This window comes from Pimephales promelas, chromosome 25 (genome assembly GCF_988280905.1).
Source record: "Pimephales promelas chromosome 25, fPimPro1.hap1.1, whole genome shotgun sequence".
NCBI classification, from domain to species: Eukaryota; Metazoa; Chordata; class Actinopteri; order Cypriniformes; family Leuciscidae; genus Pimephales; species Pimephales promelas.
The window spans coordinates 4,355,755-4,427,843 of record NC_142793.1 but is presented as its reverse complement, the minus strand read 5'-3'; the positions used below and the strand labels follow the sequence as shown (position 1 = coordinate 4,427,843).

Genomic DNA, 72,089 nt, shown 5'->3' with positions numbered 1-72,089 from the left:
CACTCACTAAGTTTTGATTTGGACGTCTCTCGGACCGGCCCTGACAGCAAATATCATTTTTGGATTTGCATTTGCTCTAAAAAAAAAAAGAGGGAAAATAAAGAGAGATTGAGTTAGTCAGAAAAGAGAAAGATGTCAAATTTGCTCTCTTTTTTATATAATGTAGGTGTTATATTTGTGCATGGTTATAAATGTGTTTTCTTTTAATTTTTTTATGAAAAACTTTGCTTGTGATGTTGAGAACTGTGGAAACATGTTATTGTCTGTGATACTCTGACTAAGGTCTGTACTCACACAGCAATTCTGTGTCCTTTTTTGCATTCACAAATATATATTTTTGCATCATTATTTTTAATGGATAGTTCTGATCGATCTGAACGGGCTAAACAGCCTACATTAAGCTAATGAAGCATATTTTCTGGTATGAATATTCACTGTAAAAAAATATTGATGGTTTAACTTAAAAAAGTAAGTAACCTGGTTGCCTTAAAATTTGAAGTTGATTGAACTGGAAAAAGTGAGTTAATACAATGGAGATTAATTTAATCATCAGAAACTCAAAATTATATGTTATCTGAACTTAAATAAATTATTTAAGTTGATTTGGCAAAAGAAAAAATGTTGTGATTACTACACTGTAAAAAATATTGTTGGTTTAACTTAAAAAAGTAAGTAACCTGGTTGCCTTAAAATTTTAAGTTGATTGAACTGGAAAAAGTGAGTTAATACAATGAAGGAGATTAATTTAATCATCAGAAACTAAAAATAATACGTTATCTCAACTAAATAAATTATTATAAAGTTGATTTGACAAAAGAAAATATGTTGTGATAACAAATCTTGAAAATATTTTTTTTTACAGTGTTCTTTATTAATTTTAAGAGACCAATATGAATACACTGTAAAAAAATATTTTCAAGATTTGTTATCAAAACATATTTTCTTTTGTCAAATCAACTTTATAATAATTTATTTAATTGAGATAACTTATTATTTTGAGTTTCTGATTGTATTAACTCACTTTTTCCGGTTCAATCAACTTAAAATTTTAAGGCAACCAGGTTACTTACTTTTTTAAGTTAAACCAACAATATTTTTTTTTACGGTGTAGTAATCACAACATTTTTTCTTTTGTCAAATCAACTTAAATAATTTATTTAGTTCAGATAACATATAATTTTGAGTTTCTAATAATTAAATCATTCTCCTTCATTGTATTAACTCACTTTTTCCAGTTCAATGAACTTAAAATTTTAAGGCAACCAGGTTACTTACTTTTTTAAGTTAAACCAACAATATTTTTTTTTTTTACAGTGTAGCTTCATTGATCACTGGTGACTTTTGTCATATTAATAGTGCTGCTCTTTTATAAAAGCAATAAACCACACAGGCACTCAACTTTTACCCTATTGGCCATAATTTGCAGCCATTAGTCGAAGTAAATGCTATTTTGTCAATATCGTCTATTATTATTCTTCACGCCTTTTCCGGTTTCATTATGTGTGTTCCAGTCCTCATTTGAGCTGGTTACACTACAAATGTGTACTAAACAAACCCACACGAATCCTCGAATACCGTAACCGCTCTCTCATTACGCCAGTACGTCCTCCACCGCTGTCCCCCCATGACCCGGCGCCTCGACGCGGAGCAGGACGGGTACATCCAGGGAAGAGCCGTGTAAATATAACCAGCGCTGCTGTCACACGCCTTCCTTCATAGTCGGTCTTTAAGACGCATTGATCATTATCCCCTGTCAAATACGGCGTGGCGCTTAACGTCGGCAGCGGAAAGATAATAAGGCTAACAGAGATGAATAATTGATGTGTTTGCCGCGACACAAGTCGCTTTCTTATCATTATTGTTGAGTCTTCAGAAGTGAGTGTGGTTGTACTCAAGGAGAAAACACACACCGGAGTGGTTCATTATATGCAGAAGAGCGCACTGCAAAAAAAAAAGAAGCTGTCACTTTACTCTAATGAAATTTTTCCGTTTGTTTGTTTTCCTCTGACGACACGCCTCAAATGTCATGTCCAGCCAAGCAGAAGTCCCTCATTAAGAGCGCTAATTAACTCAACAGCTGACAGGACCGCCATGCTAACGCAACTTAAGCTAGCGGCACCGCGCTAGGAGATGCTAATAAATCAGCGGCTGACAGACACAAAGGGAAGCGGATGAAAAAGAGAAACAAGTGATGTGAAATGCGGTTACCGGTGAATATGGTAGGGGGCAGGGGGAAATGATACGGAGATCTCATCTTAATGCACTCTTATTGGCTGAGATGAGCGGGCGTTCGGCGCGCTGTGTGTCCGCGGTGTGAGCGAGAGAGAGAGGGAATTACCTGGTACTGTGACCTTTTTCTAGTTCCCAATCTAATGATGAATACTAGACTGGTGCATCATGGCAGATTATCCCAGTGGGGGCCCGTAAGCCTTTGGCTTGATTTATGACATATTTATCCTCCTCTATCTAAGGGACGTGTCACTCCGATGGAGAGGAAGGGGGCTGGCGCGCACAACTGACAGCAGGAGAATTATGTGGCCATAATTGTCAATCATCGCTGAATATGAGCCACGACCCCTTCCGCTTTCATAAAGTTGTGGTTGAAACGATGTGGGCTTCTAATGCCACTCAGAGAGGAATAATATTCACATCATTCTTTCCAGGGCGGGAAAAGCCCGGAGGCGACGGAAGGCCCGAACACTGGCATTAGGACTTTGTATATACCTGCAAACGCCTCATTCCTCATACTCTTAAACAGGGTGATGAGATTAGATCGGTCATCATTTGCGCTGCTGGTCTGAAAGCTAATAAAAGCATTAGTCAGTCTGGTCGCTTCTACCGGCCCACAGGAGGTACAGTAAAAACCGAATCAGCCGTGGACGGGTCAGGGAGAGTACACTGTATATATGCAACCTTCACGCATGACCTTGGGAATCACTTTGTAAGCAATTACAGTTTGTTTATCCACTCCACATTAATCGTTATGACTGAACTTAAATTAAATTAAAGGGTCAATGACGTACAGTATGAGGATGTCCAAGATGATGAGAACGTCAAATCTGTTAAGTATGATTTGTATTGGCTTAACATACTCTTTAAAATAAGTTTTAGTCCGTTTTCGTGATTTAGGTAATGAATGGTGTAACCATTACATATAATTTATGGGTTAAAAAAATCAAACAATCAAGGATGGATGCATGGATGGATGAGTGGATGGGATGGGATGGATGGATGGATGGGTGGATGGGATGGATGGATTCGACGGATGGATGGATTGGATGGATGAATGAATTGGATGGATGGATGGATGGATGGATGAAATGAATGGATGGATGGATGGATGAATTGAATGGATGGATGGATGAATTGGATGGATGGATGGATGAATGAATTGGATGGATGAATTGGATGGATGGATGGATGAAATGGATGGATGAATTGGATGGATGGATGGATGGATGGATGGATGAATTGGATGGATGGATGGATGGATGGATGCATGGATGGATTGGATGGATGGATGAATTGAATGGATGGATGGATGGATGAATGGGATGGATGGATGGATGAATGGGATGGATGGATGGATGAATTGGATGGATGGATGGATGAATTGGATGGATGGATGAATTGGATGGATGGATGAATTGGATGGATGGATGGATTGATGGATGGATGGATTGGATTGGATGGATGGATGGATTGGATGGATTCGATGAGATGGGATTGGATGGGATGGATGGATGGATGAATTGAATGGATGGATGGATGAATTGGATGGATGGATGAATGGGGTGGATGGATGGATGGATGGATGAATTGAATGGATGGATGGATGAATTGGATTGATGGATGGATGGGGTGGATGGATGGATGAATTGGATGGATGGATGGATGAATTGGATTGATGGATGGATGGATGAATTGAATGGATGGATGGGTGGATGAATTGGATGGATGGATGAATGGGGTGGATGGATGGATGGATGGATGGATGAATTGGATGGATGAATTGGATGGATGGATGGATGGATGAATTGGATGGATGGATGGATGGATGAATTGGATGGATGAATTGGATGGATGGATGGATGAATTGGATTGATGGATGGATTGGATGGATGGATGGATGGATTGGATGGATGGGATGAGATGGGATTGGATGGGATGGATGGATGAATTGAATGGATGGATGGATGAATTGGATGGATGGATGGATTGGATGGATGGATGGATGGATGGGATGAGATGGGATTGGATTGGATTGGATGGATGGATGGATGGATGAATTGGATGAATGGATGGATGGAGGAATTGGATGGATGGATGGATGAATGGATGGGATGGATGGATGAATTGGATGGGATGGGATTGGATTGGATTGGATTGGATGGGATGGATGGATGGATTGGATGGATGGATGGATGAATTGGATGAATGGATGGATGGAGGAATTGGATGGATGAATTGGATGGATGGATAAATGAATGGATGGAAAGATTCTAAATTGACTAGCGCTTTCCATGCCAGTAATACTCATGCTTACGACTTAACTTTTTTTAAAAAAAAAATGTGATGTTTTGTCATTTACACTGAGACGATAATGATATTGTTTTCAAAATATGTGCACTTTCGGTTTTTAGTTGAAAACACTACATTTAATTAATATTTTTTAGAGGAAATATTCCTTTTTTTAAATAGTTTTTTTTAAAGATATTTTAGATGTTAAATGTAAATGTGTTAGGAGAATCAAATCAAAAGTAAGCAGAGTTTATGAGTTGTAAATATATATATATATATATATATATATATATATATATATATATAAAATTTGAATTTGTATTTCTAATGAAACTTCAATATCATGTATTTAAATATATTTGTAATTACACATTTGTAATGAGTACATTTAAAATCTATTAACTTTACATGTAATATTGAATATCACACTGCAGTTACAATCATACAAATGCTTTATTATGTATTAATTATTATGTACTTCTTCAAAGCACGGAAAAAGTTTAAAACATGATTTAAATGTAGGCTACTTTAAAATAAATATCGGACATTGTTACAAAGTACCCTTTTTAAAGTGGACTTAACTGTCTTAAGAGAGTCATTAAAGGGTTCTCTTTTTAATATCTGCAAGATTGGGTACATTTTTAGATACAATAACAACTACAAGTGCACACTCCATACATTTACTGTAAATGCACTTTATTTTCATCAAAGTAAATCTCGATATTTTTTTAACCTATTTTACCCAAACAATAGTAATTCAAACTGCTTTAGACAGTAACGCACACCCCTCCAAAACAAGCTTCATTATTTTAAGTATCGAATGGTTCAGCATGAGTTACATGCCAACGATTAATACTGAGGGTCAAGGGTTTTATCAGCAGTAATAATGATCATTGCCTTATTAAACTGGAGTATCAGAGGTGTGTGTGTGTGTGTTGGAGAGGTTTATAGTGACACATGGTGCTAAAACACAAATAACCAGACAGATGCCTAGCGCCTCCAAGAGCCTCTCAACCACACATCTCCATTTTTACACATCACAGCCCTTCAGTGTCAGCTGGAAGAGAGAGAGAGAGAGACAGAGACAGAGACAGAGAGAGAGAGAGAGAGAGAGAGAGAGAGAGAGAGAGAGAGAGAGAGAGAGAGAGAGAGAGAGAGAGAGAAAGCGGTGTGTGCTTTTCCGTAATTGAAGAGAGATTACATGGTCTTTCAACCATGTAGTTGGTCATCACAACCCATTAACCATTTATATTAGATGCTGCTCCATGGTGTCAACAGTCATTTAGAGTACAGCTGAGGTTCAGAAAGAAAAAAAAAAGTGTTTTTTATAATTGCAACATAGACGATTTGATCATTTATTTTTTACTGTTATGGTTTTATCCAAGTTGTCCCCTAGGCAAGGGGCAAGACATGTAAGTGAAATCACAAACCCTAATTATGTCAAGCTGTCTGCCACAATACAATTGTTAACATTGGCCAGAATTTTTTTTTTTTTTCGATTTCATTGAAATAATTTGTACTTAAATTCTAATAATAATAATAATACTTTACCCCACATCTACTGCATCTTATTGTATTTTTACCAATCAGACAGCAGCTGTACATGATAATGCTTTTTCTGAGAACATCATTGTGCACAGTTTGTTAGATGTAGCGGGTGACACTTTTTACTCCTTTTTCCAATTTCACAATTCCCAAGCCAAAAGCACATAGACATGTGAGGTGAAACACTATGCTAATGCTGATGAACACATTTGTGTTTCTGCCATACAAAAACATTCACCTTCGTAAAAAAAAACAAAAAAACAAATTTGAGGTGCATACTGTAGTAGACATACTTGACTTGACTCTATAACACTCAATTGAGGATCTAATCGAATCCTTTACCCAAGTCATTAACGATATTACCTGCCATCATCTCCAAGTACAGTAATTTAGCATGCACTTTCACATAATTTAAACGCATCAAGTGTGTGGTGCCATACGGCTCTTGAAACACATGCAACAAGAATCAATGTAAATCAGTCGCCCCAAGTCATTATTAACACTATCAGAAAGCACTAATTAAGTTACTCGACTCTAATGCTAAAAACCAAGAGGCCAAAGTACTGTAATCATGTTTCAGGCAAAGCAGTGTTCACCTCTCCGCAGCTTATTTTCCCAGTCTGACTTAATCGATTGGAGACGTTAGCTAAGGTCAAGATGGGCTGCTCCTTCGTTTCCCAAACTCAGTGATCCCGAGTCAGTGTGCTAATGAGCTCGTATTACACGGTGATCAATGCCATTGGATTCTCATTGGGGAAGAATCAAACCTCATTCAATAACAGTGAGTGTCTGACCTCAGTTGGATGGATGTAATAGCCATCATTTCAATAAAAGAGTAAAGGCTGGTGTTTTGCAAACTCTTGACATGTGTAATATCAAAAGGTCAGAAGGGTTGTCCTGTGAAAGTGGAGTATAGAGAACAGAGCGCACCTGTAGGGTTACACAAGTGCAAAATCCCAGTGTGTTTCCGTGTTTTAGCGTTAAAGTTTAAACCTACTTTGTGATGAAATATGCTTCTGTACTGTGTCATTCGTAACATTTCTGGGCTGGTTGGTTTGGTTCATGGGTTATTTGAAAAATATGAAAACCTATGGGTCTAAAAACCTGTGACGGCACATCCAACACATGGGCTCATCCGGCTGGAAGGACAGGCAGAGGTGAGTGTCTTCTACATGTATAGGAAAAGCCACATGTCTTTGTGATTGGGCCCAGTTAAGTTGAGAAAAGTAGGGGGCCAAGCACCGAACCCTGTGGCACGCCAGTGATCAGTTGCTCTCTTACACACCTCTCCTCTCCAAATCAAAGCAAATCAGTAGTTATGGGCTAATATTTAATGTTGTGGAAATAAGATAAATATTTGGTAACACTTCACTTGAAGGGGTGCCCAGACAGCAAACTGACATTGAATCAACGTGGAAACGACGTCTCTCATGACATTGAAACAACGTTGATTTTGCTCATCGAATTAACGTTGAACCAACGTCAGACGCGGCATTCTTCAAAGCTAAATGAAAATCGAAAATTGGTTTGCTTTCATAACGTTGAAACAACGCGTTGATATCAAGTTGATATTCCGTTAGTTTTGAAAGAATGACGCGTCTGACGTAGGTTCAACGTTAATTCGATGAGCAAAACTATGTCAGGTCAACGTTGTTTCGATGTCATATTTCCACGTTGATTCAATGTCAGTTTGTTATCTGGGTGTGCATAAGACTGACATGACTAGGGTTGGGTATCTTTTGAATTTGAACGATTCTGATTCCGATTCCTTGTTTCGATTCCGGTTCCTAACGATTCTCAATTCCGATTCTTTTAAGAGGCAGGGTCAAAAAAGTTTAGCTAACCTTGCTAACCAACGGTCTTTCGGAAGGAAACAATCCTTTCTGAAGGAAATACTCCTTCGGTCACAAATACTCCTTTTGTCACAAATACTGAGATTTCGTTATTTTTAGAAAAGTGAAGCCACACTTTGGACCGCCGACGTAATGCCTAGTTCACACTACATGACTTGCTCTCAGTGAAATCATGAGTGTTCAAGTTGCTTAGCTGTTCACACCACACAACACAACGTGATTGATCCACAACAGGAGGTAACTCACTACACGAGTTAACAACGCACTACATAGAGATACAACCACGATCGGATGATAAGAGCATATCATTTGTGACTCAATGAGAGCTGTTTCAGTACTATAGTACGGTCTAAATCCTGAAAATAATCAAACAAATAACGAGTTGACAACAACACGATTCTATCTGGTCTAGAAACCATGTTTTGTAACGAAAAACCACGCAATAAAACGAACCAGAAATGACGCGAAACTGCAGAGAAGAACACAACACGCGAATATGGACGTCAGACAGAAACTAGTGCTGCACACTGTTTGCTCGACGATCTGCTCTGAGAAAAAAAAATGCAAAAAAGAAAAAGTAAGATTTACCTGGTGTCCTCAACCCATGCGTTGCTATGATTGGCTGTACTCATGACATCACTGAGATTGAGTCGCGCGACTGCTCGAGATATCTAGCATGCTAGATATTTTTCTGAGCTCGGTGACCTGTCTAAGTGCTTTCTTAAGTTTGATGATTAATCATGACATATTTATGACAGGTTATGATGTATTGGTTTATGTCAAGGTGTCATTACAAAGACATCTCAAACAATGTCATATTTGCATTAAACGTCATACACTCTCAGAAAAAAAAGGTACAAAAGCTGTCACTTTTCAGGGCTTTACCTTTTTAAAAGGGAAACTTTTGTATCCAAAGGCTGCATATTGGTACCTTAGTGGTAAATATTAGCACCTGAAATGTACATATTAGCACCTAAAATGTACATATTAGCACCGAAAATGTACATATTAGCACCGAAAATGTACACATCACCACCTAAAATGTACATATTACCACCTAAAATGTACATATTACCACCTAAAATTAACATATTAGCTCATGAAATGGACATATTAGCACCTAAAATGGACATATTAACACCTAAAATGTACATATTAGGACCTAAAATGGACACATTAGCTCGTGAAATGGACATATTAACACCTAAAATGTACTTATTAGCACCTAAAATGTACATATTACCACCTAAAATATTAGTACCTAAAATGTACACATTACCTGTCACGGATCCATCTGCGTCAGCACCAGACACCTTCACTCCGCCCACTCGTTCCAGCTCCCCAGCCTTCTAATCACCGTCACCTGCCCGCATCAATCACCGTCCCAATCATCCTCCCTTTATAAACTCACTCCTCACAGTCACTCACCGTCTGGTCTCGTCGACACACCGGCTACAGACTCCCGCTACTCTACTCCCTGGCTTTGAGAAATACTTACCCGCTGACTTTCGTCCTGACTGCTCCTCATCTGCTCCTGGTCCCCGGTCTTCCTCTGCTCATCTGTCCGCTGCCTCAGCTCTCCATCTTCCAGTCCTGCTCAAGATAAGATATACATCATCAGACTGTTTCCCGTTCCATTACTGAACTTTTCCCATTATCTACTCACCTGCTGTCTACCATATCACCTGTTTCAATAAACCTGGTTTACCCTCATCCATCTGTGTCCTTCTAGTCTGTGACAGAAGACCAGACCAACAACATGCTGCAAGCTACCCCGAGCACCAGCGCTACACCGACCCCACCTTCTCCTACCATTCCCCGGACTAGCGCTCCAGCACTCGCCACATCCACCGTCACCACTTCTTCCCCATCTGCCTCTGTCAGTCCCATGGCCCAACCAGCGCCCTTCTCTGGCGAGGAGGAGGAGTGCAGCGGCTTCCTCTTGCAGTGCGAGCTCTACATGGAGATGAATCCATCAGCCTTCCCCACCGAACGATCTAAAGTCGCCTTCTTCATCTCGCTCCTGCGAGGCCGAGCGCTCAATTGGGCTCATGCCCTTTGGAAGGATCGAGGTCCAGTTACTCGGACGTTTTCCGCTTTCTCCGGTCACTTCATCGAAGTGTTCTCGCAGTCTGCACATTCCATCTCGGTCCAAGATCAGCTGTACCGGCTGCGGCAAGGGAGATCGTCCGTCGCTTCATATGCACTGCAGTTCCGCACCCTCGCCGCCACTCTCGGCTGGAACGAGAGCGCGCTCATCACCGCATACCGTCATGGCCTGAATCCTGACATCCGCCTCCAGCTCGCGATTTATGACGACACCGTCGGAATAGAGAGCATCATTCAGCGATCCATTCGCATCGACCAGCGACGCACTGCATGCCAGCTCGACAGCCCTGCACTTCCACCTCCTCGTCCAGCGCCCCGTCATCACAGTCCTCCAGCACCAGAGCCGATGGACATTGGAGCCTCGCGACTGCCCGTGTCCGAGAGAAATCGGCGCATCACCAGCGGTCTGTGCCTGTACTGCGGAGCCTCCGGCCACCTACTCGCCTCCTGCCCCATACGTCCACCCCGATCCGCTGTGAGTACAGTCCACCTACCACTACCCATTTCCTCCTTGAAATATACTACGGCCACTATCACTTATATGAACCGTTCCATTCCAGTTCAGGCGCTGATCGACTCCGGATCAGCGGCCAATTTCATCGCTCTGTCCACCTTAGACCGGCTGCAAACCAGGCAACGATCCATCCCTCACAAATTGCAGGTACAGACCATCCTCGGTCAACCTCTGGGGCGTGGCCGGGTAGGACATCGTAGCCCCGACCTGGGACTGGAGATCGGCTGGCTCCATAAGGAGGAGATATCTTTCCTGGTGCTGGAGGGCTCCACGGCCGAGATCATCCTGGGACGCCCCTGGTTGGAGATCCACTCCCCGCATGTCCAATGGTCCACCGGGGAGATTCTACGGTGGGGTAAGGACTGCTTCCATCATTGCCTGCCATCTGTGACGAGAACCTCCGTTCCTGCCACCACTCCGTTCGTTCCCCTCTCCACCACCTCCGTGGAGAGCCCACCTGTGGAACATCCTCCCGAGATCCCCTCTCCCTACCGGGCGTTCCAGGATGTCTTCGATAAACACCAAGCGACCACCCTACCTCCACATCGGCCATGGGACTGCGCGATCGATCTGCTGCCCGGGGCGGTCCTACCGCGAGGTAAGATCTACCCTCTGTCCATCCCGGAACAGAAGGCCATGGGGGAGTATATCCAGGAGGCCCTCGACCACGGATTCATCCGACCATCTGTGTCCCCTGCCGCTTCGAGCTTCTTCTTCGTGGGGAAAAAGGATGGAGGCTTGCGCCCCTGCATCGACTACCGTACCCTCAATCAAGCTACTGTCAAATTCCGCTATCCTCTTCCTCTGGTCCCAGCCGCCCTGGAACAACTCCGAGGGGCATCCATTTACACCAAGCTAGATCTTCGTAGTGCCTACAACCTCATCCGCGTCCGGGAAGGAGATGAGTGGAAGACCGCCTTCATCACCCCCGCGGGGCACTACGAATATCTCGTGATGCCCTTCGGATTGTCCAACTCACCCGCCATCTTCCAAGGTTTCATGAATGAGATATTCCGCGATCTCCTCAACCAGTTTGTCATCATTTACATCGACGATATCCTCATCTACTCCCCCGACCTGACCTCTCATATCCATCACGTTCAAACAGTACTCACCCGGCTCCGAGATTATCACCTCTATCTCAAACTGGAGAAATGTGAATTCCACCAAAGCACCATCCAATTCCTCGGTTACATCATCACTCCCCACGGAATCACCATGGACCAGAGGAAGGTGGAAGCGGTACTCCACTGGCCACAACCCACCACCCGTAAGGAGCTTCAACGCTTCCTGGGGTTTGCCAATTTCTACCGCCGGTTCATCCAGAACTTCAGTCCCATCAGCTCTTCCCTCACCAACCTTCTCAAGAGTGGGGCCAAGTCTCTATCCTGGAACGACCAAGCCACCCGCGCCTTTCAAGACCTTAAGTTCGCCTTCAGCTCCGCTCCTACCCTGGCCCTTCCGGACCCAGCCCTACCGTTCCTCGTCGAAGTGGATGCCTCCATCTCGGGGGTAGGAGCGGTCCTCTCTCAGCGGCAGGGGAACCCACCTCAACTCCACCCATGCGCCTTCTACTCCAAGAAACTGTCCCCGGCGGAGCAGAATTATGACATCGGCAACCGGGAGTTACTGGCCATCAAACTCGCGCTGGAGGAATGGCGGCACTGGCTGGAGGGAGCCCAACACCCTTTTACAGTGATCACGGACCACCGTAACCTCGAGTACCTCCGCGAGGCCAAGAGACTCAATCCCCGTCAAGCCCGCTGGGCCCTGTTCTTCACACGCTTCAATTTCTCAGTCACCTATCGCCCCGGAGATAAGAATGTGAAAGCAGACGCTCTCTCGCGTCAGTTACAACCCGAGGTCCCTCCTTTTGAGTCCGAAACCATTCTCCCTCCAGCCGTGGTGGTCAGCCCCATTCAGTGGAGCATGGATGATCACATCGCCGAAGCCACACAGCTTGAACCTGCTCCGCCGGGAGGTCCTGAGGGACGGGTCTATGTCCCAACTCGTTTACGCCTGTCCCTCATGGACTCAGTTCACTCCTCTCCGGGCTCTGGACACCCAGGCAGCCAGTCCACTCTCTCGCTCGTCCAACAGCGCTACTGGTGGCCGGGTATGGCCCAGGATGTCTCCCGGTTCGTCAAAGGATGCTCAGTCTGTGCCATGGCCAAAGTTCCCCGTCATCTCCCAGAAGGTAAACTGGTCCCTCTTCCCATACCCACTCGACCCTGGTCCCACCTCGGAGTGGACTTTGTCACCGACCTGCCCGTGTCTGACAATCACACCTGCATCCTAGTAGTAGTAGACCGCTTCTCTAAAGCGTGCAAGCTAATCCCCCTTCCTGGCCTACCTACAGCCTTTGAAACAGCGGAGGCGCTGTTCCAGCACATTTTCCGGAACTTCGGTATCCCAGAGGACGTTGTCTCCGATCGAGGACCCCAATTCATCTCCCGTGTCTGGAGGGCCTTCTTCAACCTTCTGGGAGTGACCGTCAGCCTCACTTCGGGTTATCATCCCCAGTCAAACGGCCAGACTGAGCGGAAGATCCAGGAGATAGGGAGGTACCTGCGGTCATACTGCCACGATCATCAGGACTGTTGGAGTCGTTACCTGCCCTGGGCCGAGTATGCACAGAACTCTCTCCGACAAACCACCACCGGACTCACCCCATTCCAGTGCATACTCGGCTACCAACCTCCACTCTTCCCCTGGTCAGGAGAACCATCAGACGTCCCAGCAGTCCACCATTGGTTCCAGACGAGCGAGAGAGTCTGGGACTCAGCCCATACTCACCTCCAGCGGGCTGTTCGGAGACACCAGAACCAGGCCAACCTTCGCCGCGCCGACACCCCTCACTACCTTCCCGGACAACTGGTCTGGCTCTCCACCCGGGACATCCGTCTCCGACAGCCCTGTCGGAAGCTGAGTCCCAGATACATCGGACCTTTCGCGATACAGAGGCAGATCAACCCCGTCACCTACCGGCTGGTCCTCCCCGCTCACTACCGCATCGCCCCCACCTTCCACGTCTCCCTGCTGAAGCCCTACACTAACCCTCTCTCTCCTTCTTCCCCAGGGTCTGGTGCTGCGGAGGTGCCCCCTCCTCCTGCAGATCCCGAAGACGATAACATCTATCGAGTCCATGAGATCCTCGACTCCCGACGACGGGGCGGCCGCTTGGAATATCTCGTGGACTGGGAGGGATTCGGTGCTGAGGAGAGATGTTGGGTCAACCGGGAGGACATTCTGGACCCCTCATTACTCCAGGACTTTCACACCACCCACCCAGATCGTCCAGCGCCCCGGGGCCGTGGTCGTCCCCGTCGTCGGTCCCGTCCGCCAGCTGGAGCTGGCCGTGGGGGGGGGGTACTGTCACGGATCCATCTGCGTCAGCACCAGACACCTTCACTCCGCCCACTCGTTCCAGCTCCCCAGCCTTCTAATCACCGTCACCTGCCCGCATCAATCACCGTCCCAATCATCCTCCCTTTATAAACTCACTCCTCACAGTCACTCACCGTCTGGTCTCGTCGACACATCGGCTACAGACTCCCGCTACTCTACTCCCAGGCTTTGAGAAATACTTACCCGCTGACTTTCGTCCTGACTGCTCCTCATCTGCTCCTGGTCCCCGGTCTTCCTCTGCTCATCTGTCCGCTGCCTCAGCTCTCCATCTTCCAGTCCTGCTCAAGATAAGATATACATCATCAGACTGTTTCCCGTTCCATTACTGAACTTTTCCCATTATCTACTCACCTGCTGTCTACCATATCACCTGTTTCAATAAACCTGGTTTACCCTCATCCATCTGTGTCCTTCTAGTCTGTGACATTACCACCTAAAATGTACATATTACCACCTAAAATTAGCATATTAGCTCATGAAATAGACATAAAAATGGACATATTAACACCTAAAATGTACATATTAGGACCTAAAATGGACATATTAGCTCCTGAAATGGACATATTAGCACCTAAAATGTACATATTAGTACCTAAAATGTACACATTACCACCTAAAATGTACACATTACCACCTAAAATGTACATATTACCACCTAAAATTAACATGTTAGCTCATGAAATGGACATATTAGCACCTAAAATGGACATATTAACACCTAAAATGTACATATTAGCAGTGTTGTGCAAGTTACTTCCAAACTGTAATACATTAGGTATTACTTGTTACTGTTATTTAAAAGTAATTAATTACCTTACAATATTACTGTCTCAGAATTGTAATGCGTTACATTACTCATGTATTACTTTTGAGTTACTTTCACCAAAATAACTAAGTAGAACTTAACTTTTGTGCTGTAACGATATGCAATATGAAACCGAAATCGCGATTCGCCACACGACTCAGATCCACGAACCTACAGAATCGCGACACACCTCTTCCAACTCCAGCGTTATTCTCCTTACCGTCCATATCCAATGCTGCCTTATCTTTAAATTAGGCTATTAGTATTATTTGAAGTTAACATTATAAAATACGTAGACCTACACCACAAAACTAGTTAAGGAGCATTATGGACATGATGACATTTGCAGTCAAAACTTGAAATAAAAATTCTCAGAAAATACATGTATTGAAACGTATATAGGCTACTTTCTCAAAGGACTCCAGACATTAGACAAATATCAGTCTATGTTTTATTTTTAATATTAGGGAAAAGACACACATTCATGCGTGACAAAAAAATAGGAGGCAAAATCGATTTTTTGTAATTCTGTGAATTACACTGCGCAAATCGGATGAGGAAGGGTTGGCTCTCCAGTCTCCATAGAACTTAAAATATTCATTTTATTTTAGTTTTCGTGTTCGCATTTATGAGGAAAAATCAATGTTACAGACGCGACCGCTCTGAACTGGCACTAAAAGACTGCTTTAAAACTTTCACATAGTCTGTTGCCTTTAAGAAGTAAAAGCAGACAATACACTGTAATACAACTGTAATACAAGCCTCACTGAACATGTAACGAGTAAAATATTACTGAAAATTGATTAGTAATGCCTTACACTACTGCGTTACAGCAAAAAGTAATATGTTACTGTAATGTATTACTTTTGTAATGCGTTACTCCCAACACTGCATATTAGGACCTAAAATGGACACATTAGCTCCTGAAATGGACATATTAACACCTAAAATGTACATATTAGCACCTAAAATGTACTTATTAGCACCTAAAATGTACATATTACCACCTAAAATTAACATATTAGCTCATGAAATGGACATATTAGCACCTACAATGGACATATTAACAACTAAAATGTACATATTAGCACCTAAAATGTACATATTACCACCTAAAATTAACATATTAGCTCATGAAATGGACATATTAGCACCTAAAATGTACATATTAGGACCTAAAATGGACATATTAGCTCCTGAAATGTACATATTAGTACCTAAAATGTACACATTACCACCTAAAATTTACATATTACCACCTAAAATGTACATATTACAGTAGCTCATGAAATGGACATATTAGCACCTAAAATGGACATATTAACACCTAAAATGTACATATTAGGACCTAAAATGGACATATTAGCTCCTGAAATGGACATATTAGCACCTAAAATGTACATATTAGTACCTAAAATGTACACATTACCACCTAAAATATACATATTATTACCACCTAAAATTAACATATTAGCTCATGAAATGGACATATTAGCACCTAAAATGGACATATTAACACCTAAAATGGACATATTAGGACCTAAAATGGACATATTAGCTCCTGAAATGGACATGTTAACACCAAAAATGTACTTATTAGCACCTAAAATGTACATATTAACACCTAAAATGTACTTATTAGCACCTAAAATGTACATATTAACACTTAAAATGTACATAGTAGCACCTAAAATGGACAAAAGTTTACCTTTTGAAAAGGTACAGCCCCAGTGACAGCTTTTGTACCTTTTTTCTGAGAGTGTAATTGAGCAAATGACACTTCATGACAGTTGTCATAAACATGCATGAAACCTCCTTCATATTCGTGACGTGTCATGATTATGAAGGTGACATGTCAGTCTTATGCACATTTCTTCAAGTAAAGTGTTACCAAATATTTTTCCCGTTGTGCGGTTGAAATGAGTGTGTTGTTTGTTATTTCCGTCTGCGTTTTGAACACAGGTCATCCAATCAGAATTTAGAGTTTATTTGGTGTAGTTTCATACAAAGATTTTATTCGTTAAACTTGAGCTGTCCCATTTCGTGATTCGGATTGTGTGTTATGCTGTTGGATCTGGATAATAACTCTGTGCAGATGTGTGTAAAGGTTCATGATCATCAGGTAAGGTAATGGGGAGCCATTTTATTACTCTATTAAGTCCCTCTCCAGTGGGGCTCCTTAAATTCACTAATTAACTCACTAACTACAGTGCCCTGCTTCACTTCTGTATTAACACATTAACCAATGTCATAGCGCAAGTCGCTTGTCATACTGTATCTTTTTTTCTATTATTCGCATTTTAATCAAAAGGCTTGAAAATCTCTCTTCAGGAGTGTTGTTTCACAAAGGTGTTGGTTGTCAAATGCTCTTTACCCTAGTTTATGTTAAAATAATAATTCAGTCCATATTTGTATGACACGCTATATGTTCAAATGAATCAAAGATTCCCCTAAATTATAGTTTAGTGCTTCACAGAAAAACATCATGAGGACGGCTGACAGCATTTTAATTTTGGAACTATCCTAACCAATCATCTATTTTTATTTTATTTTATTTTATTTTGTATTTTGGAGCAATTAACAGCATCAATAGCTTCTATTCCCGTTCTCTGACAGCCTCTCTTTTTCTGAGTGTCTCGGATATAAGAGGATTCAAGAGGTTTAAATGCCTCCATCATTATTCTCTCATTGTTTAACACCCTTTAATAACGGCCTTCTTTTCATCCACTCAAACAGCCGTCATCTTCTCTTTAAACATGCAGACGGGGCAGATGTATGACAGCGGTTCAGGCACATCACTTTGAGTGTTTCGTATCAGAGCGGGACGCAGAGAAATGTAAATGACGATCAGATGGCTTCTGTGACGTGAAAGACTTCACATGAAGAATGAAATGTGTCCAGACAAATTTAAGAAATCGACTTTGTGTGACAGCACATTCAGATCTATATTTAGTGTAGTGATTTTCAGTGTTAACGACTGTAGTGTCTATAGTGTTAGAAAGAGTAATGACAATGTGACTATATCATTTTATTAACGCGTAGTTTGACAAAATTGTTTAAAAATAATAATAATTTTGTTTCATGGAGAAAGACGGGGATAAACTGCAAGAAAATGATTAATTTTGCTGTGAGGTTAAATATGGTGAATTATTTTTTTATGTGTTTGCATGAGATATCCTATGAGACCTGACCATTAGAAACCATCTGTGATTATCAATGGTGTGAGATCTTACAGCCATGTTAATAATATTTTTGATCACATGTTTTATGTGTTTTGTTTTGTTTTGTTTTGTTTGATAAAGAAAAGTCTGCTGCATTTAAATCCAGAACTTTATTTCAACCCGTTTCGAACTGTAACGAAATGGAATTATTTAAATGGAATTATTTAATGATGGGCAAACCCAACCCGATCTCACGACCAAGTCGTTCTAATTCGACGAATGATTAAAAAGTGGCTAATTCGTAACAATTCATACGACCTCACTCGTACGAATTAATACGATTTTGCTAAATAGTACATATTTTACGAATTGGCCAATTCGTATGAATTCGTATGAATGACCTACCCCTTACCCCGCCCCTAAACTTAACCATCACGTGGGTTTAGACAAATCGTACGAATTAGTACGAGTGAGGTCGTACGAATTAGTACGAATAAGTCACTTTTTAATCATGCGTCGAATTCGTACGAATTGGTCGTGAGATAGTGTTGGCAAACCGGGTACTAACTCAAAGTAATACACAACTACAAACAAAACAACCCAATGGGGGAAAAACAATAGAGAACTCAGGTAGCATAGAACACATAGGGAACACACACTCACCTAAAGGATTATTAGGACCACCATACTAATACTGTGTTTGACCCCCTTTCGCCTTCAGAACTGCCTTAATTCTACGTGGCGTTGATTCAACAAGGTGCTGAAAGCATTCTTTAGAAATGTTGGCCCATATTGATAGGATAGCATCTTGCAGTTGATGGAGATTTGTGGGATGCACATCCAGGGCACGAAGCTCCCGTTCCACCACATCCCAAAGATGCTCTATTGGGTTGAGATCTGGTGACTGTGGAGAACCCAATGACATGTTCAAGAAACCAATTTGAAATGATTGCAGCTTTGTGACATGGTGCATTATCCTGCTGGAAGTAGCCATCAGAGGATGGGTTCATGGTGGCCATAAAGGGATGGACATGGTCAGAAACAATGCTCAGGTAGGCCGTGGCATTTAAACGATGCCCAATTGGCACTAAGGGGCCTAAAGTGTGCCAAGAAAACATCCCCCACACCATTACACCACCACCACCAGCCTGCACAGTGGTAACAAGGCATGATGGATCCATGTTCTCATTCTGTTTACGCCAAATTCTGACTCGACCATCTGAATATCTCAACAGAAATCGAGACTCATCAGACCAGGCAACATTTTTCCAGTCTTCAACTGTCCAATTTTGGGTTAGGGTTGGTCTTTTTCCTATTTGTAGTGGAGATGAGTGGTACCCGGTGGGGTCTTCTGCTGTTGTAGCCCATCCGCCTCAAGGTTGTGCGTGTTGTGTCTTCTTCACAAATGCTTTGCTGCATACCTCGGTTGTAACGAGTGGTTATTTCAGTCAAAGTTGCTCTTCTATCAGCTTAAATCAGTCGGCTCATTCTCCTCTGACCTCTAGCATCAACAAGGCATTTTCGCCCACAGGACTGCCGCATACTGGATGTTTTCCCCTTTTCACACCATTCTTTGTAAACCCTAGAAATGGTTGTGTGTGAAAATCCCAGTAACTGAGCAGATTGTGAAATACTCAGACCGGCCCGTCTGGCACCAACAACCACGCCACACTCAAAATCGCTTAAATCACCTTTCTTTCCCAATCTGACATTCAGTTTGGAGTTCAGGAGATTGTCTTGAGCAGGACCACACCCCTAAATACATTGAAGCAACTGCCATGTGATTGGTTGATTAGATAATTGCATTAATGAGAAATTGAACAGGTGTTCCTAATAATCCTTTAGCTGAGTGTATATGTTTTTGTATAAGCATATGTGTAGGCTATATAAAGTAACTGTACCCTCACATTAACCCACTGTGTCTCAAATGAGATCACACATTAGTTTTTATAATATCAATAATATTTATTTTATCATTTATTTTATTTAAAAAAACATATCTGTTCTAATTCTGCAACTTTGAGAAGCTGTTTCGCTTGGATGCGGAACAATAGCGAAGAAAAGACGATCGCAACTTCTGCCTCATATGTGAATAAGAGTACTTTACATGACAACGAAGTTTTAAAAACAGAAAAGTTTATGCTTTGCTTTTTTTCGCATTCAGACGACAACTTGTCAAACCGATCCAATACGCAGACTGATCTCATGAAATGGCATATGTATGACACGCCAATACGCATAATCGCTTTTCAGCGTGTTATGAACGCCGTTGACTTAACGTTACGTTACTGTATATATATATGACCTACCTCAACCCCGTCCCTAAACCTACCCATCACTGGGGTTAATATCATTTATGAGTCTTCCCCTACCATCCTAAGAAAAAAAAAATATCGCTCGCCAGATGTAGATCTACATTTTGCTTCGTTTCAATCGGACATTTAACGCGTAAGAATCACTCGGACATTTAACGGCGTAGACATACATGCATACACACGGATAGCTGAAAATGCGTATTGTTGCGTATTAAGTGGCGTGTATGTTTACGCAAAAGTCATGATGTCATGTTGCTATCCGTAAAAACGACTAAAAACGCTGTATTAGTCATTCCAGGCCAGTAGGTGGCGATGTCACTTTATAAAGAAAAACGTGCCAATAAACTGAACATGTAGTATACATGTGCATGTCACCATTTTCACGTTTTTGTAATTATTTAAACAATTGTGGTACACTGTAAAAAATACCGACATCATTCAGTAATTTTATCGAAATTTCCGTAAACGCATGCTGCGTTCAAGTCATCACGTATAGATCATAATTACGAGTTGAACGCACTTGAACGCGACCACAATGTCGTAAATAGCAGTGGGGAGCTTGTGATTTTCTTTAAGCCCCGATCTGTACGAGTTGAGGGCGTGTCAGTGAGAAACGTTCATTCAACGTCTGTTGACGGTAAATTTTAATTGAATTTCAATGTTTACTCATTGACATTGTAAGGCTTTTTCATTTATAAAGCAAGCTCTCTGCACAAAATACGATATCATTATAATATAAAAATTATACCTAATGATAGAGTTTACATTGGCTTCATAAGCTAATAAAAAACATCCTGATGTGCATTCTTTGTTCTTCACTTTTTTATTAGCATAGTTAACAAACCTTGCTGTATTTTCGTGAAATTCATTAAAAGAAGGTACACCGCCATTTCGCTCCGACGAAACTGACTTGGACGCACCTCACGACTGAAAAAAACACGACTTCCCACCTCGTACGTACGAACTTCCCAGGAGGACTTGAACGCAGCAACAATAAGCTTAATTCAAAATTCAGGCAAAACACCAAAACACAAAATGAATAAATACATATAGAAAATGATTTTACATTTATATGAACTGACCTGTTTTTCTGGTTTTCAAAACCCCCCAAAATGCCGTACTTGAGTAAACGAATGACCAAACCTCATAGAAAATTACCCATTTTTAGTCCCTTAGTGTTATCACTTGTGTTTGAGGAAATTTAGCATGTTACAATTACCGCCAAACTGTGCCTCCAAGCATCAGATATTAATGCTCTGCAAACCAATGCCATATTTCCCTAAAATCATATGCTCATTTGGAACTGTTAAAGTGTGTGTTAATGACTTTGGCATGCCTGTGCGGGCAGATTAAGGAAGCTCACAGGAAGTGTCTTTGACCCAATATTTAAAATGTGTTGGATTTGGCCAAACTGACAGCCCAGTGTCCCGACAGCATCAAACGCACCGAGCCCAGCGAGAGGACAGTCTGTTCACTGACTCCTAATTACAGTCCATCTGACGCCCCTCTCCTCTGCCAATAACAACACAACCCGCGATTCACTTCACTAAACACAATTCATAAAAGAAATTCATAATGCTATGAGGCAATTAGCAAAACTAAGGAGTCAGCCATTTTGTTTAATTCATGGCTGTTGTTTTGTTTTTCACTCAATGGTAACAAACGCATTACAATTAGTGCCTACTTTAAAGGGATACTCCACTTTTTTTGGAAATAGGCTCATTTTACCACTCCCCCAGAGTTAAACAGTTGGGTCTTGCCGTTTTCGAATGCATTCAGCCGTTTTTTTTTTCAATATTTACAAGAATATCAGTAACCAGACCGTTTCTGTTCTCATTGACTTCCATAGTATATTTTTTTCCTACTATGGAAGTCAATGAGACCAGAAACGGTCTGGTTACTGATATTCTTCTAAATATCAGAAAATCGGCTGAATGGATTTGAAAACGGTAAAACTCAACTGTTTAACTCTGGGGGAGTGGTAAAATGAGCCTATTTCCAAAAAAAGTGGAGTATCCCTTTAAGAATTTACCTTCGTAAACTCAGTAAATGGATGACATGATTAATTGGTAACAGGTTTAAATACACCGTTAGTCGACAAATTAAACATCTGCGAGTGAAATGGAAGTCCGCGGGGCCGAAAGTCTCCACTCAGAAGGGTCACATCGCTTCCTAATCCCATTATTGTTTGGGATCCAAATTGAATTCTGCAGACACATGTAGTGTAAAGCTCTGGATAAAGCCTTCCTGCGAGCGTTTGTGAGAACACGGCTGTGAAATTCCACTCCGGACCCGCATTCTGTGTCAAATCCGGGTTGATTAAAAGTGGTTAGCGGAGGCTGTTCACAGCTAAGACCTCCGTAATTAAAGAATAACAGCGAGCCGCATTCTGTGACAGCGGATGCTACCATGTGTTCGGCAGGTCAGCGGCCCGAGCGAGACACATTTATACATTTGCTGCTGGCGGGATCAAGAGCTCATTACACCAGCGGAGGTGTTTTACTGTAATCTGGGGAGGACTAGAACAACTGCACTACAACGCCAACTTAAGTCCTGTTTAAATAAATCTGTCATGTATATTTAGGCCAGCGTGATTACATTTCAACAGCTGATTATTCAGTTTGGGACGTACCCTATTTGAACACTTATGACGCTTTACTCACACAGGTGTATTCATCATGGAAATCAGTTAAACGGAGAGTTCACTTTGAAATGAATTTTTGATATGTTTTAGCTTACCTCAAGGGCATCCAAGATGTAGGTGTCTTTGTTTCCACAGTATTTTCAATTTTGATATTTTTTTTTAGGTCAAACCGTTCTTGTCTGTCAGTCATATAATGGAGGTCTATGGGGTCCACGTCAAAGAGCATGCACAGAGAAGTCCAAATTAAACATGATTTAATGACTCGTAAATGTAAGTACACATTGATGGCCCAAGACACGAAACGAGCGGTTTGTGTGAGAAAACGAACAGTATTTATTTATCTTTCACCTCTTGTAATCACAGTCACGTCAAAGTGATCTGAGGGCGCGCAGGGGCGCTTTGTGGCTGTTGTTACAAGAGGTAAAAACGATATAAATACTGTTCGTTTTCTCACACAAACCGCTCGTTTCGTGTCTTAGCCCTCAATGTGTACTTACATTTACGAGTCATTAAATCATGTTTAATTTGGACTTCTCTGTGCATGCTCTTTAAGGTGGTGACCATAGACCTGCATTATATGACTGACAGACAAGAACGGTTTGACCTAAAAATATCAAAATTGAAAACACTGCGGAAACAAAGACACCTACATCTTGGATGCACTTGAGGTAAGCTAAAACACATCGAAAATTCATTTCAAAGTGAACTACCCCTTTAAGATACGTTTCAAAATGAAAGTTTCGGCTCACTTGGTGAGATATTTTCTCTATACGGATGGGGCTTTTGGGCGTTTAGCAATGTCAAGAAGATTAGACATTAATGAGACACTGTTTGGAATAAATTTGAACTTACCCCTGACTTTCATGTACGATTATTGCCTCAAAACGCAATTGTTTTCTAATATTTTCAAAACGCATTGCAAATTTGAGCCTCAGAGAGAAGCAAAATGCAAACAGGAACATCGCCACAGAGAACAGTTTGACTGATTAGAATCATGAAACACTGGGTAATTACTTCAGCGTGTCTGATCCCTCTCTGAATTGAAGAGCCCTCCGAGAGCCAGCATTCATCTCCAGACGACATGTATTGGTGTAAAATTAACGATGTTCGAAGCAGTGTCCTGGCAGGAGTGAAAGTGCTGCCACAATTAGCCTTAACGCTGGGATAACAGCACGCCAAATGGTGCCGTCAGCCCGCCGTTTAATTGCCTTGGCACTGCTGCCACATATAATCACCTGTCATTACTAACAGAGACTGCATCTGTTTATGCGTCTGTCCAAGGTGCCAAAACGTGCCAGTCTTATGGAGGAGATGGCTTTCGCTAAGACCCAGACACAGAAGGTCATTCGCCAAATCAGACTTCACACATGGGTATATTATAGACAATGTTTACCGAGAGAGAATTTACCCTGTTGGGACAAACAAGAGATTTTACGTAATTAGGCCAGTGGATTTCACGAGGACCATCTTCAATGGTTGGTTTCAGCTTAAAAGCTCACAGATATTCATAACCCGCACTCTTATCTTAAAACATTCAATACAATTTTTTTTTTTTTTTTAAAGAGGAAGACGGAGTAAAAAATAGCCGTGTCAGCTCTGTTCCAGCCCGTTCTCTTGTGTGACAGGCCGTTCTGCCCGCTATCAAAGCCTCACACTCCCTCTCCTCTGATCTGCAGCCGCACTAATTGACAGATTGAGGGATGGAAGACGGTGTTCACACCTGACGGGACGAGCCGCGCGCACACCTCAGTGTCCGTCTGTGGCCGCGGCGAGAGGACGAGCGCCGCGCTGATGTATGACGAGCGGACGAGCGGCACAGCTGTTGAGAGAGAGAGAGAGACGGAGGGAGATAAAAAAAAACAAAGAGAGAAAAAAGAACAAACAAAAGAAAGAATGTTTAGATAAAGAAAAGAATAATGAAAGAACAAATTAAATGAAAAAAAAATTAAACAAAAGATAAAGAAAAGAAAGAAACAATAAGAAACCTGAAAACGAAAGCATGTAAAACAAATAAAGTCGTTTTTTGGGGGGTTTTATTGCACACCTAAAAGTTATTCTTGTCGCTTCCTAACATTAAAGGAGTAGCTAGTTCACTTTTGAAAAAAAAACTTTTGCTGATAGTTTACTCACCCCCATGTCATCCAAGATGTCCACGTCTTTCTTTCTTCAGTCGAAAAGAAATTAAGGTTTTTAATGAAAACATTCCAGGATTTTTCTCCATATAATGGACTTCAATGGGGACCAAACGGTTCAAGGTCCGAAAGACAGTTTCAGTGCAAACTGCAAACTGTTCAAAGGGCTTTAAACGATTCCAGACGATGAATAAGGGTCTTATCAAGCGAGACGATCGCTCATTTAAAAAATAAATAACAAAGTTTAAGTTTTATAAGCTCAAATGCTCGCCTTGCTCTGTTCTGTGATGCACGTTCATGACTCTCCTGTTCGAACTCGTTCATCAAAATGAATGAATCTTTTTTTATGTCATTTGGTTCATTCAACGAACGAAATGAACGAATTTACTCAGGAAAAGATTCGTTCATTTTGATTTCGAACAGGAGAGTCACGAACGCGCATCACAGAACAGAGCAAGGCGAGCATTTGAGCTTATAAAACTTAAACTTTGTTATTTATTTTTTAAACGAGCGATCGTTTCGCTTGATAAGACCCTTATTTATCGCCTGGTGTCGTTTAAAGCCCTTTGAACAGTTTGCATTGAAACTGTCTTTTGGACCTTGAACCGTTTGGTTCCCATTGAAGTCCATTATATGGAGAAAATCCTGGAATGTTTTCATCAAAAACATTAATTCCTTTTCAACTGAAGAAAGAAAGACATGGACATCTTGGATGACATGGGGGTGAGTAAATTATCAGCAAAAGTTAAACAGCATCTTTACTATCTTTCTGGACCTTGGAAGTTGCAATGACTTTGCTGCCTATGTGGGGTCAGAAACCTCGGATTTCATCGAAAATGTCTTCATTTGTGTTTCGAAGATGAAGAAAAAAAGATAAATAATCAAACATACTGTAATAACTAATGGAAGAATTAGCAAAATACTGACGGAAAGAACTTAAGTGCATTTGAACAAACAAAAGAAAAAACAAAAACCTATAAGAACAAACAAAAGAAACAAAAAATACCTATAGAAAAGATGAATAAGAAAACAAAACATCAATGCTGTGTTCAGAATCACCCCCTTATACCTTTAAATAGGACGCTATGTCAGATAACATCCATTTGTAGTGCTGTCCGAAACCATAGTGGACGTTATGGAGTGCACTCATTCAATCCCACAATGCACTGTGTGGCTACAGCGTAATATTAAACAGGTTTAAATTCCTTTTTACTTGATTATTAAATTGTTTAATTAACCCTATCCTTGGGGTCAATTTGACCCCATTCAATGTTTAACGTCTGTAAAAACATTTTTTTTTTTTGCTTCAAATTTAATGACTTTTCCTAATTTAATGGGGACGACTCTGTAAACATAAAATTAACCTGCTAATATTTTTTCAAAGTCCTGTACAAATTTTGTAACATCGGTGTTCCTTGGGGGCAATTTGACCCCAGGCTCTTTTAGATGTATAATAAAACAGAAGAAATATTAAAATTTCACACACATTTGTTTTGGTTGTTATATTGAGGTCATTATAACATGTTATAATTTGAATTTATTATGTTAATTCTCAAGATAACTAATAATTCTTTCCTGTGTATTTGGGAGGGGAAAACATAATTTTTGTGAAAAATTTGATGTTTCCCGTGCCAATGGGGAGGAGAAAACCCCAAACATAACGTCTCGGTTACGTATGTAACCCTCGTTCCCTGAGTAGGGAACGGAGACGTTATGTCAGAAGTGACGGAGATTGGGGGATTTCGCATAGAAAGCCAATCCTCTTCGAGTATTTAAACACGAGCCAATGGCATGCAATGCCTTGGGGCTGCGGAAATTTGCATAGCGTACTCCGCCCTACTCCGTGAGTATAAAAGGAGGAAGTGAACGCAACCGCAGTATGTCTTCGCTGAGGAGCCAAGACTGAACTCGGCATCTACCCAGCGATACAGCAGAAGTGGCAGGGAGACGTAACGTCTCCGTTCCCTACTCAGGGAACGAGGGTTACATACGTAACCGAGACGTTCCCTTTCGTAGTCACTTCGAGTTACGTCAGAAGTGACGGAGATTGGGGGTCTGTGCCATCACGCCAACTTCAAGCTGTCTTCCAGTGCCCTGCGAAAGTCTGGACCCCCGAGCCTTACCTCTTTTTTTTTTTTTTGGGGGGGGATCCGACTTTGACACAGGATTACCAAGGTACACTGGGAAACATATCCCGGAAGGGACATGCTACCAGCTGCCTACCGAAGGGAGGACTTACGAATACACATATGGCCACATAGGAACACATATGGAATCACTGGAGCACCAACCGCAGGTGGCTACTAATTTCAACTCCAGGGGTGGCAGATGGCTTGCCAAGGGAAGACACATGCTCAGAGAGGCTTACAGTGGATAATACACATGAGACGGTTACCATGGGGGACCGTGCGCATGGAGGCACCTAGCCAGCATCCAGCGCAACAGCAGTGGTGCCCGCATCGTCGGTGCTGGAGGACTCAAGACTTCAATGGAAGAACTGAGGAATATCGCACTTATCCAGTCCGGGGAGTGGAGTGGCGAGCAAGCGAAGACACCTGAGCGGATCCAGAACTGGCCGAAACGAGAACGTGAGAGGATACCGGCTCAATTCGCAGATTATAGAATCTGGCGAAGGTGTTGGGTGTCGCCCAGCCTGCAGCTCTGCAGATGTCTGTTAGCGAGGCGCCGTGCGCTAAAGCCCAAGAGGAGGCTACACTCCGAGTGGAATGGGCCGTCACACCAAGGGGGCACGGAAGGCCTTGCTGCTGGTAAGACAAAGCAATGGCATCCACTATCCAGTGGGACAGCCGTTGCTTTGAGAGAGCTTTTGAGAGAGCTTCCCTTCTGGCTCCCTCCATGACAGACAAAGAGCTGGTCTGAGGTCCTAAAACACTGCGTTCTGTCGACATAGGTGCGGAGAGCACGTACCGGACAGAGCAGTGCCAAGGCTGGGTCTGCCTCCTCCGGGGGCAGCGCTTGCAGGTTCACCACCTGGTCCCGGAAGGGAGTGGTGGGAACCTTGGGCACATATCCAGGCCGGGGTCTCAGGATCACGTGAGAGTAAGCCGGCCCGAACTCCAGGCACGCTTCGTCAACGGAGAATGCGTGCAGGTCCCCCACCCTCTTGATGGAGGCCAATGCAACCAGGAGTGCTGTCTTCATGGACAGAAACTTTAACTCTACCGATTGCAAAGGCTCAAAGGGATACCTCTGCAGAGCACTTAAAACTACCGAGAGGTCCCAAGAGGGTACGAGGGGAGGACGAGGCGGATGCAGCCTCCTCGCTCCCCTCAGGAACCTGATGACCAGGTCGTGCTTCCCTAAGGACTTAACTTCCACTGCTTCATGAGAAGCGGCAATGGCCGCGACGTAAACCTTAAGGGTGGAGGGCGACAGCCTGCGCTCCAACCCTTCTTGCAGGAAGGAAAGCACGACACTGATCGAACATCTCCGGGGGTCTTCTCCGCGAGAAGAACACCAATTGACGAAGAGGTTCCACTTCAACGCATAAAGGTGTCTTGTGGACGATGCTCTTGCGGAAGTGATGGTTGCCGCCACTGCAGGTGGCAGCAAACTCAAACCTGCCTCGTCCCGTCCAGGAGCCACACGTGCAGCCTCCAAAGATCGGGACGAGGGTGCCACAGAGTGCCCCGTCTCTGAGAGAGTAGGTCCGGTCTCAGAGGAATAGGCCAAGGAGGTGCTGTCGCGAGGAGCATGAGTTCGGAGAACCACGTCTTGGTGGGCCAATAGGGGGCTACCAGCAAGACCTGCTCCTCGTCCTCCTTGATCTTGCACAACACCCGTGCAAGGAGGCTCACTGGGGGAAACGCATACTTGCGTGGGCCCCGTGGCCAGCTGTGCGCCAGCGCATCCGAGCCGAGAGTGCCGCGGGTCAGAGAATAAAACTGGGCGCAGTGGGACGAGTCCCGAGAGGCGAACAGGTCTACCTGTGCCTCCCCGAACTGGTCCCAAATCAGCTGGACCGACTGGGGATGGAGTCGCCATTCGCCGGAGATGGGACGGGCCCGGGACAGCTCGTCGGCTGCCCAGTTCCGGTCTCCAGGAATGTAAACTGCACGAAGGGACCTCAGGTGCTTCTGACTCCATATCAAGAGGTGGCGGGCGAGCTGCGACAACCGGCGCGAGCGTAGACCCCCCTGGTGGTTGATGTACGCTACTGCCGTAGTGTTGTCTGAGCGGACAAGCACATGCTGGCCCATGAGCAACGCTCGGAAGCGGTGCAGGGCGAGCCGTACTGCCAACAGCTCGAGGCAATTGATGTGCATGAGGGGCTGGGCTCCTGTCCAGGAACCGGCGGCTGCATGCCCATTGCACATGGCACCCCAACCCGTGGTAGATGCATCCGTGGAGACAACGAGATGCCTGGAAACTCGCTGAATAGGGACGCCGGTCCGTAAAAAGCTGAGGTTCGACCACGGGAAGAAGGTTCGGCGGCACGCTGGAGTCACTGGAACTCGGAGCGAACCGCGATGCCATGCCCACCTCGGGACTCGATCGCGAAGCCACAGCTGAAGCGGTCTCATATGAAGCAAACCGAGCGGCGTTGCTGCGGCCGCGGATGCCATATGCCCCAGGAGCCTCTGAAATAGTTTCAGTGGAACCGCACTCTTGCCCTCGAACAGTCGAAGGCAAGCCAGCAGTGAGTGCGCGCGCTCGTTCGTGAGCTGCGCGGACATGGCGACCGAGTCTATCTCCATGCCGAGAAAAGAGATCCTCTGCACGGGGCAAAGTTTGCTCTTTTCCCGGTTGACCCGAAGGCCCAGACGGGCTAGGTGCCGGAGCACCAGGTCTCTGTGTTCGCAAACCTGAGCTCGAGAGTGTGCTAGTATCAGCCAGTCGTCGAGATAATTCAGGATGCGAACCCCGTGTTCGCGAAGGGGAACAAGGGCTTCCTCGACGATCTTCGTGAAGACGCGAGGGGACAGAGCTAACCCGAATGGGAGAACGGCGTACTGGTATGCCTGGCCCTCGAAGGCAAACCGAAGAAACGGTCTGTGTCGAGGGAGAATGGAGACATGGAAGTACGCGTCCTTCAGGTCGATCGCTGCAAACCAATCCTGATACCGAACACATTCGAAAATGCGTTTGGCCGTGAGCATTTTGAACGGTAGTCGATGGAGAGAACGGTTCAAAATGCGCAGGTCCAGGATCGGTCGTAACCCACCGGTCTTTTTGGGGACAATGAAGTAGGGGCTGTAAAACCCGGACCTCACCTCGGCTGGAGGGACCGTCTCGATTGCACCCTTCGCCAGCAGGGTCGCAATCTCCGCTCTCAAGACTGGGGCATTGCCACCGACCATCGTGGAGCGAACTCCCGTGAAGCGGGGAGGAGACCGTGCGAACTGAATCGCGTAGCCGAGTCTGATCGTTCTGATGACCCAGCGGGATACCCCGGGAAGCGCTAGCCAGGCTTCCAGGAAATGAGCCAACGGGGTCATGCGAACCACAGACGTCCCCCCGGAGGGGCAGCGGTGCGGGTCGACTGGCACGCGTGCAGGAGTTACCCCGCTCGGATGCGTCGAAGGCCGCTCCCCGACAGAAGGGACCAGGGAAAGCGGAGCCTTCCACGGGGGTCTGTTCTGCCGGGGGTCTGGCGATAGAGGGGGAAGGGATTGGCGTAGCCCGGGAGCGACACACGCACCCTTCCGAGCCCTCAGAGACAGAGAGGAGTGTGTGGGCTGACGCACGGGGGCATCGAGCGCACCCACTCCAGTCTGTGAGCTCAGTGAGGATGTCAAGTCTTTCTTTAACCAGTTCAGGGTGCTGCCCACCCGTGGGTGAGCAGCGGGGAGCTGAGAACAAAAGATTCTCCCCCGGCCCTCCACCGGGGGAAGGAGGGGGCCTGCTACCGCCTCCTGTGAAAGACTCGAGATCGTCACTGAGCGGGCCGTGTCAGGATCTTCGCTTGGCCTGGCGTTTAGCGGGGCGAGCGGCCTGAGGGGGCTGTGACGCCGGCCTGCGGCCTCCTCGACGCCGGGGCCCGGGTGAAGGCTGCTGCTGGGGCCGGGCGGGAGGGAGGGGAGCCGCAGGGGGGCGTCCTCGGCGGCGAGCAGAGGGAGGCACCTGCGCCGATGACTGGGTGGAGGCAGCAGCTGGTCGCTGGGGCAGGATGTGTTTAATGGCCTCCGTCTGCTTCTGGGCGGTGGAGAACTGCTGGGCGAAGTCCTCGACCGCACCGCCGAAAAGGCCAACCTGGGAGAGCGGAGCGTCGAGCAGACGAGTCCGCTCAGCGCTCCGCGTATCTGCCAGGTTGAGCCAGAGATGGCGCTCCTGAACCACACAAGTGGCCATCACCTGACCGACGGCGCGAGCGGCCACTTTCGTTGCCCGGAGAGCAAGGTCAGTGGCGGACCGCAAATCTTTAAATGCCGTCGAGTCAGTCCCGCCCTCGTGCATGTCTCTGAGCATCTTCGCTTGGAAGACCTGCAAAGTGCTCACCGCATGCAAAGCGGAGGCCGCCTGTCCCGCCGCTCTATAGGATCGCGCCGCCATAGCCACGGCCGCATTAACCATAGGGCTAGGCGGGGCTTAAGCCCCGGGGCCCAAGCAAGGAGGGGGCCCGTGATTGGCTGTGGAGCAGATACTGCAAGCCATCTGATTACCAAAGCCTTACCACGCAACGTCCCCCACAAATTATCCCTGTTATTTAGTTGCACTTTGCCTTATCATGGAATCATTATCATTAATAGAGACGTTCGCAAAGACCCGCCTTTTTTAGGTACTATGTGACGGACGGGCCACGAGCCAGGCGGCTCTCGCGAGTCACGCACATCATGTTCTCATGCACTCACGCAGTGAAAAATACTTCGCGGGGCAAAGACTAACGTTACACCGAGTGATTACGAGAGAGAGTTCAGAGCAGCTTACTGTTGATATGAAACAAAGTCTCAACTTTCAAATATTGTCATTTAAGTAATTTAAACATTACCGTTTTCAAGTTCATGTCCACCGACTGACAGCTTTGTTGTCGGACAAAGTTGCGTATTCGGCGTTATGATTGGCCAGGCCACCTGTCAATCAAACCCCCTAGGCATGCAGGGCCAACGGCTCTGAGCAGGGCATGGTAAATTGAAACGTCAGGTTTTAATTTGATATGACAAATATATTTATTCTATATTTAACTTGTGAACGACCGACCTGCTGCTGCACGTAGGCCTATAGATGATTGCTGCCTGCGCCTTATTAGAATAGGTTATATATCAACCAATAAATCGCCTTTACTCTTCTCTTCATTCTAGTCTATTCTTAAAACACAGCGTCATCATCGACCCCACAAACTTTCGGTAAGTTTGAATATTAACTTGATGGATGTATAATTTTGCTTTTTGTGTTTGATTAAACTCTATATTCGCCTAAAGGACTGGCGATAATATATCCGGTAGAAATATTTAAATTTTGCTGCGCCATCATGATGTAAGTTTATCATTTAAACGCGTTTTTAAACGTTGTGGTTTGGATACAAAATATTTCAAACTGCTCAGGCACAGTGAGCAGCGGGAGAATTTATTTTGTAAATGCTGGTTTTAAGACCAAGGTGAACCATAGACTGTGGTGAACTTGAGACGGTTTTGCACAGCGCACTTGAATCCGACTCTGAGGTCTCAAAGTGACAGACGCCGCTAATAAAGCTGCTGTCGCCATGTGTGTCAATAATGTTAATCAAACATCAGAAAGAAAGTAATTTACTGCATTTGACTGAATTACTTTTGCAAAATTAACAAGAATGAATGTTGAATTTATAGTGAAAACCATGTATTGTATATTTGATTACTTTATATAATATTATTCAGTGCTTTAAGTTTTTCATAGGTCGATTTATTGTGCCTTTGTTCTATTTTAATTTGTGACTCTTGTCATCAGTAAGCTTGAGATTATTTTCTTAAGCTACTATTATTTTTTGGTGATATTGAAATTGGTCACAATAATTATGAAATTTTAGTCAATACATTTTGATATGATAAAAAAATCATGTTAAAAGTAACATAACTTAACTGTGAAGTATATCATGGATAAAATGACTCGTAGGCTATAATAATATAACATTTAGCTCATGTAGTTGGTGACCTAAAGTGGTGGGGGTGGGGGTGGGGGGGGGGGAGGGCCCTGCAGTAACTCATAGCCCCGGGGCCCAGTGAGCTCTTAATACGGCCCTGGCCATAGCAGACGAGAACCCACAGGCTTTGGATGGGTGCTTAGGAGGACCACGGGTGGAGGCGCTCTGTGGACACAGCTGCATCGCAACAGAGCGCTCCACCGGGGCATCCCAGCCAGCTCGCTGGCTCACGCACTGAGGCGGGAGGTGTGGCCCGAGGAATCGTCGGGGCTTTATCCCACACCGTCACCGTTAGATCGCCGGGTCCCCGGGTCGACGGGCCCCCTTTCGTGAAGGAAGCCGATCGAGTAGGGGGGACCGGGGCTCTCACTCTAGTGAGATCATTGAGCCTCGACCTCAGTGTGGAGATGGTCATGCTCCTACAGAAGGAACATGAGTCATCCACGAACGCTGCTGCTGCATGCTGAATGCCCAGGCATACAAAGCAGCGTTTGTGACCATCAGATGATGACAGAAATCTACCACATCCAGAAGGACACGGGCGAACCATCTTTAAAAAGACGTGCCACGTGCAGCTCTTTCACTTTTTATGAGAAAGGAGAAATTCACTCTTTCAGCGCTGAGGCTACCAGGGAGAAGTGCAAAGTCTGGCAGACCAGTGCACAGATCGCAGGCGATGCAGAATCTCGCTGGGTACCGCCGTCACACCAACACTGAAGAGGACGCTCGTTCTCGAAGAGTCTTGAATCAGCTTTTAGGAGTGAGTCCTTTTAGGAGTCCTTTTATACTCACGGAGTAGGGCGGAGTACGCTATGCAAATTTCCGCAGCCCCAAGGCATTGCATGCCATTGACTCGTGTTTAAATACTTGAAGAGGATTGGCTTTCTATGCGAAATCCCCCAATCTCCGTCACTTCTGACGTAACTCGAAGTGACTACGAAAGGGAACTCGTGTTACTATCCTTGATAAAATAGTTTTTCTTTCCAAATGTCAATAGATTACATAAATCTATACTTAGAAATATAATAAAACAAATAAAACACCAGATGTATTTATACTTTTCCAATTTTAGGTCAAATCAGTAAGATTTTATGTTGATTTGTAAATTTGTCCATAGTCGTGCAATGGGTATTCTGGATTTATAAGGGGTTAGGTGGGGTTAGGTGGGGTGGGGAGGGGGGTGGATGTCAACTTAAAACGTTACTTAAGTAGTCAACAAAGACATAAATTAACTGAGACAAACCTTTGTAAAAAAAAATAAACATATTGTGGAGGTTTAAATTACTGGGGTCAAATTGACCCCAGAGGGTAAAAAGTGTTATCAGATTTGAGGGTAACAGGAGGGTTAAGTTGTATACATAGATTCAATGACAGAGTTCAAGAAAAGCCAGTTTGCTAAGTGTCAAATAATTATTAAACAGAAAGCACAAATTATGTAAAATAATTCACTCACTCGTTTTCATTCACTCCTTCAAGTGGAGTATATTAGCGGAGTAATGTAGTGAATGAGGGTATAGGGGGCGATTTCGAGAGACTGAACGACATAATGAACACGACACGGGTGCGACACATGAGGGCGAGTCCATCACTATGGCAATCATAGAGCAAAACCAACTCAAAGACCAACATATTATAATACACAAACAAAACAAATAATCAAAGAACAGACTAAACGAATGAAAACAGATTCAATGGAAACATATAAGAAAGAATTGTGTTTAGAATTCTGTTGAAGTCAAGTCACTATGATTCAATGATGCAAACAGAATTCAATTCTCCTGTAAAACAGCGTTGATTCAGTTCACTTCAATAACTGTGTAAAGTTCATCAATTATGAAAATAGTTCAATTAATCTACAGTGGACAGTGTCCCCGTCCATCATTATACTCAAATCAGTAATATTGCTGAATATTACATGTCCCCAATATTGAGTGCCAAAGGCGACAGTTCTCTCCAAAATGTCAACAGGTAATATGATACCCAGCTAACAATATTTTGTTTGAGTTTTTTCTGATATCTCTTTAAAGATTTCCATTAGACAATTCTCTCTCATAGCTGGTTCACACACTTTCACATGAACGCCCCACAAACAGACATGTGATCTTACGCAGAAGCTGTGTTAGAGTATGATATGGCACAAAGAGAGTACTAAAGCTGGTACTGATCTCCCACCCCCCCCCACACACACACACACTCACACACAAGCTGATGAAAGGAAGAGGTCTTGACCACAAAGCACGCTTTAAGTAAATTAATAGAGTAGGACAGGCTGAAGATTGCCTCAGTGGCTCTCTGCCCAGTGCTACAATAATAGCCAGTGTGTGTGTGTGTGTGTGACAGAGAGCGGTAGCAGGATGTGACAGGCCCCCCTCGGCCCTCAGGTTTGACCCTCCACCCAGCGCTGCTCCTCCACAATGCGAACGCTGACAGGACCAGCTGTGGTGTGCGGCCGAGATTAATGAAATTTTCATAACTGTTTCCCTCGAGTTCTCCTTCACCTTCAGGATAATTTATGACCCGCTCTCCAGCCTCCAAGAGACAATATGCTTGCCTTGAAATTAACTGTAACAGTCTTGTAGGTTGTAATTAACAGCGGTTCATGGAGCGAAGACGCCAGCCGTAGCGCCGACTGCATCAGCATGAATAATTGATGGCGTTTCCAGGGGAAATTAAGAGCTCCTAACATTATTGTTTTCACACACATGTCCACTTTGGTTAAAGTCAAATCGCGCTCGCTGAAACCGATAAAATCCCATCTGGGGTCCCATGACAAAGTGCGCCTGGTTACGACACGCTGGTGTGGCTCGCAGATGTGGGATTGGCTGAACAGATCGTCATGTGTGTGCTCATATTTCTCAAGTTTAAACATATTTACTTTCATTATTCTTCTTCTCCCAAGCTGAAGAGTTCAGTTTGCTGAAGTACGGCCCACTACATGCCCTGAATCATCTTCCACTCGTCACATCGGTCTCGCCAGTGAAGATGCGCATCTACTTAGCAAATCACAATGCTTGATGTTTAGTTTCTTTAGGGATAATTATTTGGTGAAGAAAAACCGGTCACACTTTACTTGAAGGGGTGTGCATAAGACTGACATGACACCTTCATAACCATGACATGTCTTGAATATGTAGTAAGTGTCTTTCGCTCAATTATGACATTTTGAATGCAAATATGGCATTGTTTGAGATGTCTTTGTTATGAACTCTTGACATTAAATTAAGTTAAACTGTCATGTGGTTGGCTTTGACATTGGCTGTCGTGAGGCATTATAACTGTGTCATGAATATTTTTCGTGACCTCAACTACTGTGGTACGAATTGAATTTGTCATTAAAAAGTTATAATGGCTTCGTGACAGCCGATGTCGAAACCAACCACCTGACTGATTAATGTAATGTTAACCCATAAAGCTAGGTGCTTTCTGAAGTTTGATAATGAATCTGCTATGTCATGTTTATGACAGGTTATGATGTATTGGTTTATGTCAAGGTGTCATTGACAAAAACAATGTCATATTGGCATTAAAAATGTCATAACTGAGCGCATGACACTTAATGACAGTTGTCACAAACATGGATAAAACCTCCTTCATATTCATAACATATGTTAAAGCCCATATTTAAAGCCCTTTGAAGCTGCACTGAAACTTTCTTTTGGACCTTGAACCGTTTGGTTCCCATTGAAGTCCATTATATGGAGAAAAATCCTGGAATGTTTTCATCAAAAACCTTAATTTCTTTTCGACTGAGGAAAGAAAGACGTGGACATCTTGGATGACATGGGGGTGAGTCAATTATCTTCAAAAGTTTTTTTAAAAGTGAACTACTCCATCAAGTGTTTTGTGGAAAGCCTTTTTAAAAGTGAATTTTGTTTCGTATAAATTGTATCTTAATTTTAATCAATTTTTCATCAACCAATTGCCTGGATTTAATTAATAAGAAGCAAATATAGCTGGATTTACAAATGCACATCTTGATTGTTTCAAGCACACATGTCAAAATAAAGACAACCACAACAACCGTTGAATTGTCCTGGTTCGAGTTAATCATTGTCACCAATTTGGTGAACAGATTCCCCAGTCTGAGAGAGCAGAGTTTTTATAAGGGTTTTTGGTGCGTAACTTAAAAAATCGTGTCGTAAATCACTGCTTCCGCACGATTTTCGGATAAATTCGCTCGTAAAGTGTACGTGGACGTAAGATCTTCCGACCGTCAGAATTGGCACCGTGTACGCCCGCCTTAAGATGAAGTGTGTAATTTATTCACCATTGGCATCACCAAGTAAAAATACAAAAAAAAGGTAACACTTTAGAATACGGTTCCTTCGTTAATGAATAACTACACAAGAACTAATGAGTAACACAATATTAACAATCTAGTAACTATTATTAACTAACAAGAAACTCTGATTAACGAACTAGTAAGTAATAGCGCACAGACGAAAGTGGTAGTTCACTATTAACTAATCAATAAGTACTATTTTTTAATACTTCCCAGAGAACTACTGAAAAAGTTTATTAACAATCTAGTAACTACTATTAACTAAAATAAACTCTTATTAACGAACTAGTAAGTAATAGCGCACAGATGGAAGTGGTATCTCACTATTAACTAATCAATAACTACTATTTTTTTAATACTTCCCAGAGAACTACTGAAAAAGTTTATTAACAATCTAGTAACTACTATTAACTAAAAGAAACTCTTATTAACGAATTAGTAAGAATTATAAAGTGAAGATCATTGGAACTAACTAGTAATTACTCAAGTGTTACTAAAGACATTTTCTAAAAGTATACTAAAGTTCACCAAAAAGCTCAAACGTTTGCACAAATCATGACTAGATCATGTAGTAACACTTGAGTAATTACTAGTTAGTTCCAACGATCTTCACTTTATAATACGAATCCCAATAATTAGTAATTTCCACAGAAGTATCTAGTAACACTTTCATCTGTGCGCTATTACTTACTAATTCGTTAATAAGAGTTTCTTTTAGTTAATAGTAGTTACTAGATTATTAATAAACTTTTTCAGTAGTTCTCTGGGAAGTATTAAAAAATAGTAGTTATTGATTACTTAATAGTGAACTACCACTTTCGTCTGTGCGCTATTACTTACTAGTTCGTTAATCAGAGTTTCTTGTTATTAATAATAGTTACTAGATTGTTAATATTGTGTTACTCATTAGTTCTTGTGTAGTTATTCAGTAACGAAGGAACCGTATTCTAAAGTGTTACCAAAAAAAAAGAGATTGATTTCAAGCAATTTTCTGACCACTCCATTGGTCAGTCAAACAGACCGTCCCGCCCCAAACTTCACTGTTGTGGTCTTGGTCTGGTCGGGGTGATCAAACAAACAGCAAAACACTGCATATGGAACTGGTAAAGGAAGAAGTATTTGACTTTAATAAATTGCACAGCATTAAACTTCATTATAAGAATAAGGAATCTAGTTTGTGATGGGCACAGCAAAAAAACAAGAGAGCGGGACGGTGCAGGGAATATAAAGAGCACGCGAGCTGCACCAGAGATGGAGGAGCAGATGGGTGTTGACTCCCTCTTCATTTATCAAATATGGCCCACCAGCGCTCTCATCTCCTGCCCTAAAGCCCCTCGTCGTTTAGTTCAAATGCCCATTATCATGTAATAGCCTCTCTTAAATAACCCCCCGCCAGATCGATGCTGAGGACCACCGTCTTTAACTCGGGTAATTCAGAGCTTTATGTTGGCGGGTCAGTGTGAGGTCATTTCCTGGGTGGGTGTGGAGGTGTCAACCAGGGTCAGGAGTCAAAGGTCACACACACAGAAGTCTTCATGGTGCGACTGGGACATAGTGAAAGGTGCTGTCAGTACACCAAACAAAGACACAAAGTCTGTCGCAAGGCTCGGGATCGGATTTCAGATTTCAGTTCCAGCACTTTCATAAGTCGAAATAAATGAGGTGTATGAATGTCCGAATTTTAACTCGATCATAATGGCACATTTAAACTACAGGTGTTAGACCCCAAATATCATAACGCAACTGACTGATTATTGTAAAGTTTAGGCAAAAAGCATCACAAGTGTGGCTTTTAGACTCGCTAAACCAGTGGGTTTGCTGAAGGATGTTTTAAACTTCGATGTTGTAGTATGTGACCCTTCTGTGAACCGCATATCCCATTCAAACGTGTTTGAACCATTCGCAAAAAGGCCGTTGACAGGCCTTGAGAACCATTTACACACACAAAACAGACGCTGAATCGCTCTTAAGATATTCTCTGTCAACACTGGCCTCTTCAGACAGTGTGTTTATGGACAGATGACAATACCTGTCTTCTGGTGTAGACAAATAAATGCAACTTTGTGACTCCAGGTCTGGGTTCAGAGAGCGGCCATTCAAACAAACGTAGCTTTCATCAGTGTCGTCTACACACAGGGACGCAAAGCATCTACAGGGCCAAACATTAGTATTGTTTGTATGCATATTTTCACTATACAGAACCATGTGCAATGTATGGTAGCTTGTTTCCGCCACAGAATGAAAAATTAAAAAGGTATTTGCGACTTATCTCACAATTCTGACTTTTTTTTCTCACAATTGCGAGTTTACATCTCGCAATTCTGACTTTATTTCTCAGAATTGCGAGATGTAAAGTCAGAATTGCGTGATATAAAGTCAGAATTGTGTGATATAAAGTCAAAATTGCGCGATATAAAGTCACAATTGCGTGATATAAAGTCACAATTGCGTGATATAAAGTCACAATTGCGAGATATAAAGTCACAATTGCGAGATATAAAGTCAGAATTGCGAGATATAAAGTCAGAATTGCGAGATATATAAAGTCAGAATTGTGAGATATAAAGTCAGAATTGCGAGATATAAAGTCAAAATTGCGTGATATAAAGTCACAATTGCGTGATATAAAGTCAGAATTGTGAGATATAAAGTCAGAATTGCGTGATATAAAGTCACAATTGCGAGATATAAAGTCAGAATTGCGAGATATAAAGTCAGAATTGTGATATAAAGTCAAAATTGCGCGATATAAAGTCACAATTGCGTGATATAAAGTCACAATTGCGAGATATAAAGTCACAATTGCGAGATATAAAGTCACAATTGCGTGATATAAAGTCACAATTGCGAGATATAAAGTCAGAATTGCGAGATATAAAGTCAGAATTGTGAGATATAAAGTCAGAATTGCGAGATATAAAGTCAAAATTGCGTGATATAAAGTCACAATTGCGTGATATAAAGTCAGAATTGCGAGATATAAAGTCAGAATTGTGAGATATAAAGTCAGAATTGCGTGATATAAAGTCACAATTACGAGATATAAAGTCAGAATTGCGTGATATAAAGTCACAATTGCGAGATATAAAGTCAGAATTGCGAGATATAAAGACAGAATTGTGAGATATAAACTATTCTGAGGGGAAAAGTTAGTCTTTTTTCCTCTTAGAATTGACGTGATAAGTCGCAATTGCGAGTTTATATCTCACAATTCTGAGATAAGATGTCAGAATTGACATATAAACTCGCAATTATATGTTATAAAGTCAGAATTGCATGATATAAACTCGCAATTGTGAGAAAAAAAGTCAGGATTGTGAGATAAAACGTAGCACTTTCTTTTTTTCTCAGAATTGCGACTTCGTATCTCGCAATTCTGACTTTATATCTCGTAATTGCGACTTTATTTATCATAATTCTGAATTCATATCTCGCAATTGTGAGATAAAAAGTCACAATTATTTTTTTAGCTTCCATAGCAATGGAAAGATGCCATGATGTTAAAGTTTAAGTTTAGAAAAATTATATATAAAAAACAGAACGACATGGCAGAGTTAAATATTAGATTGAGTTAATGGGCGTAAAAGGTTATGCAAATTAGAATTGTTCATGTATTATTAATGAACATCAATTAACAACGAGGGGCTAATTTTTTCCAATTTTCTAGGTGGCCCTAGCGAGCCATTTTGCCGCACCCATCCGCGAAAACCACAAAATACGAAAATTTTCACCAGTCCTGACATGCGTGCCAAATTTGGTGAGTTTTTGAGCATGCTGCGGCCGCGAAGATGGCGCTTACTTTGCAGAAAAAAGAAAAAAGAAAAAAAATAATCCCAACAGTTTCAATAGGGCCTCGCACAGTTAGTGCTCGGGCCCTAATAAATAATGACTCATATTAAAATTACCATTAAGCAAGATTAATAAATGCTGTAAGAACACTTGTGGTATCAGTTCATAATACGCAATGAGTAATGTTAACATATTTAACCTTATTGTAAATGTTACCGTCATGTAACCAACGTTTAAGGGTACCCCAAAAAGGCGGATTTTGACATATCAGTTGTATGACGTCTTGGGATGAGACTGTGTTAAATTTATCTGTTAACATCTAACATTTAGGGAATTAATAAATCAACAGAATGTACACTGTAAAAAAATATGTTCATGATTTGTAATCACAACAATTTTTTCTTTTGTCAAATCAACTTAAATAATTGATGGGGTTCAGATAACATAATATTTTGAGTTTCTGATGATTAAATCAATCTCCTTCATTGCATTTACTCAATTTTTTTTCCATTTCAATGAACTTAAAATTAAGGCAACCAGGTTACTTAATTTTTTTTTTTAAGTTAAACCAACAATATTTTTTACAGTGTATTTATTTATACTTAAATATATCTATATTTAAAAGTAAAGAAAGAAATCAACAATTTTGTGCAAAAATAATGTGCAAATTCTTCCAAAGTAAACAAAATGTTTGTCGTTATCATCTTCAATATGTCATCAAAATGTTACGACTCGTTTCTGCCGTTTTCACACACATCCCAACACCTGCCTCTATTCTGGGAATAACCGATCTACGTTTCGTCATCCAATAATGTCCTAATGCATTAAAGCAAGTCCCGTTCCACATTTTGTCAAATTGAATTTCTCGTTTCATTCAAAAGTATATCAGAATCCAGAAATACACAGGGTTTTGAACACGGGTCTTCGACACGACGTTACAAGAGTGTCCACCAACAGCCGACGCTCAGCGCTCCATCTATGTCAAAGTGTGCCGGACACGCTGAAAGCATTATATGAGGTGTAAAACATTGAGAAACATGCCTCTGAATGCTGAAGGAGGCACAGACAATAGTGGCCCTCGGGGGTCGATCATCAACAGACTGGCGCAGTAAAACATCCTGTTCCTGCCCCCTACTTGAAATGCCAGAGAGGAGTGGACGTCTCTTTGTCCACTTCAGTAGATCTTCACTGAACCAACTGTTGCCCTTACGCTTTGCCATATGCTGCCTATACAGCAACTCTGTTCTCTTCCTTTAAAATCTGTTCCCAATTCAATCCAACAAGCTTTAGTGATGTTGAGTGAATGAAGTTTATAGAGCCTTTTCTTGACAACCACAAAGACGGACGACGTGAGATTCCAGAAGTGTGTTGTCATAGGACACTTACTGCCATGGAAACCAATAACCTCTGATATGACTATCGTTAGCCTAACTAATACGTATTCATAAAACACATAGTTCTGACTCGGATGAGCCGCACCTGTGAATTACTTAATGTGTTGATGTAGTGTGATTAATTATAAATTGATTAATCATAGTGCAATTAAATTGTAATCATAAAAAAATGCAACACAGTTAATTGTGTCCATAAATTTCAGAATTGCTTAATACTGTTATTCCAGGATTTGATTCGATTGAATGGATGAGCATATGTTAATAATTATATTTTAATAGCGTAATAAACCTATTGAGTTATGCTTCATTTTACAGTGTATTTGTTACACATTACATGTAAGTACTACAGTAATAACAATATACATAATTATAAGTAGCTAAATCAAATCCTAATTCAAACTCTACAGTAAGTATATGTAGTTTATTGTCAAGTACTTAGTACTTAAATATATCATTACACTGACAAACACTGACACCTTAAAATAAAGTCTAACAAAGTATTGGTATTAATTCTCCTTAAAGTCTTGCGTTCTGCTACAATAATGCATAAATGGCACTTTAAGGGTCTGTTAACATGAAAACCGAACTAAAAACGGAAAACTTTGCATTCGTTTTGGCCGCTCATTTACTTGCCAACGTTGCACAAGTGCACATTTTTGTACATACCATTATCGTTTCCATCATTTTCAATGCCGAAGTGATGACGTTACCTTAGGACAACTCGGATGTTAGCGGCGCATGGGTTTTCTCCATCGAAAAGCTATGCATTTTCCCCATAGACTTCAGAAAATCATAAAAAAATAAGATCCGTGTTCAACAAAGAGTTGTGACCCTTACACGTTTTGTCTATCAAGATAATCTTTACAGGCTATTCCAAAATGTATACATTTTGAAACCTATATATATATATATATATATATATATATATAAGCACAAGCAGGTTATAACCGGTGTGTTTTATGTCATAGATCAAAACGTGAAAATATTTAGAGGCTTTGTTCACCACAGACCTTATTTCAGGCGATTTAGCAAAAACCCATACAAAAATCCCATAAACTTTAGAGCGAGAGAACCGGGAGTGCTAAAATGCTAACTCACTTCTGCGTTTGACCTACAAAGTGACGTGATAACTTCGGCACTCTATTGTGACATCGCCATCTACTGGCCTGGCATGAAAAATACAGCGGTTTTAGTCATTTTCCCGAATCAACAGGGATCATATTGACACCGTTGTCGTCTAAAAGCGAAATTAACAAAAGGAAAAACTTTTCCGTTTTTAGTACATCGTTGTCGTGTAAACATACCCAACATGATGTTGATATATTTTAATTATTAATCTGAAAATCACATAATTACTTTTATTTAAACATTTGAATCAAATGACAGCCCTCTCCAGCCTTACACCTAAAATGTTTCTATTTTAAATTCTCAACAATACAAATAATATGTACACTGTCAGTCAGGAAACCATCAGGCCAGTCAACAAAACAAGAGAGTCACAGAATATCAATCGACATTACTGACAAAAGCGTGTTTCCGAGTGAGCTGGCATCTCCAGTGGTCCTGAGGAGTCGTCAGTGTTTGGGCTGTCATGGGTGGACAGTGCAGATGTATTGTGTTTGAGAGAGTCACGACAGAGGTCAGCTGACAGACACAGAGGTCAGGAGGGCCTCCTGCTGCCTCATTCAGATGTCATGTGAATGAGGACGGGACAGACCTCTCAAGGATGAGGCTCCTCAACTCAACAGTGTGGGCGGGATCAGTGTTGTCCAAATATTTAAAAAGGTCATTCTATGCAGTGAAAGCATTTTCCATTTCAAAAAGGTGCTTTTATGCAAATTTCTGTACGATTTTAAACATTCTATGTGTTTGAAGTGTCATAAAAAACCCTCCTGAAAATGCATGCATGTAAAGCCTGTAGAGTAAAGGGATGATCTGTTTCTAGCCCAAAAACATTCATATTCATTTGCATTTGTACTCTGAATGGCCATGTGAATGTGCTTTTGCATTTCTAACAAGGAATAATAAAAAATATCAGTCTGACCAGTTAGAACTCACTGAAATGATGTATGGTGTTTATGATGCCCCACAACTAGTGTCATAAAATGTTGTCCGTTAAAATATTTCCTCCTATCCCAGCCTAATGTGAATTTTCAATCAATTTCTTAAGTTGACTACCTGAAGAGTGAACCCACTGTGGTGGCATCAATAGTTCCGACTAGCTTGAAATGGCTACACTAGCTCAGGCATTCCAGTGAGTTTGAGGCGGGACTGTCTGTTAGCCTGACTGAAGTTGTGTGTGATTATTTACACTTCACATTTAAACTCTTGGCGAAATTCTTCTTCATTCCTCACTCAGGGGTAAATAAAGTTCGAAATACCTGTGAAACATGATACCGTTTGTGAACTTTTTGAATATTTAAATATGCTGTGCGCTATCCTTTCAATAATGCAACAAAAATAGAAAAACTTAGAGCATATGATCTTAGTGATGTGGTTATGTTTGCAACTGCTCTACAAATACAAAGTTACAGTATGTCATGAAACTCTAGATAGTGCAGGCTGACAGCAGAAGTAATTACAGAAGCAGCAATATCCATTAGCAACAGCAATAACCAACAGCAGCAGCATCAATAACCAACACCACCAGCAGCATCAATAACTGACAGCAACAGCAGCAGCATTATCAGTAACCAACAGCAGCAGCATCAATGACTGACATCAACAGCAGCAGCATCAAAAACCAACACCAACGGCAGCAGCATCAAAAACCAACACCAACGGCAGCAGCATCAAAAACCAACACCAACAGCAGCAGCATCAATGACTGACACCAACAGCAGCAGCATCCATAACCAAGAGAAGCAGCATCAATAACCACCACCAGCAGCAATAACAAACACCAATTGCAGGATCAATAACCAGCAGTAGCATCAATAACCAACACCAACAGCAGCAGCATCAATAAACAACAGCAGCAGCAATAACCAACCGCAGCAGCAGCATCAATAACCAACACCAACAGCAGCAGCATCAATAAACAACAGCAGCAGCAATAACCAACCGCAGCAGCAGCATCAATAACCAATACCAATAGCAGCAGCAATAACCAACTGCAGCAGCATCATCAATAACCAATACCAATAGCAGCATCAATAAGCTACAGCAATAGCAGCATCAATAACCAACAGCAGCAGCAGCATCAATAACCAACAGCAGCAGCATCAATAACCAACAGCAGCAGCAGCAACATCAATAACCAACAGCAGCCACAGCATCAATAACCAACAGCAGCCGCAGCAACATCAATAACCACCACCAGCAGCAGCATCAATAACCAACAGCAGCAGCAGCAGCATCAATGACCAACAGCAGCAGCAGCAACATCAATAACCAACAGCAGCATCATGAATAACCAGCAGCAGCAGCATCAATAACCAACAGCAGCAGCAGCATCAATAACCAACAGCAGAGGCAGCATCAATAACCAACAGCAGCAGCAGCATCATCAATAACCAACAGCAGCCGCAGCAACATCAATAACCAACAGCAGCAGCAGCATCAATAACCAACAGCAGCATCAGCATCAATAACCAACCCCAAAAGCAGGATCAATAACCACCAGCAGCAGCATCAATAACCAACAGCAACATCAGCATCAATAACCAACCCCAAAAGCAGGATCAATAACCACCAGCAGCAGCATCAATAACCAACAGCAGCAGCAGCAACATCAATAACTAACAGAAGCAGCAGCAATAAACAACAGCAGCAATAACCAACAGCAGCAGCATTAATAACCAACACCAACAGCAGCATTAATAACCAACCGCAGCAGCAGCATCAATAACCTACAGCAATAGCAGCATCAATAACCAACACCACTGGCAGCATTAATAACCAACAACAGCAGCTTCAATAACCAACAGCAGCAGCAGCATCAATAACCAACAGCAGCAGCAGCATCAATAACCACCAGCAGCAGCATCAATAACGAACCCCAAAAGCAGGATCAATAACCACCAGCAGCAGCAGCAGCATCAATAACCAACCCAAATAGCAGGATCAATAACCAACAGCAGCAGCATCAGCAATAACCAACAGCAGCAGCATCAATAACCAGCAGCAGCAGCATCAATAACCAACAGCAGCAGCAGCAACATCAATAACTAACAGAAGCAGCATTAATAACCAACAGCAGCAGCATCAATAACCAACACCAACAGCAGCATCAATAACCAACAGCAGCAGCATCAATAACCAACACCAACAGCAGCATTAATAACCAACCGCAGCAGCAGCATCAATAACTAACAGAAGCAGCAGCAATAACCAACAGCAACATTAATAACCAACACCAACAGCACCAGCATCAATAAACAACAGCAGCAGCAATAACCAACCGCAGCAGCAGCATCAATAAACAATACCAATAGCAGCATCAATAAACTACAGCAATAGCAGCATCAATAACCAACACCACTGGCAGCATCAATAACCAACAGCAGCCACAGCATCAATAACCACCAGCAACAGCATCAATAACCAACAGCAGCAGCAGCATCAATAACCAACAGCAGGAGCAGCATCAATAACCAACTGCAGCATCAATAACCAACAACAGCAGCATCAATAACCAACAGCAGCAGCATTAATAACCAACAGCAGCATCAGCATTAATAACCAACCCCAATAGCAGGATCAATAACCACCAGTATATTAACCAATAACCAACAGCAGCAGCAGCAGCATCAATAAACAACACCAACAGCAGCAACATCAATAACTAACAGAAGCAGCAGCAATAACCAACAGCAGCAGCATCAATAAACAACAACAGCAGCAGCAGCAGCAATAACCAATACCAATAGCAACATCAATAACCACCAGCAATAGCAAATAGATGAATATGAGAATGTTTTTCAATGTGTATTCTTTTCACAGAAATGGACCAAACTCTATATGTCATTCTTCTTCTCATTGGTAAGTGTGTTGTTTTATTTATGGTTTATAGTTTGATCAGGTTCGACCCTGTTATGAAAAGCCTGAAAGCATACCTTTTGCAGCATCAATAACGAACCCCAAAAGCAGGATTAATAACCACCAGCAGCAGCAGCATCAATAACCAACCCAAATAGCAGGATCAATAACCAACAGCAGCAGCAGCAGCATCAATAACTAACAGCAGCAGCATCAATAACCAGCAGCAGCAGCATCAATAACCAACAGCAGCAGCAGCAACATCAATAACTAACAGAAGCAGCATCAATAACCAACAGCAGCAGCATCAATAACCAACAGCAGCAGCATCAATAACCAACAGCAGCAGCAGCACCATCAATAAACAACAGCAGCAGCAGCAGCATCAATAACTAACAGAAGCAGCAGCAATAACCAACAGCAACATTAATAACCAACAGCAGCAGCATCAATAAACAACAGCAGCAGCAATAACCAACCGCAGCAGCATCATCAATAAACAATACCAATAGCAGCATCAATAAACTACAGCAATAGCAGCATCAATAACCAACACCACTGGCAGCATCAATAACCAACAGCAGCCACAGCATCAATAACCACCAGCAACAGCATCAATAACCAACAGCAGCAGCAGCATCAATAACCAACACCAGCAGCAGCAGCATCAATAACCAACAGCAGCAGCAGCATCAATAACCAACAGCAGCATCAATAACCAACAGCAGCAGCATTAATAACCAACAGCAGCATCAGCATCAATAACCAACCCCAATAGCAGCATCAATAACCAACAGCAGCATCAATAACCAACAACAGCAGCATCAATAACCAACAGCAGCAGCATTAATAACCAACAGCAGCAGCAGCATCAATAACCAACAGCAGCAGCAGCAGCATCAATAAACAACACCAACAGCAGCAACATCAATAACTAACAAAAGCAGCAGCAATAACCAACAGCAGCAGCATCAATAAACAACAACAGCAGCAGCAATAACCAATACCAATAGCAGCATCAATAACCACCAGCAATAGCAAATAGATGAATATGAGAATGTTTTTCAATGTGTATTCTTTTCACAGAAATGGACCAAACTCTATATGTCATTCTTCTTCTCATTGGTGAGTGTGTTTGTTGTTTTATTTATGGTTTATAGTTTGATCAGGTTCGACCCTGTTATGAAAAGCCTGAAAGCATACCTTTTGCTCCGTATTTGAATGTGATCAGTGTCAGTATCACTCCATAAACGTGAGGAAGAGCTGGAACGAAGCTTAGAGATACTGCAGAGAGAAATACACAGATCTGGCCACCATTGACAACATGAACGAAATGAAAAAGCTGAAGAAGAGTGTGAAAGATGAAGGTGTTCGTTCTGCCTGGATTGGGCAGCAGAAGACAGGTCGTGATAAATGGCAGTGGTCTTTAGGTGAACCTGCTCTCTATCTGAACAGGGGACCTGGACAACCTGATGGCAGAGACGAGTGTGCTTTTATGAGAAATGAAAAATGTTATGACTAGCCATGTAAATGTTAAATTGGTAAATCGACTGCATTTGTATAGCACTTTCAAAGACCCAATGGCCACCAAAGCGCTCAACAGTAAGTGCAGCTCCCTACAATGACAGCAAACATTCATTTATAAAAAGATGCACCATGTTCTATACAAAATTTAGTGCCATACTAAATTATTCTACTTTAATATAGTCGGAGAGACTGTGGATATTTGTCCACTTCCAACTTCTATATACAAAATAAACTGATATTAAACTCATGTTGACCTTTTGTTGTTGATAACTGTGAGAATCTACTATTAAAGCGCCTAGAATTATATTTTTCAGCAAAATGTATATTGGGAATTATAAATTAAAAAAAATATCAAACCTTTGTTTTGACCAACATAAATTGTAGTGCATTAATGAATGCAACATTTTTACATAAATAGACCAGTTCTGGTCTTGTCTGTGTAATTTTAATGTGTTCACTTGTTACCCGTATTACAAAAATATGCCATTTAATAAAGGGATTTATATCTCACATTCAAACGAACATGTTTACAAAGAATTACAGCACTAATGACCAACAAAAACAGACAAATGAAGTAAGAAAAAGAAAAAGTTCTTATTATAAGAATAAGTGCTCTTATTCACATCCAACCCAACCCATAGAACAGCATGAGAATAATGACCAACCTGATTTATGCAAAACTTGGACTCTTCTTTGTCAATCAGACGAAGGACTGGAGAGACGCTCAGAGACACTGCAGACAGAATCACATTGATCTGGTCAGTGTGAGGAACCAGAATGAGAATCAACAGGTTCAGAAGTTCATCCGTGATAGTCACATATCTGGTGATGTCTGGATGGGTCTGTTCAGAGACTCGTGGCAGTGGTCAGATCAGAGTCACTCTTCATTCAGAGACTGGGCTCCTGGTGAACCTAATAATGCTGGAGCTGGTGAAAACTGTACACTGGCCAGTCAGACATGTCAGGGATAATGTGGTGACATCCCTGGGAGTGAACACACAACCCACCCATTACCTCCAGATACCTTCAAGTTCACGCTATGTCATGTCTGACAGGACAGATTCCTCCACAGTGTTTTTTTCTGCATTTTGTTTTTGATCAGACTCTATTTAGTTTTGTGTCTAGATTAACGGATTCTGATCACTGAGATTCTGACGTGGCCTGAAGATCTGAGATTCTGCAGACAGAACCATAAGGATCTGGTCTCGGTTCATTCAGTCCAGATGCAGTGTTGTGTGATGAACGTGGTTAAACAGGCTTCTACTGAGGCAGTGTGGTTGGGTTTACACAACTACTGCAGCATGAACATGTAGCTCTGGTTGAGCGTAGAGAGCGTGTGCTATCAGAACTGGGCTCCAGGGAATGGAATGACACTGGAAAACTGCACTCTCGCGAAGAGAGAAAAAGAGCAGTTACTGTAATTCTGGAGGAGATCAATGCTGGATCAACCTTCGACTCACAAACTCAACTTCATCCGCAGAAACGATGAGTGAAACGACGTGGATGTTTGTGTGTTTTCATTCCTCATCACTTTTCTTATTTACTTTTGATTTGATGACAGGCCGAAGGTTTGGCAACAGTGCGGGAATGGAAAACTGGTACGTGTTGCTTTGTCATGCCAATCTGAATGAAGCAACCCCATTGCTGTGGCTCTATTACTGTGGTTGCGGCTGTTATATGCCCCAGGGGCCTCTGAAACGATTTCAGTGGGGCCGCTGTCGTGCCTGTGAACGAATTGAAGCAATTCGACACAGACTAGACACGCTCCTCTGTGAGGCGCACTGTCTGGTTGAGCGAGTCCATCTCCATACCGAGATAAGAGATCCTCTGCACAGGGGAGAGTTTGCCCTTGTCCCAGTTGACCTGAAGCTCCAACAGGCTGAGATGACAGAGCACCATGTCCCTGTGTTCACACAACTTCTTCCGCGAGTGGGCGAGTATGAGCCAGTCATCGAAGTAGTTGAGAATGCGAACACCACATTCTCTCAGGGCAACAATGGCCGCCTCTGCGACCATCATAAAGACAGGGACAGACCGAAGGGGAGAACTTTGTACATATATCCCCATCCTTCTAACCCAAAGTGTAGAAATGGTCTGTGTCGAGGGGAATCTAGACATCTAGACAAGTATGTGTCCGGTACAGCCTTCATATCGGCTGGAGAAACCGGCTCAATTGCTCAGTCTGACTCCACGGTTGGGCAGAGGGTGCGTAAGAAGGTTTGGTCACATTCTTCTCCACCCGGTCCTCTTCCAGCATTCATCATGTCCCGAAGAGCAGCTCCCTCCATCTCCTGCGGCAGGCCCCTTGCTGTTGCCTTGGTGGAGGCTCCTGCCAAGGCTAAACGGGGTGGAGGTGGGCGCCCTCGGCAACAAGCAGACAGAGGAAAAGTGCAGCCAGGAGCTGGTCATTGGGGCAAGATGTGTTTTATCATCTCTGTCTGCTTCTGGGCGGCCGAGAACTGCTGGGCGAAGTTTTCGACGGCGAGAGATAGGGAAGTTTAAGAAAAGATTTTGTCAGTCTCCTGCATATCAGCCTGGTTCAGCAAGAGATGGCTTCCCTAGACTACCAGAGTAGACATCGCCCGACCCAGGGAGCGTGCAATGACTTTCGTCGCCCTTAGAGCGAGGACCAGACCAGTTTTGGGGAGTTAAAGGTGCAGTCCATGATCTGGTAACTTTTTCATGCACTTCCGGAAAGAAAAACACTTTGGTGGGGCGCTGAGAACCAGCAGACTCCAAGTAACCAATCAACCAGTTTTAAGGGATTGGGACACAGGGAAGGGTTCCACTCGAGCGATGCTCATGGCACCTTGGGAAAGCGTAGTGGTCAACTCTTGGTCAGACTCGTTCTCTCACACTCTTCGCAGTCGCGGCAACACAAGGGTACAACACCTTAAAGGGTACATATACAAAGTTTGTACCTTAGGGAACAAAAATAGATCTGCATTGTACCTCTTTTTCTAACAGTGTTCCCACAGAACAGTAGGCTCAAATCACACATTCAAAGACGATTGCAGAGCAGACAACAGTAGAACCGCTCAGCTCTAAAGCGAAATATGCAAATATGCAATGCATCCGCTTCTGTATTTATACCTGCGCTACAGGCTGGAGCGTCGGATGCAAAACCCACATGCATTCATTGGCTCGTTTAACCCACATGCATTTATCCCACACTCGTTTATCCCACATGCAAAACCCACATGCATTCATTGGCTCGTTTAACCCACATGCATTTATCCCACACTCGTTCATCCCACATGCAAAACCCACATGCATTCATTGGCTCGTTTAGTTACACTAGAAGTGGATTGGTCTCTTTAGCAAGATCCTAATTCGTCAGTCAACTGACACGACGTGTGATTCTACAGTATAAGATCAATTGTTGTGACAATCAGACTTTAAAAAACTTTAATGTATCATGCTGACTCACATAGACATCAAGAATACGTAAGCATATGAACCTCAACAATAGTGACAATTAACAAAATATTCTCTGGAATTAATGCATGTACCTATTTTGTGAGTCGTTTGTGCGTGTAGTCAATCAGGCAATGAAACACTGTAGTATTTTTTCGGTCTGTTCACACTCGTAGTGCGGTTCGCTTGGTTTGATTGGTCCAGACCAAAAAAGAAATAAATAGTCCTGGTCTGCTTAGCGTTCACGTTGGCATTTTAACATCGATGTTATCGAACCTAAAGGCATAAGGATATGATCACAACCTGATTTGGTCGAACATCCAAACCAATGTGGTGTTCTGGGCTAAATGCGCTCATTGTTTTACCAGCTGAGAAACTCGGTTTTGCTGCTTTTTTTGCTCCCCCAAACTTTTTTTGCTCCCCCAAACTCGGTTTTGCTGCTTGCGTTCGCACTGGCCAAGTGGCTATAGGAACTGGTAGGAGGGGTAACGCAGGCACGGCGACGGTCTTTATAGCGTCATCACTAGACGTAGCGCGGCCACATACAACAACAACAAACCAGCATGGAGGAGGCTATTATTGCAATGTTCCTGTTCTGCCTCGCCGGGACCTTAATAACGGAGAACGAACGGCGGCGTTTAAAGGTTATGCTTGAGTTCTGTACAGAGAAACACAGAAGACGAAGGCTCCAGCGTAATATGATATTAAGTAATATGATGGAAGAAGATAAAAGAGCAGAGCGCAGGAGGCAAACAAAACGACGGGTAAGTTTAGCTAGCACTAGCAATTAGCTGGTTGAATGCGTTTTGTTTGTCTTAATCCTCGTTGTAATGTTTTGCAAAAACACACCGGCAGACAGCGCGCTACAAGTTCCATGTTGACAGTGGGCATGACTTATAAGTTGAACCAATCAACGTAGACCTAGGGAAAGGGAACTAAAAAAGTCCTCGCTCTAGACTAGGTACTAAAAAAATTATAGGAACTACGGTCTGAGGGACTAAAAAATCCCCAATTTAGTCCGGTCGGAACACGAGAAAAAAAGGGTTACAGGAACGTTAGGTTCTAGGAACTGCAAAAGTCCCTCCGGTCGGAAAGCGGCTTGACTGACGCTTTTGACCATACGTCAACATCCGACGTTTAACGTCATTTAGATGACGATCATAGGGCGTTATCCAATTGACGCTTTACCTTTATTGTCAGTTTGATGACAAGGGTAGGTTTAGGTCTGGGGTAGGGTTAGGATTAGATAGCGTCATCTAACTGACGTTAAAGGGTACCCTAAATCGTCGGATGTTGACGTATGGTCAAAAGCGTCAGTTAGATGACGTCTTGGGATGAGAACGGGCTGCGCAGTCGGAAAATTATCTTTAAAAGCTGCGCCGTTGTCTTTAGAAGAGCTTTGGTTTCAATATGTTGACTGACAATATTTTTTTGAAGTCTAGGTAATAGGCATAAGGGATGGTCAAACAGAAAGCACTTTTGCTCTTAAAAAACACGAGACGCGCATCTCCAACTGCAGAGCTGCAGTGCTTATGAATGGAAAAAAAGGCTGCGTCTCAAGAGCGACACGTTGAAAAAGCTACGAGATGTGGCACAACGGTCAGCACGTTCTGACTTCGTATGGTAATCTTCATTCTGTGTTCACACAGAGCACATTACCGGTAATTTACTTGTAATGTTAAAACTTCCCTTACTGGTATATTGGCAGAACTGATTTTACACTTTACCAGTAGAAACTGTATGTGCGAAAGGGGCTACTATCAACTGACACATACTTCAAAAGTTTATATGTTCAGCTGTACACATACACTAGGAATAAGTTTACTTTAGGTTTTATGTTTGTAATTACAGCACAGCACCCCCTGTGTTTTGTAATGTGTCATTCTTCACAGAAAGTCTCACAGATAAACTTCACAGTTTTATTGTGCTTGGCATCTCTCTCTCTCTCTGAAGAGGCTTCAGTCCATTATAAACGGCCTTATTACGGTTGACAACTCAAATTGCTTATCCTTGTTTCTCTGCACACAGCAATTACAAAGAATATCATCACATGAGCTTGTTTGTATTTGTGGAGTGCCAATCATGGCGCAATATTAGTTTGACGTTCCTGGCACCAACATCTCTGCGGGAGAACTGTCAAAACTGTCAGAGTGACGAGACAGCCTCGCTCTACACACATGCGCAATCCCGTCGCATTAATCCATGCTCTCGCCGCATGAAAGACCGAGTTCATCTGATGACGGGAACACACGCTCACTCTCAATTAACACATGTGCCTGTCAGACAGGTGCCTAAAACAAATGAGCAAACCCCAGCGAATCTGACTTTAGCTGTATCTCATTTCAGTCTGCGCCCTTCAGAGGTCACATTTGCTGGCCGCATACGTCATCGAGGTTGTCTCATTTAAAAACAAAATCTTATTCCTTATTTTACTTTGCAACATATTGGTTACTTTTCTTAAACAAGACGGCATCTGCAGCTTAAACGAGTTACTTTGCGACGTATTGGTTACTTTACTTAAATCTGCAGTCGACAAGACCTCCGTAGGGCACAGCTTCTGGAATTAGATACAGCGTATGACACAAATGTCGCTCAAAACAGATCTACAGAATCTGAAAGGTCAATATGTATTTCGTTCTTTCCTCTAACAAACTTTAAATAAAGTGTTTCTACATTGTGACAAAAAAAAAAACAGACTCTAACTACATTTTTTGCAAAATTCCAAAAACGTATATAATCAGTTCACTGTAGTTTTCCACTCAACAACTAGTGGCACCAAAGTGTATTCCTTTTCACACAAATTATGATTACAGGTGCAGATTACCCAGATAGTAAACTGACATTGAATCAACGTGGAAATATGACATCGAAACAACGTTGATCTGACATTGTTTTGCTCATCGAATTAACGTTGAACCAACGTCAGGCGCGTCATTCTTTCAAAACTAACAGAAAGTCAACTTGAAATCAACGCGTTGTTTCAACGTTATGAAAGCAAACCAATTTTCGATTTCATTTAGCTTTGAAGAATGCCGCGTCTGACGTTGGTTCAACGTTAATTCGATGAGCAAAATCAACGTTGTTTCAATGTCATGAGAGACGTCGTTTCCACGTTGATTCAATGTCAGTTTGCTGTCTGGGTATCGATCAATAAAGACTTATTTTTGCACGGTTTCTTGCACACTACTATGTCACGACCTCAAAAGTAACTTGTCATAATACAGTGGATGTTTGCATCACATATGCAGCGTTTGCCGCATGTGTTTGCCTACAGCGCTGTAACTCGCTTCTTTACTCCCATAGTGCAATGCATCGTTAAAGGAATCAACTAGCTAGTCACGACTGTTTCCCGAAACCGTATTGTCGCAAATTGGTCGTTCAACTCTGTTGGTTAATGATGTCACATAGGTGGTGGAGTAATAACTTCTTTTGATGAATCTTTGAGATTTAATTAATGCTAGATGTTTTGCTATAAATTATAAACTCGTTACGTACTAAAGCTCGTTCACACATGTGCATTCTTTAAATACGACACTTTAAATCTCTTGACAAACTAAAAGACGTAAATTACATTTGTATGTAATCTAAATAAAATACACAGAATGTCAGCTTGCTTATTTTGCTCAAGATAAGGATTTATTGATGTCGTGCAAACAAGAAACTGCATCATCTAGATCTTCTGAAGGCAATGGGAAGACCACAAGTAAGTCCTCATTTTAATTTCTGTAGATTTTATGAAATTGTTACTATGACTTAGAAAGTTCAATTTCAAACCTACTGTCCTGTGACCTAAATTATTTTTTTAGATGCTATTTATTTATTTAAAACATATTAACTTTTGGTAACGCACTAGAATTTGCTATGTGTCCTCATCCTATTAGCATGTATGCTATGTGGCTATATGTCATATATTTGATGATGTTTTGCTTAAAAACTCAATCCTATTACTTTCAGTCCCGTTACTTATATAAACAATAACAGGAGTAGAGTCCTCTGTTTTGTTGATTTAATGCAGTAAATATTATTTGATGTAATACTATTCACCTGAATTATGAGTTGGTTGGAATTACCTAAATTGTAGACATTAGTATTATTTTTACAATGTGAATACCATACTTCCAGGGAGCCAGTCTATCACAAAGTGACTTGAATGTTTGTCTTCAATTTTCTTATATTTTGTAGAAGATGGAAAACCCACGTGCCAGAAACACCACCAATGGAATCCTGCAGGGGAAGGGGCGAGAGAGACCTGCAACCCTCTCTTTTCCCCCATTCTGTTGTAACTTCCCACTCTCTTCTCTCTATCCTTTCTCTTTCCACCTCCTTCTCTGTGAAGTTCTAGCACAGAGTACATTACTTCAACACAGAATCTCATACACACACAGCCACTCATTCCTGTTACCCAAATTTCATTCCTGTTCCCAAGTGTTCATTCCTGTTACCCAATGTTCATTCTTGTTACCCAATGTTCATTCTTGTTACCCAATGTTCATTCCTGTTACCCAATGTTCATTCCTGTTACCAAATGTTCATTCTTGTTACCCAATTTTCACTCCTCTTACCAAGTGTTCATTCCTATTACCCAATTCTCATTCCTGTTACCCAGTGTTCACTCCTGTTACCAAGTGTTCATTCTTGTTACCCAATGTTCATTCCTGTAACCCAATGTTCATTCTCTTTACCAAGTGTCCATTCCTTTTCCCAAGTGTTCATTTTTGTTACCCAATGTCCATTCATGTTACCCAATGTTCATTCCTGTTACCAAATGTTCACTCCTGTTACCAAGTGTTCATTCCTCTCACCCAATGTTCAGTCCTGTTACCCAATGTTCATTCTTGTTACCCAATGTTCATTCCTGTTACCCAATGTTCATTCCTGTTACCAAATGCTCATTCTTGTTACCAAATGTTCATTACTGATATCATTCTTGTTACCCAATGTTCATTCCTGTTACCCAATGTTCTTCCTGTTACCAAGTGTCTATTCCTGTTACCAAGTGTTGATTGCTGTTACCCAAAGTTCATTCTTGTTACCCAATGTTCATTCCTGTTACCCAATGTTCATTCCTGTTACCCAAGTGTTCATTCCTGTTACCCAATGTTCATTCCTGTTACCAAATGTTCACTCCTGTTACCAAGTGTTCATTCCTGTTACCCAATGTTCACCCCTGTTACCAAGTGTCTATAGAGCATCACAGTCCCACCCACAGCCCGAGAGAGCGCTGGTGCCGGAAGTAAATTTCCAATTCATTTCTCCCACTGACATTTTATAAAATCCATATCTAAAGAGTATTAGAGCATGTCTGAGGATAATCAGCTACGGCTGAACTCATAAGCATACAACACATCATTTCGAGTGAAAAAACGAAGAGAAAATAAAAAAAAGTCAAAGGTACAAGCCTGTGTACATATTTTAATTTCCGAGCAAATAAACTACTCCTCCCATAACCCCCCGCGCCTCACTGTAGACGTCTGAAAGCCACTGTGAAAGAGCCTTTTGAGTGACTTCCAAATCTGACGACGGCCACGTGAACTTTTTCCTCCAGTGAATTTTATATAGTGAATGTGCAGAGAAACTCCTTTTCCTCGATTTACTGAAGCTTATGCACATGCTAAAACATTGAGCATCAGGCTCGCTCATTGGCTAAGCTTTTGCTACTGCACATCCAATGGCGCGGGGGCATATTTGTGGTGCGACCAATGAACTTAGCCCTACATCATTACGCGATCTTCAGTCTTCACGCACCTTCGCTGGGTTTCAGACACGTTACACGACTTCCACCAATCAGATGCATCACAGTGGGATTGTGGGATTGTTCAGGATTGTGGGTAATGAAGTACTTATCCAATACATCGCGAATAAAAGGGATTTATCCTAAAACAATGTTAGTGCCCCATGAACTTTTGGCGTTTATATGAGCATATACAATCACTTGTTACAGCCGTAGCTGGTTTTAAGTCTACCATGTATGGTTACGTTTTTATGGCTTATATCCCAACTGTCAATGGAGAAATTGTATTGAATTTTTACTTCCGGCACCGGCTGTGGGCGGGACTGTGATGCTCTATTCCTGTTACCAAGTGTTCAGTCCTGTTACCAAGTGTTAATTCGTTACCCAATGCTCATTCCTTTTACCCAATGTTCATTCCTGTTACTCAGTGTTCATTCCTGTTACCAAGTGTTCATTCCTGTTATCAAGTGTTCATTCCTGTTACAGTTATTTTAAACCATTTTTTTTCTCAGTTTTGTTTGGCCCATTGTGTATATAATTGCTTAAAAACTTAAATTATTAAAAACAATATTTACTAAAATTATAGACGAGGGTTTGGTTTTCTTTAAAATGAAAAAAAATGCCACCTTGCCTTAATATATAGTGATTTTCTATCACAAATATTAATTATTTGAACATATAACCAACACATTTTTAAAATAAACACTTAGTAGTTCACTTCAGAATGAAAGTTTCCTGATCGTTTACTCTCCCGACGTCATCCAAGATGTTCATGTCTTTCCTTCTGTGAAAAGACATGAAGTGAACTAATCCTTTATAGACTATAGGTGCTATGTTTGCATTATCCTGTTAGCGCCAATTACCAGATATTTCATTTCTTTTCAGAACTTCCATTATACGTACAATAACGTTTCCAGATAAATGCTCTAACCATCACTCACTGGACATTTCACTTTGAAAGTGTAACTTAATAAATATCACACACATACAGTTCTATAACTAGATTTGTACATTTTCCAAAGAAACGCAAGTGGTATTTGCCAATGCACATCTCCACTCTCACACCCAGAGAAACGGTTCTGTGATATGTTACAGTCGTGTACCATCATTAATTTCAATAATTACGGTCTCTTCAGAGTGTTAATATACGGGGGAAAAGCGAATTCCCATATAGTTATAAGGGTGAGGTGTGGAGTCAACCTCTGACCAGGTTACGTTTGATTGATTCTGTTGCTATATTTCCTCTCTGTCGAAACATTCTCTCAGCAGAGGTTTATGTCATAAAGGCAAGAAGAACACAAGGGCCAAGCGGGTGGCCCTCCACACACATAAATAATGGATATACCGACTCTCTGCCCTCAGGGGGAAATGGAAACAAAAGGTTCAATCAATCATTCCAGCCAAGGATATAGTCTGCCGATCTACCTTAACAGCAGCGGATAACCGAACAAACACTTATCTACACAATACTGTCTGCTATGCAGAAAATATACATTTTGATTTGATATTAATTTGGAAATTAAATGCATAGAAATTAATCGTGCAAATGTACATTTATATAAATGTTCTAAATGCTCTCAGAAGTTAATAAACTGTGTTTATTTCAAAAATATAAATGGATTTATTTTTTTCCCTAAAGAGGTTATTGAAAGCAATTTTTAAGATCCTTTTGTGGTGTCTAAATATTTTCAGGATATTCAAGCATATTTTCTCTTATTCTCCTCATTACGTAAACAAATGTTTCTTATGTCTTGATATTATTACACATCATAAAGGACAAAATTTGCTGTTCGTTTTATAATTTTACTGTTGATTCATTGCTCAAGAAAGGGTTTAGCATACAGAAATGGCATTACAGAACACACAACTTTTATCAAGTCAACATTATACAAATTATTAATCATTAAAATCATTTAAAAGTAAATTAAAAGTAATTTGAAGTCTCTTCTTCCTCTTAGAAATAAATTGTCCACCTTTTTTGCATTTCAAAGCACTGGTTTTAAACATTGATAACAAACACCAACACAAAATGAATGGTGATTTAAAGGGAAAGTAACCGGTGCTTTGGGAGTATTATTTATTTGGAAGTATAAATATTTGCTTCCTTTTGATTATAGATGGAAAATGATCTGGATATGTTCTTCACAGGTTTCAGGAGATCCGACTCACCCTCGTACAATTCATCATATTCATATTGATCAATGTAACTAGATAATTTCAAGCGTATACGACTCAAATGTCAGCACACAAAGCTGGGTTGTTTAACACATGCCTAGCATATTTCACATGTCTCGAGAAGAAATAGAGTCTGTAACACACGACAAAAAACACAGAAACTGTGTGTTTCAGGAGAGTTTCTGCGAGGACAAGCGTCGACATGCTGAGTGTTCAGAGAAACAGCTCAAAGCTTCCTCACACACCGCAGCGGGTCGCAGTGGATTTACAGTGTGTTTGGCAGGTGGCAGACAGATCACTGTATTTACTCAGTTAAGCTGTCATACACACTACCTGCCTGACACCCGTCCCAGAATCACCCTGATCACATAAAGCTGTCAGCGGAGACAAACTGAAGGCTGAACCTACAGCACCTCCATCAAGCCTGAAGCTCATTTGCCTCCTAGTTGTTAGAAATGTAGCACTGGTGCTACTGGACTCCTGGAATGTGCTGAGAACACAAATACACACACACGCACAGATGCTAGCTGGGCTCACAGGGGTCAGAGGTCATGCCACAATGCCAGACTGCGCAAGGTGTCAGTCAGATGACAGTGATGATTTGATCTGCGGTCAGTGGACATCCATGTATCTCAGTATTACACGGGTAATTCTCCGGATATTGTGGCAAGTTCACTGATATAAATAACCGTTTAGTGAACTTTGTCACATTTGACAGATCTTATATTTAAAAAATGCATGTGTCTATTCAACATTAATAGTAATATTAACATTAATAGAATGTTAATATAATGCTCAGTAACATTAATAGAATGTTAATATAATGCTCAGTAACATTAATAGAATGTTAATATAATGCTCAGTAACATTAATAGAATGTTAGTAACATTTATAGAATGCTCAGTAACATTAATAGAACATTAATAGAATGCTCAGTAACATCAATAGAATGCTCATTAATAGAATGCTCTATAACATTAATAGAACACTAATAGAATGCTCAGTAACATGAATAGAACGTTAATAGAATGCTCAGGACATTATTAGAACATTAATAGAATGTTCAGTGACATTAATAGAATGCTCAGTAACATTAATAGAACGTTAATAGAATGCTTAATAACATTAATAGAATGCTCAGTAACATTAATAGAACGTTTATAGAAAGCTCAGTAACAATAATAGAATGTTAATAGAATGCTCAGTAACATTAAAATAATGTTAATAGAACGCTCAGTAACATGAATAGAATGTTAATAAAACGCTCAGTAGCATTAATAGAATGTTGATATAATGCTCAGTAACATTAATAGAATGTTAAAAGAATGCTCAGTAACATTAATAGAATGTTAAAAGAATGCTCAGTAACATTAATAGAACGCTCAGTCACATTAATTATAGAATGTTAATATAATGCTCAGTAACATTAATAGAATGTTAATATAGAATGCTCAGTAAGAATGCTCAGTAATGTTAATAGAACGCTCAGTAATGTTAATAGAATGTTAATAGAACGCTCAGTAATGTTAATAGAATGTTAATATGACACAGTAATGTAAATTGAATGTTAATAGAATGCTTAGTAATGTTAATAGAATGTTAATAGAACGCTCAGTAATGTTAATAGAACGCTCAGTAATGTTAATAGAATGTTAATAGAACGGTCAGTAATGTTAATAAAACGGTCAGTAATGTTAATAGAATGTTAATAGAACGCTCAGTAATGTAAATAGAATGTTAATGGAGCGCTCAGTAATGTTGATAGAATGTTAATAGAACGCTCAGTAATGTTGATAGAATGTTATTAGAACGCTCAGTAATGTTAATAGAACGGTCAGTAATGTTAATAGAATGTTAATAGAACGCTCAGTAATGTAAATAGAATGTTAATAGAACGCTCAGTAATGTTGATAGAAAGTTAATAAAACGCTCAGTAATGTTGATAGAATGTTAATAGAACGCTCAGTAATGTTAATAGAACGTTAATAGAATGCTCAGTAATGTAAATAGAATGTTAATAGAACGCTCAGTAATGTTGATAGAATGTTAATAGAACGCTCAGTAATGTTAATAGAACGCTCAGTAATGTTAGAAGAACACTCGGTAATGTAAATTGAATGTTAATAGAGCGCTCAGTAATGTTGATAGAATGTTAATAGAACGCTCAGTAATTTTAATAGAACGCTCAGTAATGTTAATAGAATGTTATAGAACGCTCAGTAATGTTAATAGAACACTCAGTAATGTTAATAGAATGTTAATAGAACACTCAGTAATGTAAATTGAATGTTAATAGAGCGCTCAGTAATATTAATAGAACGCATAATGTTAATAGAATGTTAATAGAACGCTCAGTAATGTTAATAGAATGTTAATAGAACACTCAGTAATGTTAATAGAACACTCAGTAGTGTTAATAGAATGTTAATAGAACGCTCAGTAATGTTAATAGAATGTTAATAGAACACTCAGTAATGTTAATAGAACACTCAGTAGTGTTAATAGAATGTTAATAGAATGCTCAGTAATGTTAATAGAATGTTAATAGAACACTCAGTAATGTTAATAGAACACTCAGTAGTGTTAATAGAATGTTAATAGAACACTCAGTAGTGTTAATAGAATGTTAATAGAACACTCAGTAATGTAAATTGAATGTTAATAGAACGCTCAGTAATGTTAATAGAATGTTCATTAACAGTGTTGTGTGTAATGCATTACTAAGTAAATTAATTACTCCCTTGAAAAAGTAAATTACTCTTCATTTTTCTGTAATTGAATTATGTAATTTAATTACTGACTACACTCTAAAAAATGCTGGGTTGTTTTAACCCAATTGTGGGTCAAATATGGACAAACTCAAACATTGGGTTAAAAATGTAATTAAAAAATGTAACCCAATGGCTGGGTTTGTCCATATTTGACCCAAATTTGGGTTAAAACAACCCAGCATTTTTTATAGTGTATCGAATATAAACTACAAAACAATTCTATATAAATAAGTGGTTTTAACATTGAAATGTAACGTCTAATGTTAAAATGTATGTTTTTAAAGTAACCTTAATTACAGTTCAAGAATAATTGATGCACATTTATATTATTTACTTGAAAGTTCCATGTCTAACCTTGTATTGTTCAACAGGCTGAGCTTGATATGGGATTTAGAAAGGAATTAATAAGTAATGCATGACTTTTTAGAGAGAGTAATTATACAGTAATCTGATTACACTGTTACACTGTAATTAGTAATGAATGACTTTCACCTAACACTGATTCAGAGATTCATGCTCTTCTCTCAAGCAAACAATATTTAACATTTCATGAAACATTTTTTTTTTTTTCTGAAACATTTTAGTTGGACACTCATCAAACATTTTTAAAATGTTACTTGTTCAAGAACAAATAGGACGTTGAACATTTAAAAGCAATGTTCGCATAATGTTTGCACAAATATAAAATGGAAAGTTCCCTTTAACGGCAGCATAACGGGTTCAGATCAATTCTAAAAATACATAGAAAACACGCTTAAGCTAAATCCATTTTTCTAACACAGTAATTTTTCTACTGTATTCAGCCATGGTTTCTGGAAGTGTCCTGGAGAAGGTTAGGTTGAATGTTCGCACACATTCATGTCCGCTAGTTGAGATTAATCACTAACGTTTCACACCCTCTTGTCCGAGGCAAAGACGTCTAATGTCTAACCCAGAGGGCAATAGACTCCTTAATTTATTCCGCTTATTCTCTTAAGGTGTGAAAAGGCATACTTATTCACGCACGTAACCGTCATGAGCGCAATAATAACACTAACTATCGGTCATTCATTCACAGAGGTGGTGACATAGTTGAGTGTTACGGCCCTTTGGTGCAAGAACACCTTATGAGTGTTATGATCAAACTATTCAGTCTGAACAACTATGATTTGTTTTGATTGTGAAATGAGAATAACATAAGTGTCACTTCCTGTTGTATGCATTAACAATTAACCTTATATAGTGCCTTGCGAAAGTGCCTTGCCCTTCATTTTCACATCAATCAACTAGAGGTGTGAACCTACACTGGTCTCACGGTTCGGTTCGATTACGATTATCAAGTCTTCGATTCGATTCAATTCGATTATCTCGATGCATCACGATGCATTGACGATGCACTGCATCCTTATTTTTCAATTTTGCTTCACATGTATACAATTTTGTCAATTCAGGGTGGGCGATATGGAAAAATATTAGATCACGATTTTTTGGGGAAAATCACGATCACGATTTTTTATCACGATTCTTTTTCAATTTGGTTTTAATATTTTGCAAGTGGCTGTTCATTACAGCCAAACTAATGTTAAAAACAAATCCTTAGGTAACAAAAGAAAAAAAGAAAGGCATACATTTAGGCCAGTGGCGAAGATAAAAATCTTTGTCATTATTTTCTTTTTTTATATATTAAAAAAATAAGACAAGATAAACATTACACAAATTAATATTCAAATTAAATAAATAGTGCTTTATTTTTTCAGATGCAGTAGGTGTATTTAGCAGTAGCATTGAAGAAAGTAATTAAATGAACAAATATGAAATTAAAACACTACATAGACTTCACTGAATAAATTGATTCTTATTAAAGCTACTATTAAAGTTCTCAGTCAGTGAGTGATTTTCTCCTTGTGTGTTTTTTATTTTTTATTAACACTAAAGGGATAGTTCCCTCAAAAATGAAAATGGTCTTAATTTACTCTCTCAAGATGTTTTAAACACGAATAAGTTTCTTTCTTCTGTTTAAAATAAAAGTTATTTTGAATAATGTGGGTAACCGAACAGTTGCTGGTCCCCCTGTTTTTTATAGGTTCTCTCCTGGAAGTTAATGGGGACCAGCAACTGTTTGGTTAGTTACCCACATAAAAAAAAAAAAATGTCTTTTGTGTTCAGCACAAGAAAGAAATGAATACAGGTATGGAACAATATTAGAGTGAGTAATTAATGACAGATTTTTTTTTTTTTGTGAACTATCCCTTTAAGGACAACCGGCAGTACTATTTACTCCTGTCGTTTATAGACCAGCACGCGACGCTTTTAATATAGACGCATATTACACCAGATATTCTCTCAAATGTTTGCTTTCACTTTAGACATAGCCTGTTTATGTAAACATTGTGTGTATTTAACAGTATTAGCATAATAAGACTCGAAAGATAACTTAGTCCAGTATTCAGGCGCTGTTTGACAGACTTCTAGTGCCTGTGATTGTCGTGGGTATATGCGGTCAGGAAAGCGCACGTTAGAACAGCGCATCAGCGCGTGAATTAAATGTTTAACCGGCAAGGCTTATGCAAGTAATGAACTTTTGTGAATTGCTATTCATTAACGTGTGATGTCTAGGCTACGTCGTGTTGTACAGATGAGACGGAGGCGCCAGAACTGAACTGATAGAATGCACTGTAACACGATACTACGATATTTCTTCAAAAGCAGATCGTGGAGACATTTTAATCGTCCACGATTAAAAATCGTCATATCGCACAGTGGAGCATTTTTTAATGCACGCTCTGTCGTTTCGCCACCCTCTGCCATTGTATTGTACTACACGCGGTGCTGACGTCAGAAAAGCGTCAGTACATTATAACCGGTTATGGGCTATTACTGAACCGATACCGAATCGTCCTCGTCTGCATCGCGATGCACCGTAGAAACGATTAATTTTGACACCCCTACAATCAACACTCTTTGTTTTGCAATTTTGCAAAAGGAAAAGCTGAAATAAGTACTTTACATAAGTATTCAAAAGTGTTGGGGGAGCTACTCTGAAACTATAGTTTGACCAGCTAAGCTACTCTTAGCTAAGTTAAAGTTAAACTACAGTCAAGCTACCCTTTTGGAGAAGTAGTTGGCTACACTACAAGCTACTAAAATGTAGCTAGCTACATTGAAACTACTTTTGCTTTTTGAACAACGTATATTATAAATAACTGAATAAGTGTCTGAAGAATGTTTTAAGTCAAATATTTATTTTAAACAAATATATTTAAACTCAAATATATCAGACTGTTTGTCAAAAGTGCAAAATTGCAACAAATAGCCTACAACATTGCAAGAACAAAATATACATCCAACGTAAATTGCATGTAGAACATTTTCTTGAAAATACCGATTGAACTTGGACAAATAAGGCGATGGGAATTGACGTTAGTTATTTCTCCATCCTCCAAATCTGCCGTCACGTCTTGTCTAATCATATGGCTGTCAACCCACGTACGTCAGTGAACCGTTAGCCGCAAGATGCGTGATTAAACAACAGGTGGCGGTAATGGCAAAAAATGAGTTTGTAATCTAACAAGAAGAAGAATATCCTTGCATCGCGCTGATTCGTGCAGGCTCGATAAACGCGATGTCGCTTTTGCTCGCGCTACACTGCTACTTGCTGCAAAAAGTAGTTAGCTACTAGAAAAGCTACACTGTTTAAAAAGCAACTGAGCTAACTGCCAAGCTACTGAAAAATGTAGTTAAAGGGGTCATGAACTGGCTTTTTAAATTTGATTATATTGTTGTCTGAGGTCAGCTTACGACGTTCGCTTGTTTTTTTGCATTCAAAAACATTAAAATGAATAATAGGCTATTTCTACCCTAGTTTTGACCCTAGCCAAAAAACGCTGGGTTTTTATGGGCGTCTCGCACTGAAGACTTGGAAGTAAACGCCCACTGCTGTGAGTGGATAACAGTTTTGCATATTATAATGAGTTTCGACTCACCCGTCGGTGCACTTGGGGGAAATTGTTTTGAAAACGTCCAATGTTGTAAAATGGCGACCGGAATGATTCGAGCCAGAGTCCGTGTGTTGCACCATTCCTGTCAGATCCAATATAGACGGCACAGCACCGTTCTTTACTCTTAATCGGTCTGCAAATCCAGTCTTGTTTACAAAACAATCCTCAGTGAAATGAAGCAAACAGACGACGATGTTTTACCCTCAATCAGCTGGAACATCATTTAAAATAAAGTTTATCCATGAAGTCCTATTGGAATCCAGAGGAAGCTTATGCAGCGACTGTCTTGCACAACCAGGCACTGCACAATATTCTGTATTGCTCGGTAGCTCGATCCGGTTTGTCGTCACGAGGTAGGCATCTATGTTATTTAGCTATGCGTATAATACGTGAATCGGTGGGCGGGGCTAAACCGGCCGTGTTGAAGTAGGCGTTGATCTTCTTCTGCGGGGGCGGTGTTTTAACCCCTTCGACGTCATAGTTCCCCACTTTGAAAAACGAGTCGTTTGCTGAGCCTGGTGTCAATAAAAGCTTTTATTGGACTAACAAGGACGTTTTCAGTTCTGAAACTTAGTAATGATGTATAATATAATAATATGATGACCTCTTAGATATCAAAAGCCCAAGGAAAGTTTGATTTCTCAGTTCATCACTCATTTAAGTTAGTAGCATCGCTACTTGTAGTTTACTACTCCCCAACACTGGTATTCAAACCCTTAACTCAGTACATTAAAGGATAATTCCAGTATTTAACACCTTGAGTCTATTTTGTAGTTTGTTTTGAATGAAATAGAGTGGTGGACTTAGAAATTTCGACAATGGGTCCTGTCTCGACTTTTTGACTTTTTTTAGAATTGCCTGTGAGAGCTTTAGACTGGCTGTCTATGGGCATGCACAAACATGTCCTTAAAACAAACCCTTAACGTTCATTTTCAAAACTGTGCAAATCACAGAGTGGTTGGTGGTGTTCGTTGATGTTCTGAAACAAGTAGCGTAGCGAAATACCATTTCTGTCGTGTTTTATTAGTCATTTTTTTAAAATGGCATTGATGTCTGCTGGAGGACTCAGTGCTCGTTGATATTACGGCGCTAGCTACCGGAAAAGGAAAGGGGTCTGTTTACATTTGGTTGTAGACTTTTCTCTCGGTTCTCCGTCTCTCAGAAGGCTAGCGTGAGCAGAGCAACTGTGCTCCCGGACTTTTTTACGGTGTGCAAGACACTGTGTTCCGTACAGCGTCCTGGTTGTCGCCATCAAGTGGTCGGGAGTGTGCTAACGCTTCAGACTCAAATATCGAGCGGAAGTTTATACGCGGTTGTGAGGTATCTGAAAAAATAGTTCCACAATAGCAAACAACACGGATTGAAAGCATACATTGCGCCGATATATTTGTTTTTAATCATCAACGAACACCACCAACCACTCGGTGAGTTGCACAGTTTTGAAAATGAACGTTAAGGGTTGTTTTAAGGACATGTTTGTGCATGCCCATAGACAGCCAGTCTAACGCTGTCACAGGCGATTATAAAAAAGTAAAAAAGTCGAGACAGGACCCATTGTCAAAATTTCTAAGTCCACCACTCTATTTCATTCAAAACAAACTACAAAATAGACTCAAGGTGTTAAATACTGAAACCTCAAGTCTTTTTGTATGTGATGTGACAAGCTTTGCGTGTTTTCCTGCCATTGTTCTCCTCAGATCTCCTCAAGCTCTGTCAGGTTGGATGGACAGATGTTTTTAGGTTTCTCCAGAGATGTTCATTGGGTTCAAGCCCAGGCCCAGGTTTGAGTCTAGCATCTCAATCCATAAAGGGTTATCGAGTGTGAATTATGGCAGCCATGCTTCTGTGAACCTTCAATGTGGCAGAATTGTCCGTAGTCTTCCTCAGATCTGTGTCTCGACTCAACCCCGTCTCTGAGCACAGGCCGTTTCTCTGACATCATGGCTTTGCATTTTCAGACCTTTCTGGTCATAATTTGGAGACAATGATCATATGAACCGTTGTGGCGCAGTAAAAATGCAGTCCTTCCAGTTTCGGTTTTCAATCCGATCAAGTGTTTACATGTTCTCTGGATCGGATTATAAAAGGAATAAACCACCACTCTCTCTCACACACACAAACACACGCACGCACACACACACACACACACACACACACACACACACACTGTCTCTCACACACACACACAGCACTTGAAGTGTTAATCTCAGGTTAAACCAGCCCAGGTGGCGTTTGAGGAATGATTGCCAGCGGCAGCAGACAATGGGCAGGTGATTTAAATGTGGACGGGGCAGAGTTCATCTGTCTCTGTAGAGATCATTAATATAAAGATTGATCTGTCTGTCTCTCTGTGTGTGTGTGAGTGTGTGAGCTGTACCTGTGGGGACTCCAGGAGCTTTAACATAGCTGTAACCTCGTGGTGAAGGAAAGCTGTACGGAGACATGGGTCTTGATCACTGATTAATGCATCACTGAAACATGCTCTATCAACGTTGATGCCACTGAACACACACATACACATACACACACAGTCGCATATATGAGTAAACGCCAATAGATCTCGTAATATTCTGCTGTATTCCTGTAAAATAATTCAATAACATTATCATTTCTAATTTTAATCTGTTTCATGTTAATGCATTTTTAGTTGTGCCCAAGATTTTCTCTGCAGCCCCTGTTACTGAATAATTTCCCCCAATTAAATGGAACATTTCATAGTATTGTGACACCCTTTAAGTAATATTTGGACCTTCTTCATTGGCAGGAAGAAATATTTAAAAAAAAATAGTAAAAATCACTTTCCATTAGTAAATTTTACACAATTTTACTGTCGACTATAGGCTATTCATCAAATGTAACTATCTCAACTAACTCAAATGTAATCTTTATTTACCATCATTCCCTTTTGTTAAAAAACTGCTAAATAACATACTCATGAACATAGCCTATATTATATTATAGCCTATAGTAATTTTGCCCATCACATTAATCTGACATTGCTAGCTTTTATGTAAATCGTTATTAGCCTACTAGCACAACGCGAATCTCACTAGCCTGTTAACCTGCCATCCGTGGTTGCCGTCTTTTTTTTTTCTTTTTTTTTCCGCTCGCGCTTTTTACGAGTCTGTCAAACAACTGTGGAAAGTAGGATCAGTCAACAAACACGGCTTAGTGAACTCTGTACATTGTTCGGATCCGGCTCCGGCTCCGTGCAGCAGGGCAACTGGGTGACCGTGAGCCGCTGTAGTCGCGGGACAAAACGCCGCTCTTCCGTTCTGATAACAACTTTAAACAGGTTTTCCCCTCTCAGTGAATCCTGTTGAATCTGCCCTGACAATTCGATCACACGGAACATGAAAATAGAGACACCAGCAACCATAGTCATATACTTCCGGGAGCCAGAGCGCCTGACATCAAGCACATTTAAAAGTGCTGGCTAAAGCTAATCGTAAATGTTCTAAGATTATTGTTCACGTCGGCACTAATGATGTTCGACTCCGCCAGTCGGAGATCACTAAAATGAAAGTTAAAGAGGTGTGTGAACTCACAAGTATGATGTGAGTAGGGCTGGGTATCGATTCAGATGTTCAAATTCGATTCGATTTCGATTCGCAGGCTCTCAATTCAATTCGTTTCCTGATTCGACTACAATGAAAATAGATGCAATACAAATCCTATATTTATATATATAAAAAAGAACAGTTTATTAAATAACCACTTGTAAACTTAAATTGAAAATAAATGAGATCTGTTTTCTTCTGATTTTCATCTATTTTTCTGCACGTTTTTTTTTTTTTTCGTACAAATACGGCCAAAAGCAATGCAGGCCTGTGAACAGCAATTTGCAATTTGTTAACTCAAACGTAAACGTGAAAGGTGAAGCTTGAATTAACAGGTTTGTCCCCCTTTGGCTAATGTACTTTCAAGATGGAGGGGCAACATGGCGACCGACATTAGAACCCCTTACCCGTATGTATTTTCAATGGCATATTATACACTCACCAGAATACTTTATTACTTGAACAAAGTAAATATGAATTAATGAGCACATATGTTTTTGAAAGAACACTGTAAAAAATTTGGAGTAGGATTTACTTGAAAAAACCTTGCTAAACGATCTCACTCAGAAAATGCTAGTAAATTTACAAAGATTTGCCAAGAAAAACCTAAACATATTTATCAGTAGCTTTAATTAGAAATTTTTAAGTTAAATTTACTTGGAATGTGGAATTAAGTAAACTTTACAAAAAATATGCAATTTTAACTCGGCTTGTAAAAGGTTGATTAATACCGATTTCCTTTGCCTTTGTATTACACTTCACTAAAACAATTATCTTGAATTTTATTAGTCATTTATACTATGTTCTTTACTTAGATCATCGAAGTAATTTATATATACATCATGTCAGACTTTAAGCCTTATGTGAATGCAAACACCTCAATACTTGGTAGACAATACACAATGGTGGTAACATTTGATGGATCGTTTTTGTGTTTGAATGTGTCGTTTTAAGCAAAAAATTTACTCGAAATGTCACAAAATGGCAATTTACTAATACTGACAACAAAAATCAATGATAAAACAGTGTAAATACAGCTGTAAACCAGTGAAAAATGAACCTCATTAATTATTCAAGGTCCAGTGCATGATGGGAACCCCAGTATCAGAAAAGTTGAGTAATTTTTACTTAATTTTATTGAGTTGATATTACACTTTCATTTATACTCGCTTGAAATAAGTACTGATATGGAATTTACTTCGTTTTTTAAATTCTTGCCTGAACTAACTTTTTCAAGTAAATTACATTGGGTTTTTTCACTAGTATTTACTTAACCAAAAAATCATTTTTTACAGTGAACTAAGTGTTTTTAGCTAAGAATAAACTAAAAGAGTTACACAGTGTAGCTTTAAAAAAATAAACTGTTGCAAATATCTGAATGACTTGTGTACATGAGGCAAAAAAG

General features: G+C 41.1%; 2 pseudogenes; both read left to right on the top strand.

The window, feature by feature from the left end:
* The first annotated feature begins 48,739 nt into the window (after positions 1 to 48,739).
* Positions 48,740 to 50,546, top strand: LOC120468043 (macrophage mannose receptor 1-like; annotated as a pseudogene).
* A 635-nt stretch (positions 50,547 to 51,181) lies between these two features.
* Positions 51,182 to 57,707, top strand: LOC148964973 (uncharacterized; annotated as a pseudogene).
* The last annotated feature ends 14,382 nt before the right edge of the window (positions 57,708 to 72,089 follow it).